Here is a 71,838-nt window from a genome sequence, read left to right on the forward strand (position 1 = left end):
TGGCTAGGCTTCTACAGTGGGGGCAATGATGGTGGAGAGGCAAATGCTGCTGGCCTGGACAGGAGCAAGTCACTCCCCATCATCTGACTAGTGTTAGCTGCTGATCATACACAACTCCAGGTTTAAAGGAGCTTACGCATGCATTACACATGCTGTTTCAGACTAACTGCTCTATGCCAGAACATACTAGAGACAGAGAGAGATTTTGCAGGGTGACTTGGAACTACTTTTGCAGTGGTAATTGCTCCACAGCTCAGATGAATATGCGTCTGCCATTTGTGTCTTTACTTGCAATTTAAAGTGTCTTTAAAAAGCAAAAATCATAGAATCATAGAATGGTTTGGATTGGAAGGAACCTTAAAGATCATCTGGTTCCAACCGCCCTGCCATGGGTAGGGACACTTTTTACTAGACCAGGTTGCTCAAGGCCCTGTCCAGCCTTGACTTGAACACTGCCAGGGATGGGACATTCATAACTTACTCGGGCAACCTGGGCCAGAGCCTCACCACCCTCACAGTAAAGAACTTCTTCCTTATATCCAAACTAAGTCTGCTCCTGTTTAAGTTTGAACCCATTACCCCGTGTCCTGTCACTATGGTCCCTGATGATTAGTCCCTCTCTGGCACCCTTGTAGGCCCCCTTCAGATACTGGAAGGCTGCTATGAGGTCTCCATATAGCCTTCTCTTCTCCAGGCTGAACAGTCCCATTTTCCTTAGCCTATCTTCATATGTGAAGTGCTCCAACCCCATTATCATTCCTGTGGCCCTCCTCGGCCTTTTTCCAACAGTTCCATGACCTTCTTGTATTGGGGGGGCCCAGAGCTTAACACAGTACTCCAAGTGGGGTCTCACAAGAGCAAAGTAAAGGGGTAGAATGATCTCCCTGGACCTGCTGGTCAAGCTTCTTTTGATGCAGCCCAGCATATGGTTGGCTTTCTGGGCAGCAAGCACCCATTACTTCTCAATATATTCTCATGAATTCTCATAAAATATTGTTGTTAATCGACAGGATTATTGTCTGAGTCTGAGAGCACCACAGTGCTTAAACCCTCACTATGTTTTTCTGCTTAAATTGATCAGAAGCTGATGCCAAATAGAAGGGAAAACAAAATGTGGATCAAACTTTTATGCAAAGCTGCATTAAAAAAAACAAACTGCACAGATTAAAACATATTTGAGTTAGTATGTTGAGAAACATATATTTTCTTCAGGTCCCAAACAACAGGGGTGTCACAGGAAGATCAGAGGTTGATACATAGAAAATACTATTTTGGATCAGACTTGGGATCAGACTGGGCCAGTATCTTTCTACAGCTATGGCAAGATCAGGTCCGTGAATCAAGTACTCACCGATGGGAACAGGATACCGTCTATCCCATAAAATATTATATTCTTAACTGTAACAGTGATAGATTTTTTGTAAATGTGAAGCATGACATGTAATAAGGCTTCCAGAATCACTGTCAATCAGTAGCAGTTTGGTATTCATGCACATTTTAGAATTTACTCAATTCTTGACCATGTAATTACTCATTGATTACAAAGAGTAATTAAGTATATTACTTCTCCAAAGATGATACAAGATTCTATGCACCACTACAAAGCAGGCAACAGTCCAGCTCTCATGTTTAGCCTGAGAAATTAACACACAGTAAACTACTCTAAGCTGACTGTATTTTTAAAATTAAGAAATCATATTTGGATTCTGATGTTAATTTGCAGTATCAACACATCTTAAGCTGGATGCTTAGTGTTTTACTCACACATAATGTTTTTGGGGTTTTCAAATAATTCAGAACAGCTTTTTCTAGCTATTTTCAGCTTTTCTAATTCTGTGTATTTTATTTTCTTACCAAAACACATACGTAAATGAGTATCATTTAGCCCAGAATTTGTTTTTTTCCCATTTAACAATAAAAGACTGCACAGATGGCTGCAAAACAGAACCTTCAAACACAGCCGGATTTGTACATTTGTGCTGATTTCTTGCTTAAGGGAACTCAGTTCAAAATGCTGTACTGCCAAATCCATCCCTGCAGTAATTCTCTTGGCTTCAGTGGATAGCCACATGGGATTGCCTGTGATATCTGGCTAAGCTATGAGATTCAGTGCAATTCCAAAGGGATTTGTTTGACAATATGAAAAAATGAAGTCTGAAGAGCATGCTGCTGTGTTGGTCATTGAGCAGTAAACCATTTTGTTCAAACTAGTGGCCATGAGAGCCACTTTCCATTCAGAAACCACATGAAAAAATTAAAATTTATGTTGATTTAGATAATGGGCAGTAGAAAATGTTGTATTTGCACTGGGTCACATGCAGGTGCAGACAACAGGAGGGTTAAACAGTCCAGCTGGTTTTCTGAGGATTTAGAGATCATTTCAGAACTGAGGAAGTGGTCTGGAAGCTGCTGTAATTCTGTCTGTGCGGCATCAGAATTGCCAGAAGGAGATTTTTAGAATACAGCTGCCTACAGAGATTCTGGGAACTACAGGTAAATAAATTGCTCCTAATCATCTGAATTTCTCTGTGCTCCGTAAATCAGAATGTTATGCCCATTTTTCCTAAATAAAGGGGGTCATATCTCATTTCATCAATTTATTTTGCTAATGAAAACTACCTTAAAGATGCGGAAAGCTGGCTGACTCTTTGGGCCAAAAAGAATTGGCATTACTAGAGAACATAATATCACACAAGATTGCAACATAGGAACCAGCCAACAGCCTGTTTGGCTTCATTGGTATTGCTCATATGGGACAGACAAAACACACAAAAATGAAAATCCTGAAGCTAACTGATATAATGACATTGTGCACCTTATCTGAATATTTGCTAAGAATGAATTCATTTTAAATTTTTGATGATCTGTTAAAGCAAAGTGATAGCTATTACATTAGAGTAAAAATATTTGTGTTCACTTGGAAGATGGCTTACTTTCAAATGGCAAACTGTATTATTTTAAAATAATCCAAAATGGTAAACACGTTTATGGTGCAATATAAATATCACAGAATAATCAGCTGAAAAGCTACTAGGTGGCACTAAAATATACTTTCACTCTGAGAGGTGATGGTTTTATCATGGTTTGCAGGAAACTACTGTGCTTGCAAGCTTTGTTTTAGCACTGTAACAGACAACCAAGAAAAAGTTGTCTTATAACCAGTGGGATCCTATGTGTCATCCAGCTCAGTCAGGCTGGAGCTGAGCCAAAGAGAGAATGCTTCTCAATATCCTATTCCTAATGGTAATGTTTCCTGTTTTCTTTTGCAAGTAATACTTTATAGTGTAAATGCCTCACTGGTGGTGTCACCTGTGACATTTTGGCCTTTTCATTCTGCTCCCATACTTTCCTCCAGAAACTGGCCAAGCTTCTTGCTGCTGACGTTTTAATGCTATCTCCTTAGTTCCCTGAGGGAGAACTTGTTGGGTCAGATATCCAAACTGGATCCGTACATGTGTATCGTATTCACCTGACCTAGAAGGCCTCCCATAATCCTGCGTGCTGGGGATCATTTCAGCTGTCTTCACATGCAGCCGGCTGCAATTGGCCTGCAGCCCGGCTGGGTCTGAGTTGTTCCTGAGGGAAGCAGTGAGGTGTGACTGCAGCATGCTGTCACTCCTGGTTCTGGAAACAGTGAGGAGAAGGCTCAGCTGTTTCACAGAGGGAACTTTGGTGTGACAGAATTTATGATCTCAAGTCCCCTGCATGAAGGTGCATATGCTGTTTCCAGGCCAGGCAGTCTTGCATTTGTACAGTGGCGGACCTCACCTAATACCTCTGCCAGATGCACAGTAGTTGGTTTAACATTTGTGGCACAGATAATCTGCAACATAGGTAATCAAATCACAGATAATTGAGAATTGGCTCAGGGGGTGTTACAGGCCTGCTCTCACTTCTGATGTTGCACAGGCTGTTATTTTACTGCAGTCCAAGCAGCAGTATCAGCTGGAGGTATTTCTGTTTCCCTTATTTTGTTCCCTCTTCTGCCCATGTCATGCCATCCATTCAGTTGTGCTAACACATCTTTCCAAGATATTTTTTTAAATTCCATTTAAGGACTGTTTAAGAAGTCCTACAAGCAGTTGTGTTGGCACAGCTGAGGGGTAGAGGGGGTATTAAGAAGGCTTCAGGCTACTCTTGCCTATAGCTACAGGGCACCTATACTCCTGTAATTCCACTAATTTTAATAGCTGTACCATTGTTAATTAGGACTAATCTCAAATAAAACAATGCTTCCAAAATAACTGAACATGTTTGCCCTGAGAAGGTGAAATACTAAAAAATGAAAAATGCTGTAAGGCAGCTGGAGATTTGAGTGAAGGTTTTTTCGTCCCTGCAAATAAAACAATTTAGGAATGGTATTAATAAATAGAATTGTTTCATTTTAGCACATGAAAACGGCATTCTCTTTGTTTCAGTACTGAACCACCATTTAGAAAACTGCAGGGTTGCAAAATTACAAACCACACACAGTATTCTGTAAAACTAGATGGCTTCACGGAGCTATGTACCACTGTGCACTTCATGGCTTGTTGGGAATGAAAAACAATAGAGCCTCAGGTTTCCCTGTCAGTTTTGTCAGCAACTTCAATGAAGAAAAAGCTACAAACAAAGTGGCTGCAGGGAGTTCTCTACCCCTCAGGCATGGTGTCAGGGGGCCACAAATTATAGAGAAATAAATCCCTGCTTGTCTTTGCTGCTGCCTCCTCTTGCTCCACTTGTGGGAAAGGAAAATGTATGGGGTGGGTGGGCACAAATGATCACCAGGCTTCAGGAGTCACTTCTAGGAGTGGCATATTATAGGTTTTCCTTGAGAAGGTTGAGAATCCTTGTGTACAAGAAAGATCATTGAAAAGGAAAATAAATCCAAACAAAGCGAATAAATACAAGCACTTTTCCAAGGAGCAAAAAAAAAAAAAAAAAAAAAGAAAAAATTCCCTTGACAAGCAAAGGAACTGATGGCTGTCGAGCTGTTTCCTCAACAGGGAAGAGAACTGTCAAGAGTTGGAGAAATCTCCCACCCAATCTGACTATCAAAACACAGCTGGCAACCACAGGGAAAGAGATCCCTCAACAACAGAGAGCACCTGCAAACACTGTATTTCTTTTGACTTGAACAGATTCTATTACCAGAAAACTCTCTGTTTGGCTACACTATTAACTAGCATTTAGCATCTCTTATTTTCTAACTCTAGCCTCTCTTATTGCTTTCCTTCCTCCCTAAACTCTTCTGTCTCTCCTTGTACCCCTCCCCAACTTCTCTATGTTCCTGACCAACTTACTGAACATATTGTGATGATTATCTGAATATGGTGATCTCCGGGCTTGTCTGCAACAGGTCGTCCTATTAATTTACCTTTCTCAAATATTTACTGAATAGCAATAAAGGGTAATTACTTCTATCAGCCAAAGAAAAACCCTGATCTTAGCATTTTAAAAGATAGTGCTTTCTAGACTAAGTCTTAAAATCTTAAGGCTTCATATTTCAGTAGTGGTACTCTAGTATATGGCCTCCATTAATGATTATGGCTCTTCAAGCAGTTCTATAATGTCAACATTTGAGGTTTTTTTCCTTTCCAGTATATTGTTACCCATTTGTTTGCTTACAAATTTGGGACACCAACTCACAAACCCAAGGTATAGTGTTCTATAAATGAGCTTGGACAAACCTAGCAGAGCCTGTTTCATGTAGCTCTTCCTAAATGAAGGTTGCTTTGACAGTGTTTAGAGATTCCACAGTTCATATGAGGCTACTGTATACTTCTGCCAAAGGCTGTAACATAGTTTGGGGTGGAGTGCGGCTTCCCCTTTCAGTGTGTAGGTGCCAGAAGTTTTTGATTTAAGCATATGGTGTGTTTTCTTCATTTAAAAGGCAATATGCTTAGCTGAAAAGAAGTACTTTATTCTAAAACTTGCTGGCACCCTTTTGGTAACAAAGGTGGTAGAGTACCGTTTCACTGTTACTTGGATTTTAGGACCTTGAACAGTTCTAAGTACCAGGAATCAGTGGTTACAATTCCTGGGAAATATAGCTGCTGTGTTTTATTGCTTCCAGTACAAGATTGTCTACTATGGTTGGATACACTTTAAAGATTAATTAATTTGTTCTGGATATACTGGTGAACACTAATAGTAACTTCTTAGTCATTAAAAAATTGCAAAATTGGATTTCTGTGTACTTCTATACGATTTTTCTCTTTTTTTATATATATATATATATGGTTTCTAGTTTGGCATAACAACCTCATGTAATTGATAGGCTAAATTATACATAGAACAGCTCATATCTAATATGGAAAATAATGGAAAGAGTACACAGAAATGAATGGAATAAGGCTGTTTATCAAAGTAAAGTGTATGGAATAATAAACTGTCACTGAAGCATTTTAGAGGTTTACCATATTTAAATAATACTCTTCCACTTGTAGAAGAAGTTCTTGACAAATAACACTACAGAAATTCAGTAGTTTTACATTTTTCTGATTCTTTTTTCCTTTTTTTCTGTTGTAATTATTTTCCAAATGATCCCATATTGCTCTATGGAAAGACTTTATTCCTTTTTTCTACATGCTTCTCACAATTCTTTCTCTGGTGGCTGTTGATCAAAACGAATAATACACTTCAGGTACTGAGATTTTATTGTGTAATTTTCCCAATACTTTTCCCTCGATAAAGAAACTTCTCACTTGTTTGAAGAGGGAGAAAATACTAAATAGAACTTTTTGTGTGTTTGTTTTTTTTTTCTGTCTAGTATTTTAAATAATGAGTAACCTTGTTCCTATAAAGTTTTGGAATCAAGCCTTGTAGGTTTCATGAGGTGTTTAACCTTTAGGAGGATAAAGGTTAATGTTTCCTTCCTTTTGTATTTTAACCTACACCTACCCATACCCCTCAGATCTCAAGTAACAGTATGAACTACTTTTCTACAAATCTACAGTTAGAAGCAAGATAACTTACAAAAACAATATCCACCAGGTGATTTCATCATTAGAATGCTTAATTATATTAGCTTATGTATTGACACATTGACTTAGAAGAATTTGGGGTATTCCAGATGATTTCAATCATAACATAAAACATATTTTAAGCAAACACTGGTTATAGAAATCAATCTTTTGGCTTCTTCATTCATGGAATCACTAATTATAAGCCTGGAACACCTTTTCTTTGTTGTTGTTATTGGCTGTAAGCTTTGGTTTCCAATGCTTGACCTCTCAAGAATGACTAGATAATTAGAGGTATCATATCCACCAAGGCCACTATGGTTACCTCCCACCTTGATGTTTTGCAGAGATGTGCACAGTATTTTGGAAGCAGAGTATAATTACAGATACACTTACAGGTATGAGTGAAAAAGAATAATGCAATCTTTCTCACTCCATACATGTATCACGTTCCCTCACACATCTGGACCACCCATAACACTTATTTTGCAAGCTGTTGAAGTCTAGCCTGGACTCATGAGCTGGTTGTTGTTCCTTTGTCCCAGTAATGCCTTGGTTCCATCCCAGTGATATGTCAAGCTTGTATTTCTGAGGGTGGAAAAATACAAATTAAATGGAAGAATAAACAATGCTGTTTTAACAAAGTTTTGGAGGGCTTTTTTAATACCATAACAACAAATGTTGGTAGATTAGACACAGTAATTGAGGTATACGAATGGACTGAATAAATCAGAAGCTTAAGCATGACAGAGATCTGGAATTTATCTAACTCAGAGATGCAAAAACTGTCTGGAATTTACATTCCAAGTATGGAAGCAGGATGAGTAACCACCTCAGCAGTTAGAGTAAAAAACAAGGAAAAGGTCTATATGGAATGGAGAAGGGAAATTATTGAAGCAAGCTGTTAACTGGAGATTTGGAGGTAAAGGACTCAACCTAGACTTTCCTAGATCTTGTAAAGAATAAACCAAAAAGCAAAAGACTAGTGGTTTAGGTAGCACAGTGCAACTACCACAAAAGGAAAGGGAAGCCCTAAAGCACTGATGTTATATATAATCTAGCTACACTCCCCAGCCTACTGAGTAATTTTTGCAGCTTTCAGAACAAAAATGTAGAAAGGAAAGACAAAGCTAAGTTTGCTGTTAGAAGACAATATACACAACGTGAACCATGGCAAGGAAGCTAAACTAGGTGAGCTCAACTAGCTTAAATGGGGAAGCATTAATGACTAATGTAAGAACTAGAGCACAACATTTTATGGCTTGTGGTACAGATTTTAATCCATCTGTTGTATTGTGGTGGTACTATATAGCAAGTTTCACTTTTTATAAATGTTCAATATATTTGCAATTATTCTGTTAGTCTACAACAACACTCAAAGCTTTAAAACAAATTTTGAAAATAATGAGCACTATGGATACAAATGGAAGATGGGATAAAATGCAGCCCAAGTTTACTAAAGGTAAACTTTAATGGCAGCAGAAGTTTTATGGCTGGAAATGTGACAGATCCAATTGATTTGGATATAAGGAAGAGGTTCTTTACTGTAAGGATGGTGAGGCACTGGAATGGGTTGCCCAGGGAAGTTGTGAATGCTCCACCCCTGGCAGTGTTTAGGGCCAGGTTGGACAGAGCCTTGGGTGACATGGTTTATTGTGAGGTGTCCCTGCCCGTGGTAGGGGGGTTGGAACTAGATGATCTTAAGGTCTTTCCAATCCTAACTATTCTATGATTCTATGATTTTTATCTCAGCAAAGCACTTGACAACGTAGTACCCATGAGATTATTAGCTGAAACAGGAAATAACACAAAATATATAAGTTAGATAAAGAAGTGGCTAAAAGAGGGATGAAAATAGGTCTGTGCTGGAAAGGGCACTATGAGACCAGAGGGATTTCAAGTGGGGCTTCTTATACCAGCACTGGGCCCAATCTTATTTTCTAAAGGCACTGGCACAAAAATAAGAGCATGCTATAACTAAACTTGGTGGTGGAAAAAACTAATACACCTTGCTCACAACAAGCCATATCAAGAATTTAATTCCTAGAAAACAGTTGACCTAGCAGCCTGTAGTAATAGAAGTAAATTTACTACAAAATACAAGGCCATGTCCTTAGGGATTAATAACAAGATGTTCTGATATAATAAGGGATTAATCAGAGGAAATGATAAGACTGGAAATGCTCAAGTGTAATTATTGAACCTTATGAGCTACTAGTATGATTCAGCAAACTAAACAATAAATGCAGGGCTGTGGAATATTTTCAGTAGAGAATGAGATGCAGGCCATCCTGCAGAGAACCACTGTGTCTGTGTACAATTCTAGTTCAAAATATGATCTGAGAAAAGTGAAAAGAATTCAGGGGACTGAGCAACTGATTTTACAAAATTATAGAATTGCTTAATGGAAGAAAGGCTGAGTGGCATATGATTACTGTCTGTGCATAGATTACATCCAGGTTAGCACCCTGGTGAAGCGAAGAGCTATTTTAAGCCATAGGAAAATGCTGGCCCTGAAACAGATGGATATACACAGAGCATGAATTAAATTAAGGAGGAAATCAGGATGTTTCTAAGCATCAGAAAATGGAGGTTCTGGACGTGCTTTGCAATGGGGATTGTTGGTAAAAAGCCCAACAAATTTTAAAATTGCATATATGAACAGACTTAGTGGTAGGTTTTCTGCAGAGAAGGCTGAACTCAGACCATCCCTTCCAGACTTACGTTCGTAAAAGCTTACAGACTAGGAATAAATGGCTAGAGCAACTTTACTTGGGGAAAAGTTTAATGAGAAATTAGCATGGATTTTACATAAGAAATCATGAAACCCAAGGAAAATGTAGCAGAATTGCTAACTGCAATAGAAAACGGAAAATCTCATCTGTTAGACAGGGTAGCCTATTTTTTAAAATCCTAACTATTTAAGTATGCTGTATTTCATAGGCTGCATTTTAAGAGTTTCATCAGGAATATTACCTCTCCCCCAAATGAAAATATCTGAACCTATAATCCCTATAAAGGAAGATCTATTCTTGTATTGTTTTAAAAGGAAGGATAGTGGGCCTCCAGGGTGAAAGATAAAAATAGGCCAAAATAAGGGGTGAGGTGGGGTACATTTTTTTGGTTGGGTGGTTTGGGTTTTTTCAGGAGCCAAACTCCTTGGCTTGTTTCTCTACAAAAAGTGTATAAAATGGCATGGTTTGGGGTATACAGGAAGTTCTGATAATTCAGAATTTCTTAAAATTCTCTAGTATTCCTCCTGAGAAAGCCTGTGTAAAATGCTAGGGGACATTTCTAGCAAACAGAATGCTCTGCTTTTTTCTGTAAAATACCTCCTTCCTCTTCTCCATGTAGTTTTGTTCACAGCAAAATTCTCAGTAAATACACTGGGAGCAATATCAAGACCCTCAGTTTTTGTAACCTATATAGAAATACAGATTTATGTTCAGATATACATACATGCATGTACATCAAAAGTTAAAATACAAGTCACAGGTTTATGTCTAAACTAATAGGCTTATCTACAGTATGGCTTTGAAACAAAGGTTTTTTCATATTAATTTGGTTGCTTCTTCTGTTTTGTATTATGGAACAGCATACACATATTTCATACATGCACACAGGGTCAATCTGACCATGGCTTTAGTTCAAAGATCAAGGAAAGCACTACCATGTGGCTTCAATAATCAAGTGCAGAAATCTGCTTTAGGTTTTTGAAGTGTAGAACCAGAAGGTATATCTGAACTGATCCACTAATCATTTACATGTCCATCAAACATAGCTGTAATAGCTGGTCTACCCAGCAAGCATTTGATAACCCGTTTATCATAACTGAAGATTTTACAGATAGAACTTGGATCAGTAAATAAATCTCCAGATTTATTAAAACAACAGAAAGATGGCCTGACAGCCTTTGTAAAAATATTAGCAGTAATGCGTCACTGAATAAAATCAACTTATATATGTTTATTTTCTATTTAATTTTATATGTTGAAGAAAAAATATTTGCACCACTTCCCTGCAATTTTATATCCCTTTTTTATTAATAATTTAAACTGCTAAGATTTTATTCAGGTGTTATTTATTAAATTGTAAGAAGGTGGGAGTAGAATTGCATATTTTCAGTGAGCAATAATGTAATTTTCAAAATCTTTGTGTAAGACTCTACAAACTATATACACAATGACCTGCAAAATAGGTACTTTACAGGTAAAATATAATGCATAAAATTTAAGAGCAGTGTAATAGCCTCATCTAGCATATTTACTGTAAATATAATACAATATATAATTAAAACCTTAAGAGAAAGTTAGTAATTTGTGGCTAAATATGAGTCAGCTCATTTCCCTTTAAAGATACAATCGAAGTGTTTTTGAAAGACAGATGCAAAATTATTACACCTTTGTACCAAACTGTGTTCAGTTTTGATCTGTTAGTTTTGAGGATTGGGAGAATAATAGCTAGAAATTTAAGAATATTTTCTTAGAAGACGTCTTCTTGTGCTGCTACTCTCAAACAAAGGCAATGAATGAGAAAATGAGAAAACGAAGAGCTATACAGTTTCCTTTGCAAAATGATCCAGTGATGCCACACCTAAAGTTTACAGCGTTGAATCTGGTTGCCCGGGAAAGAAAGCAGGCGGGGAGGAGAGCTGGGAGCGTGGCAGTGGTGCTGCAAGGCCACATCCAGATTCAGGGGAGGCCAGTCCTCTCCCTCTTCAAGTGAAGGGCAGAGATGGGAAGGGTGAAGGGGTGGGAAGTGCAACAGCACCTTCAAAGGGGAATGGCATCATTAAAGTCCCAAACACACAATGCTCCTGCAGGAGATCATCTCTTCTGGTGCGGCTGGCCATGGGACAGTGCTGAGGTTAAAGCTCTGTGGCAGTGTGCTGCACCTGGCAGAGCTGAAACTGGAGCTCTCACGTTTCTGTCTGCTGAGTGGGTCTCAATAAAAAATTAGCCCTTGGTAAAATTACTCAGTAGATCTCAATACATCTGAGTAGTGTTGGCACAGACAAAAGGATTTCTTAGTGAGAGAAACCTGAGAAGGGGCTGGGAAAATGCAGAGGAAGGCTGGAAACTTGGCACACCATCAGAACAGGAACATGTGTTACTGGAAACCGTGTTGTGCTCTATAGGTCTCACTGCAGGGAGATACAGCTATAGCACCCAATTTTACATTTGCTCAGTTCCTCTCACTGTTGGAACATGCCAAACATGTCATATTAAAACCACGTTTTTTTATTAAGAGAGTAACCTGCATAAGCATTATTATCATGAGACAAGTACATTGTCACATGATGCTGGCAACACTTGGTATATCAACAAGGCTTGAAAAGGCTGGTGGGACACTGAGGTGAAAGCCTGGTAATCCATCCCATGAGGGTTGTTCAGGCAGGCCAAAGGCAGCACACATAAATACATCAAATTGTCCCTCTAGCTCTGTGTGAACACAGAATTCCTTTTTTTGTCCTCCCTAATGTGATCGCTGCTCCTACAGTCTCAAAATCTTACACTATTTTAGGGATGCTTATTCCTTTAAATGAGTGCAATGTAGCCCTTACTCAGAATAGCTGCCTTTACTTCTGATTATCCAAGGCACCCACTGTGTATGTTTTAAATAACACCATTTAATAGCTCTATATTATAACACTTGTTCTGTAATTTTCTGCATACAAGAACAAACCCTTATTTGTAAAGAGGACAGTATTTTGATATCTTATAGAGAGATATCAAAGAGAGATACACAGAGAGATGAACCTAGCAGCAGCTCCTCAGTCATCAGACTGGAAGGAAACACTAACTACAGGATTTACTACAGAGGAAGTAGAAAGTCTGGAGAAGCAGGAGAAAATATGAAAGATATGAAAGGCATGATATCACTAGCTGTAAAGTTAGGGTGTGGAGAAAATGACAGAGAAAAATGTGAATGTGTGAGGCCAAGAATGAAACCATTCCTCTGTGGCCCTTCAGGCCCTGATGAGGGGCCTGAATTACTGCCTCACATGGTACCCATTCCACAACAGTCAGATTCACAAATGTCTGCTACAGTTTTATTGTAATAAGAAAAATATTATGGACCTGATGAGAGGTTTGTGGTGTTGGGTTTTTTTTCCCCTATAATGTTATGATTTTTATCAAGATATACAAAAGAATTCAAGTCCCAATGTACTGAACACTGTTGCTCACACATCTGCTTAGGCAGTGCAGTACGTGACTCACTGTAAGGCTTTCCAAAGAAGCAAAATTCTTAAAATGGATTATTAATTAAAAAAACAATAATTTTAACATGTTAAATAGGTAGATACAATGTAAAAAGTGGACCAGACTGTTTTTAAGTAAGGAACTTATTAGTTCCTCTAGTTAGTTAGTTGCTCCTTCTTATTAGCAAGGAATCCTTGTTGTATACTGCTCCTGTAGTTTTGCCCATCTTGTAAAAGGCTTAATGCTTTGCTGTTATTAGACTAGAGCTAAAAAAACAATGCTGAGTGCTTCAGGTAACTTAACTGTAGACATAAAGAGATGTTTTGGTCATGTTCTTCATTAAATCCCAAGAAACATCTTGGCTCAACTGTATTGAGGCAAACAATTTTTTTATACTATTTTTTGCCAGTAAAGGCTTATAAAATATCTATATAAAATTATTAAAATGTATTTTGCAGAGGTATGAAATACAAAAGGTATGAAATAAAACTTGGTAGACATGAGGGTAAATAGACTACAGAAAACTACATTTCATCAGAATGGGCATTGCTCAGTCAGTAAGTCAAGGAAATGTCAATGTAGATTTTATTGCATAGCTAATTTCTACTAATGATAAATACAAACTACTTGTACAAATAAATGCAATAATCTAAAAGCAACATTCATGCCAGCTTAACTTCCACTTGTGGTAATGGAAAATACTGCCTACATTTATATGGCAGTGTTAAATATGGTGGTGGTGGGGTGTTGAATTTTTTTCCTGTTTTTTTTTTGTTTGTTTTGGTTTGTTTGTTTGCTTTGTGGGTTTTGTTTGTTTGTTTTTTAAACGTCACAGTAATATATATGTATGGCAACAATAATAACAACTTTATTAATTTATCCATCTATCCAGATTATGGGCTGATTTCTAGGGATGCAGGGCATGAATCTGTAGTTAGGATTCTTATAAACTCTGCCTTTCTTCATTTGCTTTACTCTCGAAAAGCACATTTTCTGTATTCTCTTTGTTAAGAAGCTGTTAGCTACCATCACTATAAGCAGCTGAGAGACAACGTAATGATATCCAGCAAATAAAATCAATGATTTTGTTATGAAATCCGTTTTGTTTATCCTGCACCTACAGCATCTTCAAAGGGCTTTGAGTTTGGTTCATGACAAAATAGGGAAATAATGCATTTTTTTGTATAGGTGGTAGTTTTCCCAGTGCTCAAGCATGCAGAATAAATGCATTTACAAACTTCCATAAATACCCAAATAAGATTATAAAAAGTATTACCATGAACAGGAGAGTTCTGACTCAAGTTTCCCAGTAGGTTAGGCTCCCAACATGAACTACATGCACCCTGGAGTTTTCCTCCCACTGAAAATCCTGCTATGCATTGCCACCTGTTTTCATGTAATTTGAAGTAATGTAATAACCTGTAACCTCCTGTTAAACTTGGTTGAAACTGGTCACAAGTTCTAAAAGTACCTGGAGAAATTATGCCTGGGAGACAGAAAGACACATGTTCAGGTGGCACAGTTACACAGGCTTTCTTTTCTCAGGAAAAAGGCTAAAAAGTACATGTGATGAGATAGGTTTTGTTTGTTTTTTTAAATTGTCTCTTCAGAATTTGGCCACAAATTGGTAATGTGCTTCTTTTAGATATTTTCTGTATCTTCTGTACCAGTTCTAGGCAGATAAATATTTCTGTGTTTTATGTACTGCATTTTCCACATTCCAAAGTTTTACTACAAAACTTGATACATATTAACAGACTTGAACAAAAACATTGCTCCACATCAGTATGTAAGCATATATTTTAAAGCCTATTCTTTCCAAGCTAGCAATCAAGCCTCACTCATTTGATGACTTCCAGACTATCAGCTCCCAGGACCACCATTTTGTTCTGAATCCTTTTCTCTCTGTACTTAATATTATTCTCTCCTGTTGATAAAAATTAATAGCATTTTATGGATTATTAATAAATTAAAGGTAGAAAACAAGGACAAAGAAATAGTTTTATAGTTTTCTAAAAGAAGAAGCCACCAACAGGATCCCTCGGAATCTGACAGTTCAACATTTACAAAATGGCTGCAAACAGTAGTGAACATAAAGTTGTAAAAGTCTGCAGATGGTGCAAAAGTATTCAGGCTAATCAGCTGGAAAGCTGAATGAGAAAAGTTGCTGAAGTATTTCAGAAATAAATTAAAGAATGATCAAATAGACCAGCTTGGCAAGTGCGAACCGGTGTGTACAGGGAAGCTAATCCTAACATCTAACACAATAGTTAGTTACTTACTATCTTTTGCCACTCAGGAATAGGCTCTTACGAGACACTGTAGCTTAGGAGAAGCCAAAAACCAAATAGAATGATCAGATGGTATTGGAAAAGGAGCAGAAAGCAAAACAGCCATTGTAATTCCATATAATCCCTAAACCCATAGTACACATATATCTTAATCACTACATGAAATTCTGGTCATGCAGTAGTATTAGAGTAGGAGTTAGAAAAACAAAAGAAATTCAACAAGGAGAACATTATGGACTAGCATTAATACATAAAGAAAAAAGGCAGACTTTCCAGCCCAGACAGAATACTGAAGTGAAATATCTTAATAGTGTATAAAATTTTGCAAAGAAAGTGAGTAGGGACGCTTATTTTTCCTCACAGTGCAAGAATCAGGCACTGGGCTTGAGACAAAAAGGAAATACTGTTTCAGACAGTACATAATTAATTTTCCTTCCTGCCCAAGAAGGCGGAAATGTAACAGCATAAAAAATTATTTTTCCAGTTCCTTTATGGAGGGCAGGCTCATGGATACTATTAAACATAATGGGCAACTCCCTGGTCAGGAGTTCACAAAGGACCAAGGGCAGGAAGTTGTTTCTTCCCAAAGCCCTTGCTGCTGGTGTTTGAGGCAGGCTGCCTGGCTAGACGAGCCTTCAAACATACAGTGGATACTAACTGAAAGGATGCATGCCTTCTTACAACATTCTCCTTTATACAGCTGAACGTTCCAGTCCCAAGGAGACTTGTTGCTCCTGTGTTCCCGGGAACAACAGGGTGGTAAACGAAAAGGCTGGCTCTGGAAACACCATCCCCTCCTCTTCCCCCAGCAGTTCCCTTCTCTAGTCTCCTTAGTGACGGCAGCGGAAGGCGCAAGATACGCAAATTTCATGAGAAAACAACCCCAACACTAAACCTTATTTCCCTCAGCAAACCCCGCGGACCGCAGCCATTTTAAGAGGTCGGGCGGGCGAACTACACCTCCCAGAGTGCTCGGCGCCACGGCGCCATCTTGCCCCGCCGGGCCGCGGGCCACTTCGGGCAGACAGTACTGATGGTAAGCCGAGACATGGCCTTGTTCCCGGCTTTCGCTTGTGCCGCCGAGCCCGGGGAGCCCTCAACCAGCAGCGGCGAGGGCTCCAGGAAAGGTAAAGTCCTAGAAGAACCCTTTTTCCCCCAAAAGCCCTCCGCGCCCCGGTCCTCGGGAAGCCCATCCGCTTCCCTTCGCCTTCACACAGAGTCGTGTGCACCGTGCCGGCCCTTCTGCCTACCCCGCCGGGCCTTGTCAGGCCGCGCGTGTCCCCGTTGCGGGCCGTCGCGCTCCGCCCACCGCCCCGGGTTGCGGCATGGGCGGTGCTACCGCTGGGGCCTGGGCCCCCGGCAGCGGTGGGCCGTACCCAGCGCTTCCGGAGGCTCGTGAGCGCGGTGTGGGCTGTATCTGCCCGGTCTGCCCCCTCTTCCCCAGCGCCTTGTGCCCCTCAGTCGCGCTCCGCCCTCACGTGCGATGTGCCTTGCGCAAGGCGTGTCGCTGGCGCGCTGAATAAAGTTACTTTCCGTCAGATAACTGGGGAGAATCTGAAATAGTTTTTTTTTTTAATAAAAACTGTTGCCCGCTCATTGGCGGGTTCTCAAGTGTGTTCAGATTTCCTTCCAGCTATAAGTTGGTGGGTGTTGGAGTCATGGTTGGTGAGATACCTTTGGAAAAAATCAATGTATGTTAACTTCGTGTGTGGTGGAGCAGGCTTGCTTTATGCAGAAAATTAGATGATTGTGGTTTTATTTTTAACCACTAGCCTTGGGTAACTTGAAAAGTGTCTTTTCATCTCCTTGTTTATTAAGCCAAATTTTAATGTTTTTATTTTTTTTAAGTTTTTTTTTGGTGGCAGGTCATGAGATTATGATTCAGTTTATCACTTTGACTGGCATGGTTGCTGTCTATGAAGTTGCGGTTTTATTAAATGAGTAAAGAACCCTGTGATCTATTGACAAACTGCAATAGAATAGTCCTAATTCTACTGGGCAATGTTTTGAGCTAGGCTTTCTGCTCACCAGCTGCCACCAGCCTCGCGTCTGCCCGTCCTCTAGGCACTACAGCAAGGGGAAACACTAAGATAATTGTTTACCTAGGCTGAATTTATTGTGTATTTGGTTCAGTCAGTATGGTGACTTTTTGAAGCTTTTAGCAATGCAGACGGGGGTTAGTTCTTGTTCACCTGTTGATAATCGGTCTGCCAGTACAGAGATAAGGAGCCTTTCTGGTAATAACACTTGGCGCAGGGAGTAGTGGACATAAGATCCCAAATTACAGCTTCTAGGAAGGGAGGAGCTGCTCTGCTAGGCAGGAGTACAATAGAATTCTCTAGTAGTTATACCTTGTTTATACTGTAAAACTCTGGGAATTTATACTTTAGGACAGATGTATTAGATTTAGTCTGTGTCACTGCAGACCACCTGTCTGGAAGATCAGATTACACCGAAAAAGATGTTAAAACTATTTTTTGATATGTATTTCTATTTCAGTTATTAGCACTGTTTGTGAGCTATATTTTGATCTACTGGAAGTTTTTTGTATGAGAATTACTGACAAAACTTTAAGGAACATAATTTATGGAGCTTTTTTTAGTTAATATTGTACTCTGTTTTTAACAGCTGCACTTCAGTGCAAATTATAAAAATTATCAACTCGGAACCACATTTATGGTGGCATATATCAGATTTCACACTTTCAGCTTGTGAGAACTTGAGAACTTGATGAACAACTTCGGTATCTCTCTGATAGATGGCTCTCTTTCCTCAGAGCTGATAGGAAGCCAAAGTCTATCATAATACAGCAGTCAGAATATGTTGTATTTATGCAACACTGAGGTATCTTTTGCAGTCATTTAGGACTGCTTTACAGTTTTATTGTAAAATTTGAGTTAATAGTGTAAATATGCCGTCCATGTTCCATTCTTCTGACCACCTCTGTATCTTACAAACCTTCCTAAACCATTTGTAAGTGCTACCTGAAACAGAAGTGTTGCTATACACTTCCAGCCCTGCTAGATTGACGAGTTGCAGCAACCTCTAGAGCACAAAGTAATTTCGTATATGGTTTCTTACAATTATGTTGTCAAGCTTAATTAGCTGTAGGTAGAAGATAAATTGCAAGTATATCAGTAGCCATGAACAAGGCAGTGGTAATAATTAACCCTACTGACAGTAGTAAGCATTCTGCACAGCATTATTTAGAATCTGAACTATTCTATGGGTAGGATGATGCAGTGATTTTTTTTTTGTTGGTGAAAACAGATTTTCAGGATTCTGGGAGGCAGCAAAAGGCTTTGCATAACTCTTTACAATTGTCTCTGTAGGCATGCACTGTACACTTAATTTTCTTGGATTTTTTTTTTGCTTGGGAAGTTGGATTTCTTCTACTGTTGTGCTCAGAAATGTGGGTGATAGAGTAGAACAACAACGGCTACATGCATGTTATTACAAAAGTTTTATAATCTTTTTTATTCTTTTTGCTCAGTTGTCTCATCTGCAAAAACAATAAACTTTTTAGACACATGACAAGAAAAGATAATAACAGATTTAAAGGTAGACTTTTAAAGTTTGGAATGCATTTTGATGTTTGAAATGCTTGTATCCAGCTAACTGATTCACTGGAGATTATTTACAGGGGGGTTTGGACTTCTGTGTTGTGTAATGGAAAAAATGGTTCAGCTCTTTCCAAAGTATTAGGTCAGTTTGATTAAATTGCTAAAAAAATACTGTAATTGGAGAATTCTGAACATTTCCCTGGTGTATCCACAGACGCATACTGAGTGTGCTACAGGGTTGGTTCTTGCAGTGTGATCCTTCAGTGTTTAAAAAATGCAATTTGGTCTCATCTGCTCAGGTAGAACCAAGTTACAGGCAGTCAGGGGATTAATGTTTATGACTCCATTTCTCAACGTGAGTTTTCCTTGGGGCCCTAAAACAGTAATTTAAAATGTAAAAAATAAACTTTATTCTCCTTGTGCTCTCTTAATTGTGTTGCACCAATTTAGTGAGTAACTTTGTAAGGGAGTAACATACTTTCAGGTAATGTTTAGTCAAGATGACATCTTGGAAGTTTATTTCTAACAGTTAACAGTGATAATAGACATTATTTTGCTATAAGGCGAATATTCTATGGAAATGGATCTTACACATGCTTGCTGCGCATCTATCTGCTAGCCTACTTCCTCAACATCTCTCTCTTCCTCGTCAAGTTTTAACCATTTCAGTCATGTTTGCTGTAGTGGGAGAGAGAAATTGCGAAAACAGATTGTGAAAATCTACATTTGCTCAGGAAAGATAAGTCTAGATAAAGTGCCACTGCTCCAAGAGAGGCCATAATACGAATTGAACTGTTACCAGGATAGATGGGCTTGGCAATGAGCATCTGTATATTAACCAACTAGGAAACATTTTTGAGATCACAGTCTGACATGGCAGAGGCTCCCTCTTGCCCAGCTGATAATCACGGGACATGACAAAGTACTACAGAAGGGTCTAGAGAACCTAGATAAATTCCTGAAGCTGTGGTAGCAGTGGGGAGTGTAAAGGATGGAGAGTACAACTCGGAAATCCAGGCTTCATCCTTCTGTTTGAACACCTTAAAACCCCAAATTCTGAGTTAATTTGCAGAAGGGAAGAGGGGAATTAAAAACTTTACCAATGCATTCTTTAAGAATGTGGTTTGGTCTTAGAACAGGCTTTTAAAAAGATAAATATAAAGGTAACTGCTTTCCCCTGTTCTGCCTGTTCAGGTCTAGCCTCTTTTGTTTAATCTGTGTTTTTGTGCCTCAGGGAAATTTATATCATTGGTCAGCCCCATGTCTTATTGTGTCTTCTAAACAGCTGGACCTTTACTGCCTTTTTTTTTTCTTTTTTTTTTCCTCTCCTCTCCATTTTGTCAATATGATTAGTAATGTCATTTTAAAAATAAATCTGTCTGTTGCTTTATATTTTTCAGTTTTTAAGACTGAAGCTCTTAGTGCTCCTTAGGATCTGAATCTCCATTTGGAGGTTAATTTGCACTGTAGTGCCATAAGGCTGAAGGTTATAATATTCAGCATACTTGATGTTGTTTGCAAACATTTTTTTTCCTGGTTCAGGCTGGTCTGTATCTAAAGTGTTTACACTGATGAATAATATTTAAAAATATATTATTTGCATCAATCTTTGGAGGACCTGACATTATTCTCTTGAAATTAACAAAAAGCCTGTTCTAATGTATAGTGTTTTAACAGACCTTAGATCATGATCTTAAATGTCAAACATCTTGGGACCTTTTTCTTAGTGGTCTGAATATTGTATGTCTTGAATTCAGAACCCTGTATGCCTAAAGGCAAATTATTTAACTTCGTTCTGCCTTTGAGCTTACTTTTAAAACCCATGACCCAATGTTTTGTTAAGCATCATAAGTGTCAGTATTAATACGTATCAGGTGATTTCTGAACCATAATTCTTCATTCAAATCACTGCAGAACTACCTTACAATAAATTTATTTCTATTGAAAAATAATACTAATAAATGATTTATTACACATTACAACGGGGACCAATATCTTATTAAAAAGAAGCTCAAAGGCTACAGAGAGTGTCTTCATGACTGAAGTATGCTATTGGAGTTCTGGCCAAACACAAGTTAGATAAGTTTTATATATCTTTGGAGCAGGTATAATAATCTTAAGGAGATCTGTCTGGCTAATAAGTTACATTTTTGTGCTGTTATGTGATACACATTTAGACCAGAGACTGCCAGCCAGTAATGTTTTCTGTTAGGTAGATGTGGGTAATATAATACAAAACAAAGATGGATTTTTGTTTTAAGGAACTGTCTCCTTTATTTCTTTAAAGAAATAAAAGGCTTTATTCACAAGTTAGTTGCGTTTACTGAAATCTGGAGTGCTCTGGACCATTGTAGTTTCTCTGAATTTGTCTGTGTTTTAATGAAAACCAGAGTGTGAATAGTGGAAAAACATTGTAGGGTTGCAATTTGTTCCTGCATTCCTTTACACCTGATCTTCATTACCATATGAGCAGAAATAATTGAATATAAGGAAGATAACTATTTTTAGAATCAGTATCACTTTTAATAAATGGACCTCAAAAAATTCAGGTATAAAATGGTACTTAGTATACTGTGTGACAGATATTGAATTGTTAACTCAAATTTAATTATGTAGTTATCAGGTACATGAATTTGACTCCTTGTGTTTTAAATATGTAATAGTTAGAAAATTATCCATGAGAAACATTTTAGTATTTCATGGAAAATACTAAATGCAAGTTTTCTGAGAAGTAATTCTGATTTTTAGGTTGGTTCTTAATACATCTCTTACAAGATTGAAATAAGACAGTAACTTATTGTTGCATTACACTTTACCCCACAACAGGGGGTAATAATTAGACAAGCTAGTGAAATGTTGCTTGGGTATTATCGTGCATAAATCTTTCTCCTTAAACTCACCAAAGGTTATAGAAGACTGTAAATCTGCCATTTACTGTTGTAAATGGTAGATTTACAGTTTTGAAGTCACAGACATATACTTAAAAGGAAGGAATTTGTGCTTGGACGGGTTAATTTAAATGATAGATTTAGATGATATTTTGGATAGGCAAGTGAGGATCATGGTTTTAAGGTTTCAAATTTTATTCTAATTTTGCATTGATGTATCTTAACATTTTCCTGGAAGGGAAAATAAAAAATCTCCTGTTGATTTGCAGGTTTTGAGATTCTGCTTTCCAGGCAGAAGGTTGCAATAATATATGTGTATATTACACAGCTGAATTTTTATTTTTCAGGCTTTATCCTTTGTTTTGGTGAGCTGGTGCGTAGTGTGGGAGTGTTCTGCAGCCTGTTATTGGGGTGCTTGTGGGTTTGGTTTCTGACAGTGCCATGAATGGTGGGTTCTCCTCTGCCCAGAGATGGAGGTTCAAGATGAACCAGGGAAGGTGGCCCTCCCTGCATGCCTTTAGTAGAAGGGGCAGTCTCTTGGGAAATGTGAACTGGAGCTTTGCTTGGTTGTGCATACTGCTTGATGAGTTTAATTTAGGCTAACAAACTGTTCTGCAGCCTGCTTCAGTTTAAATCCTTTTGTGGACAATTCATGGACTTGAGACAGAAGAAAGAATTTGGTATGAAGAGCTATTTCTGAAAGAAATACTGTAGAAGGAGGAGAGATGTATGGCTTGGCAGACAATGAGTTTGTGCTATTTAAGGATTAGAGGTCAGTGTAGTCAAAAGCACAAAGACAGAAGTGTGACAGGAAGAACATCAAGGCAAAAATGGTTGCAAAGAGTGTGCAGAGCAGGCGGGAGACCAGATTCCTTTAGTTGCTACCTTCTGTGGTCTGGCACCAGAGAGGCTGCTGTTAAATTTTGTGCTTGTGAGAAATAATGTTTGTTGTTTAATATGTTAGAAAATTTAATATATTTAAAATAATTCTAGAAATGAAATCTCTATGATTTTTTTTTATGAAAGTTTTAATACCAGTAAAATTATAGCAAAAAATTCCCCCTCCACATCCTATCAGTATCTGATCTGATGACTGAAGTGGCTGAGGGCTAGATGCAGAATGCTTAATGCTGATATAGCAAAATTAGCATCAAATAACCTTTTCTCACACTATTTAGAAGTCTAATACATTCTGTAGTTTGAGAACTGAGAATCCAGTAACTTATTTTGACCTTGTATAAAACATTTGAGTATTCTTATTAGTACTGGGTGTCCCTATCAATAACATTGTGTCCATGCTGAGAGTAAAGTACATTTTGTAAAAATCAATATTGGACAGGTTGGGGTTTTTTAAAGTATATAGCAGCATATGAAACATATTATCTGCTTTTGGTATGAACTTTCAAGTAATCTTTCTTGTATAGTGGGTTTTTGAAAGCTTATATTGATGTCAAGGGAGGATTCCAGCTCCTTAAATATTTTACCTCATTACAACCTCGTGTTCTGCTAAATGGAAATTTTGTGGACTGCTTTCCAATATGCTCCATTTTTACTCATGACTCAGTGACATTTGCTGTGAATTTAGCTGTCTGTCAACTAGATTAACCCTGAACTTTAGAAAGCACAGCAAGCTAATTCATATAGATATCACACTTCTCTTTACCTGCAGAATTGGACTGGCTTAGTAACCCAAGCTTCTCCTCAGAAGATGCACTGGTACTGCATCAGCGTGCTACAGAAGGTGCAAATCTTACCCCTGAAAAATCACCACTACTGAGAAGGTAGAATATAGTTCTGTATCCTTTAAAACAGGCTCTTTCTTTTTTCCTGCTTATCTTTTGTTATGCGAGACCAAAATCAGGAGATTTTAGGGCTGCTTTTCATTCCACTGTTCTCTATTTTAGAAGTCCTGAACTGAGTCATGTATAAAAGTATGAATAATGCTTCCATGTCCTGCAACTTAAAATAATGAGAAGTTATACTTACGCAATTACATTCCCATGTTCTTTTTCTCACAGCTGCATTTAAATCATTGTTATTTTGGAATGGAAGGGGAACTGAGTGATCATAATTCTTCATTAGCTTTTGAATGTCCTAAGTGACCCTTGAAATAATGTAAAGATTAAGCATGATCTTTGCGATTTCTTTGTGAAAACCAGTTCAGTCAGCCATTTCATAGTCGAGTTTTTTACTTTTTAAAAATCAGTTGAAGATGTGAATTAATGAAATAGTTCATGTATCAGGTTGTGCTGTTAGAACATGCTGATCACTCAAGTGGGTGATTACATTTTTTTACAAAAATTAGCTTTAAGCAGCCATGTTTGCTGAACAACTGATTTTAATACCTTCACTAGAACAGTTGCTATACTTGGCATATCTACACTGCAACTAGTACTTAATAATTAATGGACTCAAGTTGCAGTTGCTGAGTTCAAAATCTGAGTAATTTTTAATTTGATACAAGCTTCTATGTTTACAATGTGTTGGTGGTCATGATAGAATATACCTTTATACTAACAAGCACTGCTGAATGCATCTTTTTGTATAATTATTCTTACATTTATATGCATTGTGTGATTGAAATGCAATCATTGCTCTGTTCATCAGTCAATATATTCTGCTTGCATTTCTTCAAACTTTTTCTGGACTTTCATGTCATAAACCTAAGGAATTTGCAAATTATCATTCAGATAGGATGACATAGTAAACCCACCATATTTAATTAATCTTTGAAAAATAATTTGTCAAAAACTAGTGTGTAGATAAATGTTTGTCTTTTTGCCAATTACTAGGGTGTGTTCTTAATTTAATATAAACCAGTTACTCCACATGATTGGTGGTTTTGTGGGGAGGTTGGTTTAGTTTTTTAGTTTGGTGGGTGTGTTTGTTTTAAAGGCTGGCTAATGGTTCTCTCATGGCTTTTTTTTAATCGTTGTGCCCTTAGACTGTGTAAGTTGGTTGGGGTTTTTTGAGATGCCTTGCTATTAAAATACTGCATTTCTTTTATTGACATATTAGGGATATTGAGACTTGTCACTCCTTTATTGAAAGACACCAGAGAGCTGGTGCTTTTAAGGGTTAGGGAAGACCTCCATTATTTCAGTTGATTATTAAATATGGGAGTATTAATAGTACATGCAATGCTATACATATGTTTTGCCAAAACTGTCCGTACTTTGAGTGATCTCAAGTCAGTTGTCTGTTGCGTGTAATGTTTGTTGCTACATTATATTATGTAATAACATTAATTCAGTAGTTATCAAAAATGGCTCCTTAATTGGTGAGATTTGTATTTCTAATCTGAAAGTGATTTTTAAAAGTATGTTTTTGATATGTCTTACATAAATCATAAAGAAACAAGGAAAAAAAAAAGTGCAGATTTTTCACTTCTGCGGATCATCCTGAAAGATTTCTTATACTTTTTAGCTTGACCTAAGTTGTCCTGGCAAAATTAGGAAATTTTATCAGCTCAGTCATATTCTTTAATTCGGCATTGATAACACATGGATATTTATACAGATCACACATCAAAATGCTTTTGACAATTAAAACTTAAACTGGTTGTCAGTAATTCCAGCAGCTGAAAAAATACAGTTGTTATTTAATACAGATTTATGTTCTTTGTATTTTATGTGTTGCTGTTAATTCTTTTCTCAAAAAATACAGAGAGAATAAAGATAAAGGATGAAATGATTCTGAACTTCCTTATGGTGGTATTTCTTTACAGTTCTACTGTTCAGGTACGTATAGCTATATATGTACTTGTTTCCAAGCAGGAGTACATCAAGATCAGAGTTGTCAGGGGAAAGCGAGAGTCTGAAACAATCAAGTAAGAAAAGAAAAAAAAAGAAAAAGAAAAAACATCACCACTCTAAGAAGGCAAAAAAGAAAACCAGAGGGGACTCCAGTAACAGTGAATCAGATGTGGACATTAAGGACATCAAGGACAAAGGTGCAGGAAGTGACAGAAATCAAAAAAAGGGAGCAGAAGCAAAGTATGTATTTATTACTACTATGAAAGATGTAAATTCATTGTATTCTTGTACTTGGTGCTCATCTCTTCAGCTTTATGGATGAAATTCTTACCACTGGGAGGATTTTTTTTTTCTTTGCTAAACTGTATATGCTTAAACCTGCATTCAGAGTAATGAAGATAGAATTAGAACCACTTGTTTATGATGATAAGATGAAAGAGTTGAAATTGTTTCAGGGTGCTTATTTTTACTTTTTTCCCATAAATTATTGTTGCTGAGAGAATACAGAATTTTCAGGAGACTGGTTTTGAAACCTGAACCACAAAATTTCTCTAAATGCAGTAGGTTTGTTGAAATTTTAGAAAGCTTCCCAAGACAGTAAAACTCATTTACTTAGTTACATATTTGTAGCATGAATTCAGATTGGAAGTTCATAGTTGTCTACAGTTTGGAGGCAGGTGGCAATTTCCACTTACGTTCTTTTGCATAACTGTAATCCATAAACCACTTTGATGTGCACTGTTTTGTCAAATGCATGGGTATAATTACAGCTAATCAGCAAAGTCTTCATACAGATGATCCTCTTTTTTTCTGAATTGTAGCATCTTATTAAGAAAAGTAATATATGGCTTTTAGATGATAGTTTGCCAAGCAATTGATTGCTTTAATCTGGCTACTACCTTCCATAATCACAAATCTAATTTTTGGAAGTGCAAGCAGTGTTTGTGTTTTGTTTTGATGGTCCTGTTAATGTATTTCTACTTGTTGTTTATCCGAGCATGTGACTGATTTTGCAAGAATGGTCATATAGCATAACTTTGAGAAAATTAAATAACTACCAAAATGTAATGTTTCCTGGGTTTTGAGAATGCTGAGTATGTGCAGAAATGCGTAGAATATATTTCTCCTTCTCTGCAGTTTAGATAAGAAAACATCAAATTCTACCAGCAGTCGCATTCTTTGGCTTGATGATATCCAGGCTTCTACCACAGAAACCTTCATAATAGACAAGAAGCCAGACCCTTCAAACTGGGCCTACAAATCCCTGTATCAAAGGGACATACCAAGGTACAGTATGTTGGTTTCTATTGGTATTCAAGCTATCATGAAGTCAGTATCTCAAGATTCATTAGCTTAAGTCTGGCTGTGATATCTTGGTGTTGGAGACAAGAAGTTAGGATAACTGAGTAGTTTGGTTGGTTTTTGTTTTTTCAGAATTTTGCTTTACACTAGGCATAGATATTTTCAAAGGGAAAAGGTGTCATGAAATAATGGAATGAAGTGCGTGATTTTAATTTTTTTCTAAAAATATTCCCTGTATCCTTGCAGACTACAGGCATGTGAGCTTATAGAACCTGCAGCTGGAGGTGCCCACATGGGGCAGATTCAAAAGCGTGATTTTGGCAACAGAAATCCCAGATTCTGTTATAGATCACTGGGCAAGTGCCCCTTTTGATCTCTATTGTTCTGTTTCTGTCAGAAAGAGAAAAGAATTTACTGATTATTTCATGGTAGATTTTTCAAAAGGTTTGTTTTCTTTAGTAGCTTGATATCCTTGCACAGAGTACAGGTACTTTGTTAGCAAGCAGATTCTGTGTTAGATCACCCAGACATTATACCAAAGGGTATCTTTCACATTGCTGCATTTCAAATCAGTATAGATGATATTGCATATTCAACATCCCTGGTACTATGATGACCCTTCAGAATATTTTGCCACATTAACAAAGAAGCCCATCCAAGGGAACCTATGCTGGGCTCATGCATTATGTATGTACACCTGATTCTTGATGTTCTGAAACAAAATTGTATATATAAAAAGTAATCATCTGTAAAGGAGGGAGGATTTATGGATTTTGTTTTTGTAGTGTGTATGCCTTTGCAGTAAAATTGCCTGGTTACAATCCATTCCAATTTTATGCTACCTTCAGATTGTCTGCTATTGTTTGAGGTGAAAACTGTTATTTTTGCATTGCACATCACTATGTCTGCCACTTTACTGAAATGACATTCTTGCTAATGGTTTAAGATGTCATTTTCCTTTCTTAATCCATACTTATTGAGGCCTTTATAAGCCTGGTCTCTCTTCTCCAGCCCACTGCCTACTTGGCATATAATATGGATAGAGGCTTAGGGGTACAGAAAGGTATTACTAGACTGAACTACTGGTGTCTGAATTACAGTTTAAAATCATCTAATTTAAATAGCCTTAGATAATGCTGTCTGATGTTCTTTGTCCACGTTTGTCTACATGGCTTAAAATGATAGAAGAAAAAAAAATCTTCTGGGTATGGCAGATACTGTTGAATTCTGAGGAAGCTTATTATGACAACAATAAAAGTTATGATGGCACTGAAAAAATACATAAATTGAAGTCTTAAATAAAGAGAAAGTTACCAAGTTCCTACACTTTTAAAGGTGTATGCATACATTATTTGGGTTAATTTGTATTACTTATTCCATTTTCTCATGTGTATTTTAGAAAATGTTTAATTGTATTTTTGCTTCTAAGATATAAAAGGAAAGGAGAGTACTGTCTTGGTATAGATGCCAAGAAACAGTCTGTAACTTTGGACAGTTCTGCATCAAAAAAGAAGCAAACGCAGAGGCAACCTGAGCGTTACTTCACAAAGGACAATGTGAAGATGCTGAACACTGATGGAGTGCCTGTTTGCAGCAAAATTTCTCCATCTGGCCCAACTACTTTTATACCAATTTCCCAAGTGGAAACTGATGATCCTTCAGGCGCAACGGAGTTAAATCCTCTTGGGATATATGATTCATCAACTTTACAGTGGCTACAAGGAAAAGGGTGCAAGAGTGCAGACCGTGAGCCTGAAACTACGCAGCAAACAATTCAAGAGCCTGGGATAAATATTAAGTCTGATCTAATGACAAAAGTGGAAGAACATAACAAGAAAGTCAGAGAAAACCCAGGAGATATTAATGCTTGGATGGAATTTGTTTCTTTTCAGGTATGTATTCTGACAGACCTGCTTGTTTATTGTGAGTAACAAATACATGAACATTTTAACTGTAGTTTCATTTGTTAGGACTGTGTATCTTCCATTGGTGAAGTATGAGCTGTTAATTCATCTTCACAATTGTCAGCATTCTGCTTGTGATTCTAGTAATGATTCTTTCTAATGTAAAAATGTTGATTTTTCTTTTTGTTTTAAGGATGAATTGTTGGGAGGACCTGGCCCTTATGCCAGTAAGGGAGAGCAGGAAGTAAGACGAAAATCACTGAAGTTTATCTTAGAAAAGAAACTAGCAATTTTGGAGAGGGCAATTGAAAGCAATCCAAGTAATGTTGATCTGAAACTCGCCAGGCTGAAGATTTGCACAGAATTCTGGGAGCCACCAGCTTTGATCAAGGAATGGCAGAAGCTAATTTTCTTACATCCTAATAGTCCAGAGCTGTGGAAGAAATATCTCCTGTTCTGTCAAAGTCAGTTCACTACTTTTTCTGTTTCAAAAATCAATAGTCTCTACGGAAAATGTTTGACTACATTGGCAGCTGTGCGGGACGGCAGCATGGTATCACATCCTCTTCTGCCTGGCACAGAAGAAGCTATGCTAGGTAAGGCTCCCTCTGTTTCACGTTACGGTCAGAACTTCATAGGAGTTAACTATATTTTCTAGAAGAATAGACTTTCCTGTGTATTACAGGAAGTGTTTATTCTCTTCGAAATGCCTGTCATCCTGATGCCTTAGGTGAGAATTAAAGCAGATATTCCAGCCAAATATGGATATAACAGATGCTATTTTTTCCCAAAGGGAATTTGTGATATAACATCCAGTGAAGTTTCAACGTGCTGAGTGGTTTACAGTAGGAATGTCAAGGCTGGAGAATTGCAGCCCACAGCCAAGAGTTGTGCTTTTATCTTTGAGAAATATTTATTAAGAAAAATAAGAAGTTGGCTTGTTAAAGAATCAGTTCTCTCTTGTTGAGAAGTTTTATAGGTAATTACTTTAATCCAGAAAAGAGAAGGAACATGAGCAGTCTCTCATGAAATTTTCTTTAGCATCCCAGTTTGTAGATGAAGAATTCTAAACTGTAATACTTTGTAATCATGTATTTTTATTTACTGTATGCATGTATCTACTCCTTATAATTTATGATGTAATTATCACTGGAAAGAAAATTAGTCGGTTGGGATGCTGGACTGGATTCAGGGATGAAATGAGTTCATGCTCAGTTCTGGCATGGCCTTTAAATTTAATTGAAGCTAAATGACTTAACTTATCCCTTTTCGATTTTGCTTCTCTGCCTCAGAGGTCATTGTGATTATAAATTATGAATACACTGAGGGTGGGAAAATATTAGTGTTACTATGAATATGTTAGTTTTTTTTCCTTTTAGGAATTATTTTAAATATAGAGGAGACTATTGTGAAGCAGTCCATGTTTCTTCAAGTCCTGTAATTGCTGTTTGAGCGATGATGCTATGTTATGCAATATCTAGTCTGGATTAACAGGTTGAGATGCTGGGTTACAGATTGTTAGATTGAGATGCTGGGTTACAGGTGTTCAGGTCTTTTGTGGTCTTTGATTCCTCTTGGATCAAGCACTGGAAAAACTGCTGGAAAGGAAAAATCCTGTGCTGACAGGTGGATATTATACTGCCTGATAGCTTCTAATTGCTTCTGCTGTCTCTGATTTCCAATGTTTCAGTCCCTTGGGCACATGGGTGCAATCACAATGAATGATTCTCAGGACAGATGTTTTATTCAGCCCCCCCCCCCCCCAGTCAGGAAGGTTTTCCTTTCATTTGGTTTGCCTGCACAGAACATACTTGACTTGTTAAATACTATTTATCCATTGGTATAAGGTTACTGGTTTGTTTTTTTTTAATTGAGTTCCTTTAAATTGATTTACATTTTTCAAAATACTTGTTTGCTGGCAATGTCAATAGATAGGTTAAAATGAAAATGAGCTGAACTTTGTGTTTCTGTTCCACTCTTAATGTCTTGTTCTGTATTCATACTGTAGCAATTTGTTTATGAACACTGAGGTTTGGTTTTTTTTGTTTGTGTGTGGGGTTTTTTTGTTGGTTTTTTTTTTTTTTTTGTTATTTTTTTGTTTGCTTGTGTTTTGTTTGGTTCCCCCCCATCCTTCCACTTTTTGAATTCAAATTATAGGAGTGGAGAAATTTCCACTGGGGAGACTTACTGATCTGAGATCTTTTTTTAGTGACTCAACTATCTTAATTCTTGGTCTGAATTTGCATTACCAGTGTCCTTATTAGGAAGATTACCAAATTTTTCATTAAGATAAATATACAAAGAATTTCACAGATTAATTAGGATATAAGTAGCAGTGTGGAAATCTGGTAGGCTTGTGTCTTCAACCTTTGACCTTTGTGATAGCAAAGTATGAGAGGCAATTTTAAATAGTGGTGGGCCCTGCCATCTAGTGTTCAATTCAGTACGCTGTACTATCTGCTTGAAAATAGATGGGTGGTTTTTTACAACATGAAATTTAAGAAAGCAGGTCAAACTTAAGTTGTAGATCAGTTTTACTTAAATTTTGAGATAACAAGTTGTAATGTTTTAGATTTACTAAGACCTGTTATTACAAAGCAGATGAAGGTAAGCATTCTCAAATTTTCCTGTGAGAAGGGAGTCCTGGTTTTCGTATTATACCTACTGGCTGGAGAGAAACAACCTTATATTTCAGGTCAGTTGAGCTGCAGAACTGTCATAGCATCATGACCTGAATTAAGTGTGTATTCAGGATTTTTTCAGCTTTCACCACAAAAAAAAAAAATAACCAAAAACCAACCAACGAAAGAGCTGATCTTTGCATTTCTTCAAATATCTTTATTTTTTATCCTGCAGAAAATCTTATGCTAGAATTTATTTTTGGCCCTGTTTGGCAGCAAGTCCTAATGAGAGATTCTCTACATTCAGACTATTTTAGTCAAAGCTGTTTGAAGCTGAGAGGCGAGGAAAAGACAACTCCATGTCAGTTGAATACACTGCCTAAATGCGTTAAAATACTTTGGAAGGTTTTATTACGTACTTAAGCATACTTTCTGTTGTTTAAATACCTTCAGAAGTTGCAGGGTTTTCGTTACCAGAAAGAGTCACTGGCTTTGCAGGAAAATCAGATGAAATGCCTAGTTTGTATATTCTGTCTGAATTCAGATTTTTTATGTGTACAATTCTGATGTAAATCTGAATAGAGGTAAAAGGAGTAAATTTACCACTTTGTATTAAAAAATAAGATGGTCATTAAGAAGCAGTTGATCTGTGTATGTAGCCACTTAAATATTTTGATTGTTTAAAATCCTCCAAAGCAAATGAATTTAAGGAAGAAACAGTAGTTTTTGAAGAACTGTTTTCAAAACTATAATTATTTAAGACTTGATTTATGGGGTTTGATTTGTTTTGGTTTTTTCTTAAGCCCGTTAATATAATAATTTAAAGCAATTTGGTTTTTGAACATCCACTGTTTTGTTAAGACTTGAGTGTAATTTGGAGTGATGGAGTATCTTTGAAATGTCCTTGAACAACACAGAGTTTTTCATAATACTGTTTTTTCTCCAGCTCTTTAGTTTAAGACTCTGGTTGCAGATCTATGAATAGAGAAGCTGGGGCTTTACTTCCCTTTCTAAGCTGAGAATTGAGACTCGGTGTGTGGTAGGGATATGACAGTGATTACAGAAATAATTTATTGAAGAGCAAGGGGTAGGACTCTAGTTTTAAGCAGTAATACTTTGACCAAAAGACCAGACTTCTCTTAACCGAGTTATTATGTAAAGGAATAGAAAATGGGAATGACAGTTGAAATGAAATGGAATGTTACTGACATACTACTGATGTAACTAGCTCATATAACATAGAGGCAAAAAGGTTTTTTGTTCTGATCACTTACTGTGTGAATTATAAGAATGCCCAGCATCTTCAGAGGTGGTAGTGGCCCACTCTAACAGATGTTGGATAAACTGAAGTTGGGAGCATTGCATATATACTTTTATTCATCAACAAGAACAGTGCTTGTGTGGCATGAATAAAAACTCATCTCTTGGTGCATTTGAAGTGGGAGGTCTTAAAGTTAATTAAACTATAACAGTTTTGACATTAGTTTTTGACATGCAATATCTGCTCCCTGTGTTTTGGATTTTGATACTGTTCAATAACACACTCTACAGCACTTACTTATGTCTTCTTTGTTACAGGCCACAGATATACAATACTTGGCAACAAAATTTATTTGAAGTATTAAAATTTTATCTTTACTTTACAGCTATATTTGTTCAGCAGTGCCACTTTCTGAGACAGGCTGGACATTCTGAGAAAGCAGTGTCTTTGTTTCAGGCTCTGATTGACTTCACCTTCTTTAAACCTGACAGCGTAAAAGATCTGCCAACAAGGGGACAGGTAACAATTTCCATTTAAATGGATGTATGTCCTTTTGCGTTACAGAGAATGTTGCAACAGATAAATGTTGATTAATTTTAAAGGGCATGGGGAAATACTTTGAATCACAACTTACTCTGCAGTTCTTCAAGGTGATGCTTGCATTGGAAAAATGCTTGTGAGTCCTCTGGAACTACCTGCCAAATGGCTGCTTCTGCTGTATATAGTGCAAGCGTGATAACCAGTCATTTCATGTCTTTTTTTTTTCCTAATTGAATATGAAAAAAAATGAGCTGGGTGACCAGTGTCCATATCTAGTTAGAACTTCCCCTGCTTCTTTTCCCCAAAACTACTGCTGTTTTGTTACTGTTGATGGAGAAAGCTAATAGGATCTATAATCTCTGTTCTGTACAGTTCTTGCAAACTTTTCTTAGGTTCTCCATTATTTAATATTTTCAGTATTTCTTTGATGGCTACATTAGGAATACCTTAATTCTTTAAAGTATCTTTTATTTGACTCATGAGATTCTATCAACTTATTCTGTTAAAGTATTAAATCACATTTTCTCTTCATTTGCTCAGGAGGATATTGGGTGTGAACCCAGTAATAATCAGTAAGTTAATATTAGAGGGGGCAGTTGCCAGTGTAGCATCATCCCACTGAATTGCCAGCAGGTGCTTTCTTTTTAATGAGTGGTAGGGAGGGCCACCAGTTAGGCAGCTGGGCTACCACAGAGGACAGAAATGTGATTTCCTTCTGTTACCTCACCACTTTGCCCAGCAACCACTAATGAGTCTCTATTTTTGCTCTTTAGATTAATGCACCAATGGGCCCGTCTTGTAGTTCAAATAATAGTAGCGTTCTCTTAAAGAGCCAAAACTTTGAACGGAACAAGAAAACTCTGACTGAACAAGAATTCAATCATAATTGCTATGCAGGATAGGAGATCAGGTATAGTTAAACAGATGAAGCTATACTTGCAATAATTTGAAAAACTTCAGGATTATCTGTAATGTCTAAAAACTCTTAGGAAAGCATGATGCAAAGAAATCTCAGTTTAAAAGGACAGTATTTAGGTTGGAAGGTGCAGTTTTTGAAAACAGAAAATGCCAGGTGTACAGCTGATTGCACATTCTGCCCTGTTACAGAAGTGTTACAGCTCAGTCTTGAGTTGCTTGTTTCTGTAATGTTTTCACATTTCAATTTCTCACTTGGAGCAAAGAATGAATCCATGAGGAGTTGCTGTAAGCCCTGCATTTTCTGATACGTTGATAATTTTCCTTGGAGTAAAATCTGTTCTTAATATTTGTATTAACAGTGACATATTTATGTCCAAGCTAAGGTTTGGTATACAGCAGAACATACAGTAGAGAGTGACAATCATTAGAGCCAAGTATACACAAAGCAGGGGCAATTGATGACTGTGAAGATGACAGATTGCATACTGGCAGTGATAAAATCAGGACTAGAACTCTGGACTTCTGATTCAGTGGAAAATGCCCTGAAGTTGTTGACTATCCTGAAACCTGAGAGGTGAATGGCCTTACTGATCTTTTCCTCTTGTCCTCAGTCTGGTCATATTTATGCCTAACTTTAACACTTTGATTTGACCATAGGTGTACAGTTGTCCAAATTATGATTCCATTAGCCAAATTCTTCATGGCCCTATGGAAGATAGGGAGAAGGAGAGATTTGGTTTCTGAAAGCCACATCTAGGGGACTTTGGCACAGAAGTCTTTTGCTTTCTTTAAAGCCTAATACCTTTTAAAAACAATCTTGTTTCCATGTTCATGTTTCAAGTTCATGAAAAGAGCTGGTGACAGTCGTGCTGTGCCACAGGTATAACTGAAGTACTCGTTGTTACTGATTCTTTACCAGCATCTAACAAAGCCTTGAACTACAGAAGTTGCAACCAGATAAATGATTTTAGGGTCTGAAAAACTTCAGTTGACCCAGGTAGTGTCTGTACAACAGCAAAAATAATTTTCCTATGTTTTGTTTTGGTTGCTCCTGCCCAAACCAACAGGTGGAATTCTTTGAACCCTTTTGGGATAGTGGAGAACCACGAATTGGAGAAAAAGGAGCAAGAGGCTGGAAAGCATGGATGCACCAACAAGAAAAGGGCGGCTGGATTGTTCTTAATGCTGGTATGCCTATATCAATATGTGTAGTTGTAAATTCATGTGTTCTTTTGAACATTTTGATTAGAGTGGTACAAGCTGTTTCTTCTGATTTTTTTGCATTGAACTTTTAAAAAATATTTACCAAGATTAAGACATAGTATATCACACTTCACAGGGAAAAGCATGTAAGTGAAGTCTGGCTTTTGCATTTGGTGGATTAATTTTTTTCAATAATTTTGTGTGCTTGTCCTGATTTGGCTTTAGATGATGATGATGATGATGAAGAGATAGATGAGGATCAAGAAATAAAGGATAAAACTCTTCCCAGGTGGCAAATTTGGTTGGATATTGAACATTCTCGTGAAGCCAGGCATTGGTTACCTTGGAGGCCAGACAAAAACAAAACAGAAGCTGAAGAAGATTGTGAAGATCCAGAAAGACAGGTCACTGTGATATAATAAAATAATTATAAGATGCATTATCCTTCCATTTGAATTCATTGCCAGTGGATATTTTAGAGGAGTAATCCTTCTCTTCATTTGGAAAAAAAAACCCCGAGTTTTCTAATTCTGTTTGATTGCATAAATTAATGGTGTTTGTTTCAATTTGGATTTTTTAGGTATTATTTGATGATCTTGGACCATCTTTAATCCAGATTTCTAATCCAGACCTTCAACGTCAAATACTGTACTCGTTTTTGCAATTCCTGGGAGTTCCATGTACAAAGAAACTCTTTCCTTCCAACCTCTATGTTGCCATGGATGAAAATAACATCTTTGACAGTATGCTTTCTGATGAAAAGCCACTCACTTCTGTTGATTTTCCACTTTCTGGATTCAACAGTATTGGTCATATGAACACAATGCTACGAGGGAGACCTCATATAGGCCACTACAAAGAAGGAGAGGAGTTCATACAGAATGTTTTTCATGCTCTGTTCCCGCTGTTTTCAGGAAAGGAAAAATGTAACCTGTCTATTTGTTGGTTACAGTATGAAATATCTAAGGTAATGAGGAATCTGCATGTAATCACTTATGTGATGTATGGCTTTCTTGTATATTAGTGGCTATATTGAATTAGAATAAATATTGCTGAAAATTAAGTCTTGTAGGACTAAGTATTCACATCAGGAAATAACGGTTAAGATTGCACTGGGTGTAAAAAAAAAACCAAAACAACAAAAAACAAACCACAAACCTAACCCTTCTCTTCAGTATGTGTTACACACAGCATGCAATTAACAAAATATTGTTTCATAATGTTGGATAAGTGTTACTGTATGATACATTGTATGCTAGCCAGGAATGGATGCAAATGTTTTTTTCCGCAAAGGCAAACCGAGTCAGCCAAGTACTTTTACTAACCTATATTACTAAGCACATAATCCCCAATACCATGTAAGAGCTTATCAAGTAACTTACTACTTCCTATACAAGTTAAATTTGTAATGTTATTGAAGGAAATAACACCTTATCACTTAAATATGGATTTATTTAAGTAAAACTGCTCTAATAGATGCCCACAGAAGGATGAGAGTCCAGGCTGTCTTCCTAACACTTCAAAAGTCTAGTATTGTGTTTCTTTGTGGAGAAGTTCCCTGCCTCTTACCCAAACATTACCTGACCAGATCTCATGTAATTTTCCCATCCAGTCTCCACATTTGTCTGTCAGCACATTCCCCGCTGGGAAAAGTTACTTGGAGGTTTAATTGTGCTAGTCGTAAGCTGCATCTGGCCAGACAGGATCATTTATTTCCCGTTTCTCAACCATTACAGGTTAGCAGCTCTTCATTTGAGCAGTTGGCCTTTTAGAAGTGTGAGATTTGATATTACTTAATGGCAGTGGCAGGAGTAAGAATGATAAGCCTGTGTAATTTGGCTGTGTTGGAGTGAACTGACAACAGGCAGTTGTGACAACTTGCAGTACTCAGTAGCAACAGATCTGGCTGGTGGTGAAATATGGAACAATATGAGAACAAACACAGTAATGAAATCTAAAAAATGCTGTGAGGTTATGTTTTGGGTTGTTTTTTGTTTTTCCTTTGTTCTCCATCCCTCTCAATTTGTTCTGTTTATTCTCGCGTGTAGGTAGTTCAGTGTCTTCAAGGAAAAAGCAAAAAGAAGTTGAAAGCACAAGGGAGAAAGAGTAAAAAGTTGGCCAAGAATCTCCTTAAAGCACCTGACAACCGAAACCACCTTTCTCTCTGGAAGCTGTATGCCTACCTGGAGTGGCTGCTTGGTAACATTGATGATGCCAGAAAAGTATTTGACACAGCTCTTTGTGCAGCTGGAGCGGAAGGATTGAAGAGTCCTCAGCTCTGCAGCCTCAGTCTGCTTTATGCTCAGCTGGAAGTTGAAATCCTAGAAAGTGTAGAAGTAGCTGTTATGTCACGTGCTGCTCATATATTGACCACATTGGCTGAGGGTGGACCATATGTGCCTTATAGTGGACAAGTGTTATCTGTGAATATGTTGAAAGCTCGTAAAACATACGAGAAAGCACTGCAAGATCATTTCAGTAAAATGCCGGTTTCTGATCAGCATCAGGGCAGTGATGCTGATCAGCTGGTTAACTTGGTTGGTTGTTATGCGCTGTTCCAGTATTTGACTGTTGGGATTGATGCTGCAGTACTGATATATGCACAGACTTCAGAAAAACTTGAAGTTTCTGGTCCACAGAAAGGTGAAAATAATGAAGAGAATTTTGACGTTCAGAATCTTCCGACCGCTCTCGAAGGTGTCACACTGCTGCATACGAATTTACTGAGATTCCACATGAAAATCAGTATTTATCCTTTGAATCCTCTGCGGGAGGTGCTAACCCAGGCTCTGAAACGGTATCCTAGCAACCAGTCTCTTTGGAGGTCATATATCCACGTGGAAAGGAAGTCTCACAGTGCTAGCAAAGCACGAAGATTTTTTGATGGTGTCACAAGGTCTACTAAGTCTTTAGAGCCGTGGCTGTTTGCAATCCAAGCAGAGCAGATGAGAAAAAACCTCACTGACAATGTCCAGAGGTATTATCTTGCCGCTCCTTATGTTTATGCTTTTTTTTTTTAATCTGTCTAATCATTTAACAGAGGAGAAGGAATGCCATCATAGTTCTCATTTTGCAGATGAAGCTATAGCTGGGTAAGGTTATTTGTTCGAGAGTCAGTGGCAGAGTCCTGCGTAGCATTAAAAGACCTGCGCGATAGTCTCATGTCCTTTCTGCTGGATCACACTGTGTGTGGCTTTGTGTTCGATTACTTGTGACTGATACCAAGATGGTACACACTTCTTTAAGTATTTTTTTAAATAACTAAGAGCCTGCTTAGATGGCCAAGATAGACCCTGTGAGCTTATAAACTGCTGCATTTTAATATTACAGCAATAAGGAGTGTAATACAGAGCTATGATGCAGTTTCTGACTGAGCTCACTGCCCTACTTTACTCCTGGATCACAGGATACAGTTGTGGCAGATCTGTTTCCATAGTGAGTAGTTTTCATATGGGGTTGTTGCTAGGTAAAAGATACTGGAAATTTCCTTAATTCACAGTCTGGTCTGGGCCCAGATTTTTTTCTCACAGTGTAGGAGATGTGGGGAACAGAGGTATGTGTTAGTTCTTAAAGCTTAGTCTGTAACAGTTGTCTAGCCATTGCTTGGAGTTACCTATGCTGCTACCTTTGTATCTCTAATAGTGTTGGCAGTTTGGTTCTTTGTGTCTGCACATAGCAACAGTGATTTCTAGGAAAGTGTTATCTGGAAGCTTTGCATAGCTGTAAGCTTACAATATTCACACTTGATGAAATTACAGAATTATCAGTATACTTTCAAATGACAGTGCTCCCACTGCTTTGATTGCCACAGTCTGGCAAGAGGCGTGCATGCATGATAGTGACATTCCTGAGCTGTCAATGTATGTCATCCTAAATTGTAATAGGAATTCTACAGACACCAAATGTAAAGAAGGATTGTAATTCAATTTATTGTTAATTACAGACTGACACTGTGATAGCTTTTCATTATTGGTACTGGAAACCGATGTTAAAATTCCAGAACAGTTATTTTCTCTGTGACATTTAGTTTCTTTCCAGATTGTTCTCTGCTAGTGTATCCTTTCCTATAGGTCATATTTGTGCAGGGATAAGTTGGATGTTGCAAGAGCAGAGCTGAACTACTGCAACAGAGAGAAATGTCCTGTCAGTCATGCATAAAACTACTGGTTTATGATGTTGTGACAAACTAAGAAAATGTCTGTACTATGTGGGACTTATTTCCTATTCTGTTTTGTATTTCTGCTTGTTTAAGTGCTTGGTATTCATTCAAAGACATGAACACAAAGGGTAAAGCAGTAGTCTGTGTAAGCCAGTGTGAGGTACAGTGCTTTAAATGTCTGACTTCATGCAGAGTAAATTTCATTGTTTTCCCTCACGGAAAGTTTAAGATGAGAAGAAATACAACCTCAGAGTCCCTTGAAAAAAGAGGCAAGTTAGGAGCAAGTGTTAAGGGTGGGTAGTGGAACAAGCTGGCAGGCTGAGAGAGCGCACACAGGCAAAAGTGATGTTGCCATGAGTGCTCCAGGCTGTCCTTCAAGCTTAAGCATCAAAAATAAGCCTGTCTGTATTGGCTGTAGATAGAAATCAGTGCTTCAATGAAAAATACATACCTGCTTTTGTATTATACTTGAAACTTCATGGATTTGAAATTCTGGGTGAAAAAGCAAATCATTATTGTAATCATGGTTGAGATGCAGAGCTGTAATCTAGCCCTTGATCCAAGACCCAGTGTGTATGGTCTTACAAAAGTGACAGGGGTAAATTTGAACAGGCTTGTCTGGGCAGCAGAAGGCAGTGTGCTGACATAGACTTGAATTGGGTTTGAGGTGCTATGCCAAGCTTGGAATGATAAAGGATCTTGAGTGAAGCCTAAGATAAGTGTTTTAGTTCACATGATAGGGATTATTGTACTCAAAAATAAATTATCTCCTCCAGTTGGGCAGGGTTAATTTTTCAACATGCTAAAAGAATTTTCACAAGACTGATTTTCCTGATTTTCCTATTTAGAGCTGTGTTGACTTAGATTAGCAAGTGCTAAAAGTCTGCTTTATGGCATTCACAGTTTGTAGCATGAAATGCAAAAAGCTGGCAGTACACAGTGCTGTGTGAACAGAGAGTACATTAATCTTTATGATCTTTTACCTGGATGCAGTCATTTAGCTTGGATTTAAGGGATTCTGGTTTCTTTTTTTCCTCTGTGTTTCAGGGCAGATGTTGGTGAAGTACATTCTACTATTCCTGAAACTGGACTAACCAATAGGATTGTAGCTCTGTTTGAACACGCGGTGCAGAGTGAAAATGGTACCCATTGTCCACTGCTGTGGAGAATGTATTTGAACTTCCTGGTAAGAAAAGTAGTAGTGGGTTTCGGTTTGGTTTGTTTGATGTTTTGCTGCTTTGGGGTTGTTTTTTTTAATAATATTTGAAATTTCTTATGAACACATTCACAATACTGTAGCTTGAAAAGGAGTACTAAATGCTGCCATACCTCATGATTTGCAAGGTGGTAAGGTTTGAATTTTCATGCTCTTATTGCTGGGAATATTAATGAAATGTAATGCTATGGATTAAAAAGAATAATAGCTTCTGGCATTGAAGCGTTAACATAGATGCAGGCAAGTTAATTTGTCTGACATCTTACACAGATGAAAAATACATTATAAGGTGTCAATAGATGGATTGCACCCAGTCTTAGTAAGAATATAAAAGTAAATGGGCAGGGAACAGCAGTCAGCATGCTGTGAAATACAGAAGAGGTAGGGGAAGGAGAAACTTGGTTTGTGTTTGAGAACGTCTTGTGTAGCACTATTACAGTGACCATTTCTAAACAAATCATAGAACCATAGAATGGTTTGGGTTGGAAGGGACTTTAAATCTAGTTCCAGCTCTCTGCCATAGGCAAGGACACTTTCCACTAGACCAGGTTGCTCAAAGCCCTGTCCAACTTGGCCTTGAATACTTTCAGGGATGGGGCAGCCACAGCTTCTCTGAGCAACCTGTGCCAGTGCCTCACCACCCTCACTGTAAAGGATTTAATCCTAATATCTAATCTAAATCTCCACTTTTTCATCTTAAAGCTATTACCTGTTGTCCTAATATTACTTGCTTTTATAAAAATAAAAAGTACTATAAATTATTATATGAATTGCTATAAAAATACGTGCTTGTAAATATTTTATACAACTTGTGTATGGGATGTACAATTGAATTACTGTTATTCTTTACAAACTACTAATTAGACTTCAGTATGCACAAATGCTCAAGTGAAATCACCCAGTATGCATTCTATCACTGATGATGCATTCATGGAAGGTATCTTCTTTACAAGAACGAGCATTTATTACATGCTAATAAGATGGAGGAAAAGAATGCTTTTAAAGTAATAGCTTTGAACAACATTGTTCAGAGAAGAAATATCAACTAGAAACATTAACATTTTCAGATATGGAAGAAGTTGTTATTGCCCAATATTACCTTAAGATCTGTAGATCTGTTTTCTCTTTGGGTATGTCTAGATAGTCAGTCTTTGGTATTTTGGGAAAAAGCTTCTCGCTGTTTAAATACACAGAACTTTTATATATATTTTGAAACAAAATGTTTCTCTTAAATTCCTATTTATTGTTTATGAAACCACGCTTGACCAATCTGGTAGCTGCCCTACAGTGAGATGACTAGCTCAGTGGATGAGGGGATAGCAGTGGATGTTTATCTCAACTTTAGCAAGCTTTTCCACTGCCTCCAATAACATCTTCACAGAGAAGCTGATGAAGCATGGATTAGGTAAGTGGACAGTGAGGTGGGCTGACCTCTGGCTGAACTGCCAGGCTCAAAGGGTTGTAATCAGCAGTGTGAAGTCCGAGTGTAGGCCAGCGACCAGTGCTGTACCCCAGGGAGCAGAGCCCTCTAACGTCTTCATTAGTGATCTGGATGATGAGAGCATCTACTGTCAAGTTTGCAGATGATACAAAAATTGAGTGGCTGATCCACCATCTTCTGCTGTTGGCCTGTCCAGGTCCCTTTGAATAGCCAAGAGCCATGAAGATGAGTAAGGGGTTTGAGCATGTATTGTACAGAGAGAGGCTGGGAGACTTGTGATCGTTCAGCCTGGGGAAGTGAAGGCTCCTGGAAGATGCTGTGCCTGTGTATAAATACCCCATGTGAAGGTGTGAAGACAGAGCCAGACTTCTCAGTGCTGCTGACTGACAGGACAGGAGGCAATGGCCACTAATTTAAATACAGAAATTTCCATTTAAGCATAAGCAAAAGCTTTTTTACTGTGTGGGTGATGAAACACTGAAACTGGTTGTGCAAAGGTTATGAAGTCTTCATCATGGAGATACTCAAAACCCAAATAGACATGGTTTTGAGCAGCCTGCTTTTGCTGACTCTGCTTTGAGTGAGCAGAGGGGTTGAAGCAGATGGTCTCCAGAGGTTCCTTCCAAATTCAGTGATTCTGTGAAAATGTAGAGGCAGAATGCTACTGACAGCTCTTTGCAGAGCTGCAAAACATGTGTGCATCTGAGTGCACAGCTCTGGCAGCAGGGTTTGTAGCGAGTAAAGTGCATTGCAATTCAGTAAAGGGAGATCATGACACACCAGAACAGCACAGGTTTCTTCTACAGCCAGTGGTTTTTAAAGTAGCCAATTAAAAAAGATTTCTTCACAAGAAATCGTAATTATTTCTTCCTTTAACTGGGATGACTGAAGCTGGGGAGGTTGATCAGCACTGACCTCTGCTACTCTTCTCTTCATGGTAGCTGTGTACTCTGTACTTGTATCACATAGTGGAATGAGTACTTGGAGTAAGAAGTTTTAACTTCTTCCAGATAAATGCTAATTTGACATACCCATATGTGAGGGTCTTAACAAGCTTCTGCTGAGTAAGGGAATGTGTATGGCATGATCTCTCCAGTGCACAAAAATAATGTATTATTGCCTTCAGTGTAATAAAGATGCTCCTGTGTAGTATATGTGTAGTATAATAGGGTAAATTTTGCTAAATGATTTGCACTCTTGCAGTATTGTTGTCAAATAATAGGCAAAGGCACTGACTTTAACTGAAATACTTGGCAGAGGCTTTTTCTGCTTATCCTTGTTCTGTTATTTGTCATACAAGTAAAGCCCTGCAGCTTCTTAAAAACATCTCTTCAGTGACTTTGGAGAGTGCAAGCAGTATCACGAGTGTAACCTGTCAAGTTGCATAACCACAATATATAGTAATAAGGATTCCTCTGCAGAATGCTGAGCTTTCCAGCAGTAATTTCTTTGTTTCGGAGATAATCGTTTCATTATTCCAGCTATTACTGCATTGAAACATGAACATCTTTTTTTTTTCTTTTCTCACACAGGTTTCAGTAGGAAAAAAAGAAGAGAGTAAAGGCTTATTTTATAAAGCCCTTCAAAACTGTCCTTGGGCAAAGGTAAGCACAAAAAATATAAACCTGGCATCATACTTTATTTTTTGAAGTTCTGTATTTGAATTAAGAAAAAAGTTAGACACCGGTAGTTGTTGTACTGAGTTACGTGCAAATAAAAGGAGAGGTTTCTGAAGAGGTACTGTAAGATTTTCTGCAAGTAAGAGATGCATCCAACACAGAAAGAAACAGTGGTCAGTGCTGTTTGCATTTCAGAACAGAAGGGTGTTGTATTGCATGAGGCAGGGAGATAATTCCCCTCTGGATGAATGGATCCTGTCTTTCGGACCCTGTTACATTGTAAGCATAGTAGTAAAAAATATGCAGGCAAATAAACTTGAATCTAGAGCTTAGTGTCAGAAACTATTCAGGAGCACATGCAGCTCCTCAGTAATGTCTATGTGTGCTGCAAATGCTCCAGCGCCTCTTGACCTACGTTGTATCTTTTGGAGTGAAATTATTTAGTAAGACTTGGAAAAGACTTGATTAGACATTGGTGTCACTGCAGATGTAGTAATTCTGTTTGTGTTATTTTAAAGTAGCATATGCAGTGGAGGGGATGATGCCAATCTCCCTCTGGTGACCAGTGATAGGACATGAGGAAATGGCATGAAGCTGTGACAGGGGAAATTCAGATGGGGAATTAGGAAAAGGTTCTCACTGAGAGGGTGGTTGATCACTGGAACAGCTTCCCAGGGAGGTGGTCATGGCACCGAGCCTGTCAGAGTTAAAGGAGCATCTGGATGATGTTCCTAAGTCATATGGCTTAGTGTTACGTAGTCCTGCCAGGAGCATGGATCCTTATGACTCCCTTTGCGCTTGAGATGTTATGATTCTGCAAGATTTCTGACATTGTTTCTATGGAGTTGTGTATCTCTTTGCTTCTATATACTATGTTTCTTGCTGTGATAGAAAGATGGCATAGAAAATGGTTCTCATTGTCTTTCTAGGTACTCTATATGGATGCAGTAGAGTACTTCCCTGATGACCTGCAGGAGACACTTGACCTAATGACTGAAAAAGAACTGAGAGTGCGGCTGCCTATGGAAGAGCTGGATCTGCTATTAGAGGTTTAAAAAAGGACTGGAGATGAGCAGGGAAAGTACAGAAGGTAGTTCCAAAATGGACAGTTGCACCTATCTCTGTCCAAACAGGAACTCTGTTGGGACCGGATGTTATGGGTTTTTTTGTTGTAGTTTTTTTTTTTTTTTTTTTCCCCTGAGATTTTTTGGGTTTTTTTTTGGTTGGTTTTCTTTGTATTTTTTTTAAGCTTTGATATAAATTGCCATGCAAATGGAGTTCCATTAGCTGCAAGTATTCTGGAGCCAAGTACTGCATTTTGCCCACAAAAATGCATCCATTTCTCTGAAGTATTGCTGGCTCCTGCAGAAGGATACCCTCATATAAATAGCCTCCTGCTGAACATTGCCCACATTTCTTATTTTGTTGTTTGAAATTACATTCCCTAGAGTTCAACAGAGAGTCAGTACATGCCAACTATGGTTTGGTGAGCAGCACAGGAAATAAACATCTGCCAAATAGATGCTCCACTGTCCCCCAGTTGGCAGGCTTCAGTAGTTTTGTTCAGCTTGGTATGCGTGTGCGTGTATACATAACTAGAGTCAAACAGACATTACATCTGTATATAAACTGTTAGTACAGGCTGAATCTCTGCTTGAGCAGGCACCTATTTTAGGCTCATATGTTTTGACAGATGACCCTTTTAATATGAATATTTATGAAAAATATACCTGTTTGAAAAATCAAAAGGAACTTGAATTATTTTTATTTAATTTAATAAACTAATTGTATTAAAACTGAGATTGTATCCATAATGCATCTCTAAGCAGCTCACTTTTAAACAAGTTTTTGTAACTGATTACTCTCTTTTGACCTAAATACATGCAATCATCATAAGGGAAGTAGACGTCTAGTCTGTATTTAATCCTCACCAAAGGTGGCAAAGCAGTCAAAACATGAATGTTAGATTAATAGTTTCTATTCCAAGAGTCTTTAGGCAAGCTCCTAGAGAAGTATTATGAAATATAGTAAATTTAAAGATATGGTTAAACTGTGACACTTACATATTTGTTTTATAAGACTGACTGTGCTGAAATACATACCAGGCTGTTTAACATCCACGCTCTTGAGACCCAAATACTCAGAAACTGGATCTCATTTGAGAAGAGGGCACCTGCAGCCACTGAATAGCCAGAAGTGTTTCAGAGGCTTTTCAGGAGACATCTAACTGTCGCTAACAGCACTAAGGCCCTTGGGATCATCTAGCTGGTGAGATTTGAGTACGCAGAAAACTGGCTTGACAAAGCCACACCAACCTGTGGGTCAGGTTTCCCTGTAGCACTAAAATACAAGATCCAGTACATCTTAGTTGAGGCTGCACTTTATTTATTTCTAAAATGATTTTAAACATTACAGGCAAGATGTGCAATTCTAAATGGCATTGCAGCACTTCCTGAGGGCCGTGTGACACTGCTGTGACTACAAGTGATGCTGGTTTTGCTACAGAAGTAACTGATTAGCATGTGTAAAAAAAAACCATATTTTTAAAATCTGTGCTTCTTTCAGGAATTGAGAGCCCCTGACCTGGAGGTGGGAGTCACTCTGTGCACTGAACATCACAAATTATGTGTGTGGTTTTCTCTCCCATCAACGTGGAATGCCATTTCCTGTAAAGACCTGGAAGGGACATGAAGACGGGGGAAGCTCAGTTGTGTTCCTGCCTGTGTTTCTCTTCAAAGGCATGGAATCAGAGCAGCTCAGGTTGCAAGAGACCTTGGAAGATCATCTGGTCCAACCTTTAGGGGGACAGGTAGCCTAGGTGAGGTCATCTAGTACCCTGCCCAACTGCACAGTGGAAATTGCAGTAACAGAGGCAGGAATGACTGGTTTCAGACGCTTTTCTGTACATCCCCTCCTCAGCCCTTCCTTTTGCACAGCTTCAGACTGTGCAGCACTGGTGCTGCCCCTTCGCTTGGGTTGCTTGGAGGCTGCTCCCTTCCTGGAGCCAGTCTTGCCTTGTAATTGAAACTCCAGAGGCTTTTCCTGCCCTTATGGGAATAAGTGAGCTCACTGTTCACTCGCTCCTGATCTTTATTACCTTTGTCTTGATCTTCGTGACTCAAGTTCAAAAATGCTGGAGAAAATGGCAGAAGTTAGATTCTGTTACTGGTGTGGCAGACAGCACACCAGGACCCAGCTCTTGGTTTAGCTTAATACATTGCAGCTCCTTCAGTTGAACCAACTGTACTTGTTGCTTCCAGCCAGCATCACCAGCCATGTGCTGAATAAAAAGCCTTGCTCACCACACATTTGAGCTCTCCAGCCCCTCCGGCAATGATGAGATCAACAGCCATGATTAGAAAGTGCTAAAACATAGCTGGCTGTGACCTTTCCAAAGAGACAGATCTCCTAAGGTTTGTAAGAATGGGTAATAAAACTCTGCTTGTTTTTCTATCCATCTCCAGATGAAAACCAACTATTTCAGGGTTCCTGTCATCCGGATTCAAGACTCCATTCAGCTGTAGGGTTTAACAATGAGCCACATAATTTTTACATGAAACCCAGAATCTCTTGGCCTTGGTGCTGCCATTGTTGTTGCAGCACTGGCAGTTACCAAAAGGATTGATGCGTGCAGCTCCTGGTGTCTTACTGGCCAGCATTTGCTTCACAGAAGGTTTCCAGAACAAAGACTGCACACTGGTTGGCTGTCTTCTGTGTATGGAACTTCACATAAACCTTAAAGAGTCAACAGCTGGAAATTAATTACTTGGAACTTAATAAAAGTGCACTACACAAAATATAAGCAGTACGTGCATTGCCACCACCTAGCAAAATAGAAATCCAGCTCCTATGGGGCTGGAGCTGCAGCCATGAGTTTATTCAGAGGGCCAGAATTCATTTCAAGGTTATGCTGCAGAGCACCATGCATGTGACTTTTGAACTTCTCCCTGCAGAGCACCTTGAGACCTGGATTGGTTAGCACCTTGGCCTTAGTAGTACCTACAACTTGCTGTGGACAGCACTAGGATGTAGAACCTCCTACTGTCTTGGTTTCTATTGGACACTTCTAACTCAGTGAAGAAAGCATGCTTGTAACCATAATCCTGTTGGGGAAAAAAAAAATAAATGTATGAACTCTGTAATGCTGCCTTACCCAACCGTGTTTAGATCTTTAAGAATACAAGTAAGTGCCCACCTCACCTTCTTGTAAGCACAAATGGTAAAGAAAGCTGGTCCTTTTAAAGCATATTTGAATGTTTTTCATTAATTTATATGTATATGACATAGGACCCTGAGAAGTGAGTGTAGGTCTAGTTCCTTGGCCCCTAAGAAGAGATACAGAATGGTAATTAAAACTTTTAACAGCAGCAGCAGCAGCAATTAGCAGTTGTGAAAGACTTTGGTGCCTCACAGTGATTGAGAGGTGGGGCTCCTGCCTGTACAGTGTGGTGTGGAGCACCAAGACAGGCACTCATATGACACCAGCACTTTTAAGTCTTACAAAAGCAACAGCCAGTGTCCTGTAAAGAGCCGGTCTTTGTTTCCCAATACGACATTTATTTGAGTTGGACTGCTTTGGTAGCAAAGCGTTACACTGACTGAAAACCCCCAGCAGCACTTAACCTCTTCAAGAATGACAATTAGCCAGACTGGTTTTACATCATAGATATCAACTGTCATCAACGCAGAAAGAGTTCCTGGGAGGCCCCAGTGAAGCAGGTGACTTAAAGATACAGTCCCTCAGGGGTTCCCTCCTGCTTCTTATAGAGAACGTTCTCTTTAGACTTCTTGAAGTCTTCATTTGTTACTTTCATTCGCCGTTCCCTCAGAGCCATCAGTCCAGCTTCTGTGCAAATGGCCTGCAACAGAGAGCAAAAGTCACCATCGCTGCACAGCCCCTTCAAGCCCTACCTCAGAGGAGAGCAGCACCTCCACGCTGCTCTGAGCGACTCCATCAGAAGGGAAGAGCATTAACAAAACGTGCATTCTGATGTATGATACTGTTCAGTAGCACTGAAGCACACAGAACACTGGATAAAGCCAGAAAAGCACATCCTCCTGCAGGCAAGAGTAATGCTGCTGTAACAGAAAAGCACTTTCATAACCGTGTTGCTTCTCTTCAGTGAGGACATGCACCTCCAGCTTGGGTAATGTGGACTGTATTACCCTTCTGCAGTGAGCTGAGAGTAATGTCATGTGTAGTACCTCTGGCAAGGGCCCCAGCTACTTCAGAAAAGCAGACTACTTATGTCTGAACCTGCTTAAGCTACAGCTGCATTTTTAGCTGCTTGCAACTGAATCCGTAAGATGCATAGAAGTAATTTTAAGTAATACCTAAAAATCTTACATCTTTGTGGAAGATTCTACATTCCCCTTCTAATTTCCACTTCGCTACTTCTAAAATCACAGTATCACAGTATCACAGTAGGTTAGAGATTGGAAGGGACCTCAAAAGATCATCTAGTCCAATCCCCCTGCCGGAGCAGGAACACCTAGATAAGGTTACACAGGAACGTGTCCAGGCGGGTTTTGAATGTCTCCAAAGGAGATTCCACAACCTCCCTGGGCAGCCTGTTCCAGTGTTCCGTCACCCTCACTGAGAAGAAGTTTCTTCTCAGGTTTAAGTGGAACCTCTTGTGCTCCAATTTGTACCCATTACCCCTTGTCCTTTCATTGTTCGCCACTGAGAAGAGCCTGGCTCCATCCTCGTGACACTCCCCCTTTATATATTTATATACACTAATAAGGTCACCCCTCAATCTCCTCTTCTCCAAACTATAGAGACCCAGCTCCCTTAGTCTTTCCTCATAAGGGAGATGCTCCACTCCCTTAATCATCTTAGTTGTCGTATTTTAACAGGTAACAGATACACGCTATTCTCAACAGAAGCTACATCATTATTACAGGTTTGATAAATTCCCCCTGTGTAAAGCCAAGTGCGTGGCACTCATAAAAGGTATTTTAAAGCCAGCCAACTGTCCCCCAGCGATGGAGCCACAGGTCATTAGAGAACAATTTCAACTGTTTTTGAATGCAGTAAAAATGAGGTCCAATTTGTGTTTTGAAACATAAACAATGGTCATGTATACGGACCTTAATATCTGCGCCACTGAGATCATCTTTTGCCATAATCAGCTCATCCAGAGTCACATCATCTGCCAATGTCATCCTGCTTGTGTGAATCTGAAAGATTCGTTTCTTGGTCTTCTCATCAGGTAGGGGAAACTCTATTTTCCTGTCGATACGTCCTGTGCAAAAGGAAAGCTCAGTCTTAGGGCTTTTGCACACAGCTACTGGGAACAGCACAGGAAGAACACCTCAAGGTGAGGCTGACAGCAACTGTTCTTTCCCACCACAATCAATCAATCACATCTTGGCACAGAAAGCAAGATCAGACTGCTGGCCATGAACAGGAAGCCATGGGAGCTGACAGATACCACACTGCTGGAAAAGCCTGTGTCACTGCAAGTAACAGACCCCTCACCTGGGAAACGTGACACCCCCCCCAAACACATCAGAGTATAGAAAAGGATTAATCAAATACTTAAGAGTTTTGTAATTCTACTCCAAGATGACACTTAGCTCTCAAATTTGTTTTTCTGTCAAATTCACATACACAAACCACCACAACAGTTTCCTCTCCCTGTGTAACCAACATCCTAAAACCAAAAAACCCAAAATAAAAACCCAAACCCTCAGCTGATGGCAGCAGGTTTTGCCTGAAGAGTTGTGCTGTGAGCCCCTGCCAGATGTTTCCTGTGTGTCAGCAGGGGCTTTGGATGTTCTGGTACCCATTGTTCCAGTTTAATGAGCAATCTTTTTAAAGACATTTTCCATCTCTGGATCATTCCTATTTTTCTTCAGTTTTACAGCATCTTCTCTAAGGGGTTGATGGCACCACGTACAATACCCCAGAAGATCCTACGTAACAGCAGCTCTGTCAGTTGCTAGACATGCCCTGTTTGCTCACAGGATGGTTGTAATGTAAATAGCTGACAGGTGTAGGATGCTTCCTTCCAAAAAGTTTTAGATCATCTCAGCTTGTCTTTCAATACTGATGTAACAGTATCTCCTCTGGGCTCTCCTGGCTGTGATTTGGAGGAGTGTGATGACAAAACCAGACTTCTTTTAAAAACCACAAACACACCTCTGCACCTCCACACTGTGGAGGTTTGTGTAAACCCTGCAGTCCAGTGAGAGCTCAGAGCAGATTTTTGACAATTTCAGCCTAAATTACCTTTTCTATCTTACCTCTATTACTTTAGAAGAATCTTCACAATCTCTTCAATACTGTGGATTTACTTGAGGACCCCCCAAGGGGAGGCTTAGCTTATTCCTTTTCTCTCTTATGTTGCTTTCTACTTTCCAATCAAACAGATCCCAGATGTGTTACATTCCTGTACATTTTTACTGGCTATTTATAAATACTCCTTGTGCCTCTTCAAGCTCTTGGCTCAACATATAATACATATGCCAAAATAAGTCATTACTTGTCCCCTGAATGACAACAGCAGTCCCAGTCAGTACAGAAGCAGACTGGCTTTCTGGTGTCAAAATCCTGGACCGAGTTCTGACCCATGAGGCATGAGTGGTGCTGCCCCACCTCCCCCAGCTGCTGAAGGCAGGAATGAAATGCTGCTGCTGCACCACATCTTGCCCCAACAATGACTTCCCACAGCAGGAAGTCTCTTACCTGGCCTAATTAAAGCTGGGTCCAGTGTTTCTATTCTGTTCGTAGCCATGATAACTTTAACATCCCCCCGAGAGTCAAACCCATCCAGCTGGTTCAGCAGCTCCAGCATTGTACGCTGGATCTCTCTCTCACCACCTGAATTTGAATCGTACCTATAAGAGAACAGAGTCAAAAAAAGCACTTGGCAAACTTAAGAACATATTTCACAAAACTGCTACAAGCACACCAGTATAACAGTGTGTGGTGCTTTGTTGGGGTTTTTAAACACCCATAATAGATCATCATTCAATTTAATGTTCAACCATAGAAATTAAAAAGCACCTTTTCAGAATCATACCGTAACATCAAGGTACAAAGACACACTGAACTATTCTTGTAGCTGAGGAAACTAACAGCAATCCTGCAAAGGAAATCTTGTCGTTTTTCCAAACAAAATTAACATAAAAAGGAAAACCCCTCATTATTTAGAGCACATGCATCCACTTCATAGAAAAAACACCTTGTCACACTTTTTTCCATCTCAGTTTTCCCTTACATACACAGTTGTGACTGAGCACCCTTCAGCCCTGCTAGTGTGGATCCTGGTTTAACCCTGATCTTCCTGAAGCACAGGTACCAGTGGCCATAGCTCTCCACTTTGTAGCTCAGCTATTTTGTTTTGCTAGTAGCAGACTAGACAATCTGCACCCAAACCAGCACAGCCATATTCAGCACCTGTGCAAAGCAACGTATAGGTTATGAATAACTGCACGTGTTACACACTTTACCATCACTCCAATCCTTTCTGCATGCTACATGGGGCAAAAGCTGCCTTAGGCTGGAGCTTCAGGATAGCAGCTGTTTAGCAGTATGTATGAGCACAGGTTTACTTATTTAAAAATATCTGACTACTTTAAAGACCACTTGTATTGGACAGTTCCACACAACCTATGAAATTTTCAAAGTAATATTACTCAGATGCAGGCTGAACTATAGTGTGGCACAAGCAATGCTTCTCCATGGTATAACACTCCGTAGCTTAATACGTAATACTTTAAGAATGTAAGTATTTAGCCACCTACCTGTGATGCAAATGAGAAAGGGATACACTCTGCATGAAGGATGTTGCTTTACATTTGAACCAGTGAAGCTGATAACTGGATTTGGATTTGCCCTTAGGGGATGCCCTATGAACTTGTACACAGAGTCTCCTTCTGCCTAAGATACTGTGTCACAGAGATGCTAACAGGTAGATGGAGAACAGGGGCTAAGTTTCTGGTCATACCTATTTAAAATGAAAAGGTTGTGATGTATTTTAGTTTTGGGGAAGTTATTTGAAGTCTCACTTGTTAAAAATGCTTACATCAAAAAGAGTATTATGAGATGGCAGCAGAGTTACCAATATGGTTGCAAAAGAAATGTTCCTAGTAAGCCATTTACTGTCCCTGGTAACAGTTGTGTGTGAAGCTAGAGCTGGAATACTCTACCTCTTTGTGCCAATGGCATCTATTTCATCGATGAAGACAATGGACGGGGCATGTTCTTCAGCCACACGGAACAGCTCGCGCACGAGCTTCGGACCATCACCCAAGTATTTCTGTATCAGTTCTGAACCAACCACTCGCAGGAAGGTTGCTGAAGTCTGGTTGGCCACTGCTTTGGCTAGTAAAGTTTTACCTAGGTTTGGATGGGAAAAGATACTGCAGTTAGTCTTGGGGGGTAGGGCAGGGGGAAGGGAGGTGCTTTAACAAAACAGTCACACAAAATCTGTGACAGACTTGGCATTGCTTTAGTACTAACCAAGTATATTTATTTCACTTGTGTTAGCACAGCAGAGCTGTTACTGTACTGTAAAAAGATACCTGTGCCAGGAGGGCCATACAGAATGACTCCCTTAGGTGGCTTTATACCCATCTCTTCATAGTATTCAGGGTGGGTGAGAGGAAGCTCCACAGACTCCTGCAGCACAAGAAAAACAGTGAGTGAATGCTCTGCACAGTTCTGTGGGGGTCTCAACAGCATTAGTAGAAGTAACGAAGGCAAAAAGAACCTAACTGATTTCAAGCCAGACCTTGAAAAGCCTGTCTCTCTACTGCCTCAGTTCTAAGGCAGACAGACAACTACTCTATCTGAACAGTCTTCCTATTGCTCCCACCTGACATGGGGAAGAGAAGCAGCAAGTGTTCCCTCTCCTCCAACACTGAATCTAGAACCCTGGAGTCCTTGACTCCCAAATGCTCATGGAAGACTCCTTATGAATGGATGTCTTCCACCATGAGTTATCAGACACTGCAGGTCTCATAAGTGATTTTGAAAACAAGTAAATCAAAGCAAAAGGGTTGAGTTTTACAAGGGTTCAGACAGAGATCTGCTGGTAGGGAAAACACCACCCCCCCAAAAAAAAACCAAACAACACCCCAAAACCAACCACCAGAACCCAACTGAACACGAAACCCCCAACAAACAAATGCAAACACAAAACAAGCCCCCATCCCCTGCCCACTAAATCCTCAGACTGCATGGCACCACACACTCAAAACAACCTCTGCACTTCTTTAACTGTCATCATGCAACAATCAGTAACTTTGTATGCTGCAAAACAAGAGTTTTGCAAAAGTTATTGCCGAGATCTTACAAGCTCGGGCTCTACAGATTCCCCAATGAAAGGTTTCTGTATGTAATGTTGTGGATGGGTATGCTCCCACCTTAAGAGACTTAGGCCTATGAGCCTTCCTAGCAAAACCAAATGAAGAAAAGCTCTAGAGCAAGATACAGAACACTGTGTGAGCAACAGCTGCCTGTGGTGACACTTAACAAGCCCCCAGCACAGCAGCTACATCAGTAGCTTGCTGAATAGTGCAAATCAGCAAAACTGAGTACCTTGATTTCTTGAATCTGGTTGTCAAGGCCACCAATGTCAGCGTATGTTTCTTGAGGAGCCTTCTCCACTTTCATCACAGTAACTAAAGGATCTGTGTCATCCATCAGGACTCCAATCACTGCATGAACCTAATTCAAGCATTAAGAGTTGTCAAATCAATCAAGTGCTGTTCATACAGGCTCAAGCCTAATCCCAGTGCCCATCTACTTAGATGAATGAAATAAACAGCATCAACTCTCCTGCGATTCTCAGAAAAAAAGGCCAGTTAAAAACCGCACAAGAACTTGTGTTTCTCTTTATAAAACCAGCTCACCTTATGGTTTAGCAAGACAGAGCAGCCTGGCTCCAGCAGATCCTTATCCACAAAAGACAGAATACTGACGTAGTGTTCCGACCCTACTGATGTGGACACAATAGCGTGGTTGTCATCAATGATCTCCTCCAAGGTACCCACAGACATCGGTGTTCCTCTCAGATCATCCACTTTTGATCTTTCTTCCTGTTGCCAAGAAGAACCCAAGAAACAACTCAAGAACACAGGAAAAAAACATTCTTGTACAACACTGGCTCAACAGTTCACACTGAACAGAACTGTTTTTTTCTGTGGCTGATCTTCTGCACTAGAAGGTATAATAGCAGAGGCCAGTAATGAAATCCACTACTGTTTTCATCCTATTCTATAGACACTACTATATGGATGTGCACAGCTAGAATATTCTTTCTGTCTCTGCTGATGGCTACCTGGGAGCTGCAATTGGACAGACCACTAACAAGCTAAAAACCACCATGGCCTCATCTGTAGTAACCAATGGACTAAAACCATTACACCAGTAGAAAAGAAATCTTCTCGTTTTTGGACAGTAATTGAGATTTAAAAAATAATTGTAACACATACAGTATGTTTGTACTGACTTACATATTCATGGCACTTTATTCCCACTGCCTGTATTTCACATTAGAGCACTTACTGTAATACTAGACGTAACAGTTAACTCAAGCCTCACCTCTTGTTTTTCTTCCAAAGGTTTCATCTGTTCTTGATTTCTGATAAATTCTTCCTCCATTAAGAGGTAATCTTTAATTCTCTCCAATTTCAACAATTTGAGTCTGCACTGTGTGTGAGGAGTCACTGCAACCCAAGTGGAATCACAATATTTTAGATCAAGTTTGACGTATTACCAATTATTCACTAATTCATTATCAGAAACTCTGCTTTATTTTTACCAATAACTTCTATGTGAGCAGCAGCCACTATTTTACTTGTCTCACTGTAATCCTACATAAAACCCCCCATCTTTAAAGATAATGTTTCCCCTGCATTTATCCTCATTTCAATTTCTCTCTCTGTATCACTCATGAATTCTTGGGCTACATCTTGCACAACAATAATTTACTTCTAACTAATGTAAAAGAACAAAATAAGATTACATTTGCCCTTCTGTCACACCACTTGTGACACAACACCCAGCCAGCTCAAGGGGAAAGGACAGCTCTGTGCCTCTCAAAGGCCAGTGTCCACAGCACTGCTGGGGCTGGCACAACACTTACCCAGGGGGAGTTTGCTGGCAGCATCTGGTCCCTTTGTTTTCTTCTTCTTTTTTCCCACTCTGGTTGGAACTGGAGGTTCATATTTCTTCTTCTTATCCTTATTCATAAAAAAAAAATTCATGAAAAAACAATTTGGGTTATTAACAATGAAAAATACAGACGTTAGGTGCACAGAATGAGTGCTCAGCTGAAGTGAATGGATACATAACAAAACTGTCTCCTTTATGATACACGAGAAGCCCAAAAGAAATATTCTTATTCTTTAGCGAAGTTCAAAAATATCTTCTCCTGCTTATTTTACATTTAGTAACATATTTAGATTTATGCCAATTTTCAGTGAATACAGCACACAGAAGGCGAAGCCTCAAGGAAATCACAACTAAAACTCAGATACAGAAGGATGAGGCAAATGCTGAATCTGAATGTTTCTTCTGCAGTTTAACCCACAGGTAAAGCACATTCAATCGGTCAGTTCAGACATAGGTTCTCATGTGCACTGTACTTCCATCTCCAAACAAAAATGGAAAGATCTCTAATGGTCCACAACACCAAGTACAGACCTTATGCAGATGAAGGTATCGTGTCATTTTCAAACCACAACTACTGACTTGACAGCTAGAAGGCAACTCATCTTTTGTAACTGTCACAGATTTATAGTTTAACAGATATACTACTAGTGTCAAATAACTTCACTTTTCCTTTACAGTCACCCTCTCTTTCTATTATTGAACAGCAACCAGTTTTCTCCACTGTGCACCTGGAAAAGAGAAGGCATTTCACCAAAGCCAGCAAGAGCAGAATTCTGTGTGGTTCCGAGTACAAAACCAAAAAACAGTTGTAGGTTGTAAAATAAAGCCTACTGCAGCCACTCTCCGTAGTAAGACATACTTAGTTCATCCCATAAGTAAAAGCCTTTGTTGTGGCTTTAGTTACCTTGTCATCCTTCTTACCCCCACCAGGACCATGTCCACCACTTTGACTTTGACCCTAAGAAAAACCAAAACAACAGACAACATTAACACACTACTGTGAATTGCGAAACCCATGGGCAGGTCCATGTAAAGAAATGACATCATTAGATTCCTCTTACCCAAACACATCACTAATATATTTCAATTTATTGCAAAAAATAAATTACGAGAAGTGTGGACTTGAGACAGGAAGGCCACATTCAGTGTTGTCTGCACTGTCGTGGTGCATCGTGGGTTTAGCTCATTCCTTGCCAGTGTAAATTCACGAGCAACGTGCAGCAGCACGTACCACAGAGCTCCCAACACCTCCCGAGAGCAGAGTGGGCCCAGCTCCGCTGCCCCTCTAGCAGAAGGCCCGCGGCACGATCGATGGCCCTGCTGCCGGGACGCTGCAGACCCACCTCTACAAACCCACTTTCGTATTAGAGCAGCGAGGCGAGCGTCCCGGAGCACCCGCCCGGCTCACAGCCCTGCTCGACCTCAGAGCAGCCGGTCGCGCTCACCCGGCCGCTGCCGCCGGAGCGGCCTACGGGCTCGGCGCTGACTCCGCAAAACCCCCGGGCAATGGCTGGGCGATGCCTGAGAGGGCCTGCCCTCCCCCGCCCCGCTCAGGCACCCCCAGCGCGGCCCCTGCCCCACACGGCCGCACTCCCGGCGCCCGGCCCGCCCCGAGCACCGCACCGCTGTCTCACCATCCTGCCCAGCCCCCGCAACGGAACTAAAGTACCGCACCGGAAGTGCCGCACCAGCAGCTCCCGGCGAGGGACGCGATGGCGACGTCACTACGGCGTACGGCCAGGGCCAAACTCCACAACGCGGAGTGGGTGGGGCGAAGCCCAGGTCACGTGATCCATCGGTCGCAGTGGTGGCTTGTCCGCCTTAGCCCGCCCGCCATCTGGGCGAGGTCACGTGACCCGGACGGCACGGGGCCCTGAGGCGGCGGTCAGTAGAGGGCGCCGGGTGCCGCAGTTGGTGCGGAGCGTCTCGGGGTCACCGTCCCGCTGTGTACGGGTGCGCGGCTACTGTGCTACAGGGGAAAGCCGGCCGGGTTGGTGTGAGTGCCGCCTGCGGGCGGGGCACACCGCGTCGGAATCGGTCCTCCTCAGTGCAGCGAGACATCTGTTGGTGAAGTGGTGGTGTCTGTCCCGTCGGCAGGCACCGCGTTGTCACATTCCAGCTACGAGAAAAGTCGCGGTAGCTTTTGAATATAGCGTCAGGTTACCAGCACTTTTCACCATGATTAAGTAGGGAAGATGTTTCAAACAGTCTGATAAACCTAGACAAAAGCAGAGTTCCTTCCCTATGAGGTATTTCACAGGTATTCTTACAGCTCAGTTCATTACAGTTCATTATGAGCTTCGTGATACACATTGAAGCTCATAATAACCAGCTGCAGCAATGTTAACATCTATGAAAATGATGCTTAAAACCTCTGAGTACGCCGGGAAAGTATGCCTTCACCCTGGTAGTTCAAGTTACCTCCCTTAAGCACTACTACTTAACCACCGAGAGATGGCTCTTCCTGGCTGTGTTGGGCCACGAGTGAAAACCTTGAGGCACTTGCAGCCTCTGCCCGGTTTGTACGGCGGCTTTGGGAGATCCCTGCTTCTGCTGGGTGTCATGGGAGGCTCTACGCAGTCACAGCTTAGCCTTTTACCTGCTGCAAGCTCTGCTTTTAACGTGTGGCCTTGTACACTGGAGGGAGGCATGTGAGTACTGTAGAGGACTGCAGCTTTAGAGCCCACGGGGGTAGCCTGAAGTATAGAAAAGAGCAAACCCAGAGCCAATGTTTTACCACTGATGGAAGGATCTTCTTCAGAGACCACGACTGCTATGCTGAGTACATTGCAGCAGATGTTTTCAGAGTGCTGCTGGTGTTGGTTGTTCTTCACCTGTAGAATGAGTTGCCATGTGTTTTGGCTGTTCCAGCAATATAAACAGGCATTCATTTGTGTACAAAATGCCAGTAGCTCTTCCAAAAGTTTGTTTTCCTGTAGTATTTCCCCATCTGTGTTTCCGAAACAAATGGAAGCATCCAACCTTGTTTTTAGGTTGTTTTCAGGGGTAGTAACCAGAAAAGCTTCTCAGTAATGAAAGAATGGAAATACAAATCAAAGAGAGCAAGGGAGGTTATATGTCTAGGGATAACATCTGAGCTTCATGAGTTTTAACTGCCAAGAAGAGACACTGTGACCTTTATGTTAGGACTTACTGCTGCTGTGGAGAAGCAGAGGAAGACCTGTATTTAAGGTTACAGCTCTTTTCCTAGACCTGATGCTTTCTTCTGGCTCTTGCATTGGCCAGTCAATATGAAAACATAATTTTTAGTGTGTGAGAATTGCTTTTCCTATGGCTAGCACTGTAAGAACACTGGTAGTTTTAAGGAAATCCCTCTCTCCAGATAAACATTACACTTGTACCTACAGTGAGCTCTACCAATCTGTAATATTCCTGCAGAAACACAGTGCAGACTTCTGGCGTCTGCCTTTGGCACTCCCAAAGGCAGAGCACAGACTGAACACAAGCATGTGCTCAGTCCAGAATCAAGCACCTGCTTTGGGTCCAGCCTGTGCCCCTGCAGCAGAGGCCCTGTTGTGTGGGACCCACAGCAGTGGCTGTATTCCTGCCTGCCACAGAATACCAGTGCCTGCTTCCTCTGCAGGAGCACTGGTGGTGCAGCTAATGAATTTGGGGGATCTTTGGGTACTTTATCTTTTTGGGGCTCAAAACTCTGCGGCAAGATACTGTGGGGTTATGTGGGGAGTCGGTGTGGAATGACAGGGTCTTCTGTGAGCATCACTAGCAGCAGAAGACTTATAATAAAGATGAGGGTGTAGTCTGAAAATACTTCTACTCTGCCTTCAGCCTGTGGACCAGGACCACAGATTATATGCACATCCGTCACTGTTTTCAGGGTAATGATCGGGAGTGTTCATGAGCCTTCACTTTAGAGCAGTCAGTAGGACATGGAAGATGTCTTGCATTTGCTTTCATGTTTTTTCTTTCACACTTTCTCTAGAATTCACGTCTGAGTAGGGAACGTGATCAAATGTTAATGTGACTGGCTGGGCTGTGCAGAGACGTGTGAGGTTTTGATCTTTACTTTGGTTCCATTTGTTCACAAGGGTTACTGGTTTGCACTATGGATTTAATCTGATTTATCTATTTTTATTCTTTTAAGATTTAGCTATGGGCTTTTTATGGCATCAGCTGTTCTGTAACTTTTAAGGACACTTGGAATGAAATTTAAACAGATGTTCTTTAATAACATTCACTTAATGGAATTTACTGTCTTACAGGATTGCATCTATATTTCTTGTAACACTACGATGTACAGATGCTAGAACATCCTCTCCCTCAAATATATGCAAGTTTTCCTCTCTTCAGCCTCACTTTAGATACAGAAATACCCAAATTTATTTAGAATTATACTTGTAATCGATAGTGCTGGTATTGGTTCAGATTTCTTGACACTTGTTTCTTACAAAGTTTAGTGTATTGTAGCTCTGCAGTCATTTGAAGTGGGAGAATTATTTTGTAAGTTGACCAGAATGGTAGGGGTGTAAGGTGAAGCTAAAAGCTCAGCTTTGCATTTGTGAACTCACAAGACACATCTGTGACAGTATATCTGGTTTTGTAGCCTTTACAAATATTTGGAGATTATATATGGAAGCAACAGTAAAAGGATGTTCTCCAAGATTGTCTCCTAGCTCATTTTCTTAAATACATGCCATGAAACAGCTGTGGCAGAAAACACAAATCACAAAAGGGAAATGCTGTGGGTTTTGAACCAGCTTCCCAGCTTGGGGGTATCTAGTTAATGGCTTTCAGGTGTTGGGGTTAGTAATGCTGCCTGTCAGTGCTGTGGAAAGGTAGTTCTGTGACCTGGCTGGTTCTCCACGTCCTGGATGTGGAGAACTGACCTGGATGTTTATCCACATCCAGATTTTTTGGTTTGTTTGCAGAGTGCAGATAATGTCAAATTAGGAAACTTAAAAAATAAATGTTTGATGATCCAGGTGCTTCTGATTTTGTGTGTTACCCTCACTTGGGAAAGGAAAAAAAGAAACCCACAACAAGAAAGCGAGCAATTGGGGTAACAGGAACACATAGTTCTTGTTTGCTACAGATCAACATAGCCTGGGGGGTGTCAGAAGGCTTCTTTTCATATAACAAAATGCTAAGAGCTGTTCAGGAGGGATGAGGAGGGTTATGCTTTGTTTTTCTTAGTGTTTCCTACTCCCTCTGCTTTTTTCTGAAGCCAGCTTACTGCTGATCTTTTAGGCATATTGTAAAGCCCCTCCTCTGTTCCCAAGTTTCTGAGGAGGAAGAGGGCAGCTGAGGGCTGCGGGAATATTTGGGCTGGGATTAGTACATAGCAAAGAGGTTTATTTTCCCTTTACACATAGAGGAAATTACTAGGATTGCTCATGTTGTTGATGTTAATTTGCCTTTCTTATTATATGTTTAGGTGCCTGGAGCTTTTTATGTTTCCATAAATCCAGATAATAAAAAGATTAATCTTGCTATTGTAGCTACATATAGTGGGTTACATACTCAAAAGTTGCAATCTGGATGCCCTAAGTGGGTTATGAGCTTATATCACTTCAATAAATGAGTAAAACTGCAGGTTATTAAGGGCCATTTAGAAAAGATCATTTGTTTTAAGTGTGCATGTGTCCAAGTACCCAATTAACTGTTAAGTTTCTCTGCTGCTTGCAAGTTGTTCAAACATTTTAGCAGTGAAAGGTACTCCAACCACCTACTAACCAGCATGTAACTATGTGAAGGGTAGTTATTAGCAGGGTATTTACTCCTTGTGTGCTCCCTACAGAATCAACTGAGAGAAGTTTCTCTCCCAGTTGAGAACAAGGCGCTTCACCTTCTGGAAGAGTCTTACTTTACATTGCCTATCCAGGGAACTAAGGACATGGCTTTTTTTTAACTAAGCTGCTCAAATAAGCGCCTTATGTGAGGCAGCATGATTACTTCCTCCTTCTCCCGTCAGAAATACTCAAATGTGATGATTTTAAAACCAGGAATGTTACCTTCACCTCCATTTTTTTTCCTGAAGTCTGTATTGTACATTTGTGCCAGTTCAAATGGAAGCCTGTTAGCATCAGCCCAAACTACATCAACAGCTGTTAGCTAAAACCCATTTGATTTGAATTACTTTGTATTCACGAAGTCAGCATTCCCTTAGAAAAGATTCACTGATGTTCCACCACTTGAATCATCAGTCACAACTTTTGTGACCTTTCTTGACGTAGTGTTGTGTTTCTAACCGGTGAAGGGTGGTGTCCTTATGCCTTCCTGATATTCTATAACCGCCTTGCTCCCAGTGTGGATGAGCCTCCTCTGATCTGCAGTGACTCTGCTGCATCCCTGAGGCACAAATTGCTCTTGACTTGCCTTCCTTTCCCTGACATAACCACTATTAGCTGTATTTGAGCTGTTACTCAAGAGAAAAGAGTCACCGGGAACTGAAGGCAACCTGCTGATCCCTCACTTCAGTGGAAAGCCCCAAGATGGATCCCCAGTCTTTGCATTTATAATTAAAAAAATTCTTTGTGGTACCAAAATTTCCCAACGGGGGCTTTAATCTGTCTCATGCCTTTAGATGACGAGATTACTGGTTAATCAAAAATTCCTCTTCACTAAGAAGATTTAAATCACTTTAAAAACAAACCCTCTTTTTGTTAGTCAGAGGAATCTAATTGTTGTCATGAAGTCTAAGGACCTAGTTAACAATTTAATCTCCTAAATTACTTATGCTTTGGAAATACAAGAAGTTTCAGATTATTTCTTGCTTCCAGTGAAAGCCACGATAAAGTCATATTTCTAAAGGCAGGCATGAAAGCTTTCTTAATATTATTCTGACTGCTACTTACGCTGTGAGTTTGAAATCCTTAGACAGTAGTAGATGTTTGCCAAGTCTGTGTGTTCCGTTGAAATATTATCTGCTAATGATTTGTATGTGTTTCCTCACGAAAGAGCAGGGTTGTTGTAATTACTTATCTAATGCTGCCAGTGCTCATGCTTTGCAAAATCAACACAGGCTACACCTGCTCCATGGGGCTTCTCCTCTCAGTGCAGTACAGGAAGGAGGCCAGAGGGCAAAGCACATCAGCGCAGATACAGCAGAGAAGGGTTCCTTAAAGACAGTAGTTTTGAGGAGAGACTTGAAGTCAGAAAGCATCTAGGGACTGGCCCAAAGCCCACTGAAATGAATGGGAAGAAAGGCTGAATCTAACAACGAATAGCATAAGTGGACTGAATGCACTGGAGTATTAAAGGGAAGCAGAATGCAGAGAGAAGGGAGAAAGCTATCATCAGTGCAGAGAAAGAATGGGAAGTCATTGTCTGACACATCAGAAAAGCAAGCAGAAAAAACCTGAAAGTCCCTAGCAATCCAGGAGTCACCAGGTTCACCATTGAAACTGAGATGAAGATATGTTGGTTTTAATTGCTCCTCACTGAGGTACTGGTTCTGCATTAATCTGTTGGCTGTAATGTAATCACTCCTCTCTGTCATTTCCTGCAGCACTGTAATCCAGTCCTGCACAAGTGTCTCGCCATGTTCACATCCTCTATTGAATAATCGTGGCTTCAGTTTCATGAAGCACAGTCTGTTCAATGAGGCTGTGATTGCAGCGCTATCTGGAGGTATGGTTTGTATACCTGTGTAATTATATTTACTGCTAATAATGCAAATTGAATCTGTTGAGTTAGTCAAATCAGTCATCTTCACTTGCAAGCAGCAGTTTCTACAGACAATTTCTTAAGCTCCCAAGACTATTTTTCTAGTTTTACTTTGCTCATTCACACCAAGATAATCTCATTGAAAAATAAGTTTAAAAATAAGAAACAAAGCCCCATTGAAGAAATGTCAGTTCTTACCATAGAGGCTGTGCAGAAATCTTGTCTGCCCAAAACAGCTGGAGAAGGCCCTGAGTTTAGTGGAATGAGGGTGGTACTGCCATGCAGAGCGACAAATGAGAAGTGCATGAATTCCTGTTTGCTTTGGGTATTGTTTCATATGGGCTTTTTCCAATATGGGGCGGGTGATGAATTCAGAAGTACTGGGAGGTGTCAGTCTCCTCTAGGAAAGCATAGAATCTATGCAGATGCTGTGGCTCTGAAGCTCTATTTCATCTTCTACAAAGACGTCTGTTGGAAAAACTTTGTCCCTCCCTCATACAGCTTTTTCCCTCCCAATCCCATTATAAAGTCAGCCTTGCAAAGGTTTTTAGATATAGGTTTATAGTTAGTGAAATTGTCCACATTTCCTGCTGTAAAAACAGCTCCCTACTTCAGTGTCCTTTTTAATTTGCAGCAGTTTCCTTCATTCTGGGAGCAGGAGGAAAGGAGGGGAGAAGGGGGTAGTGGACAAGCGGCTACATGGTTCTGAGTTACTGGCTGGGCTTAAACCACAACAAAACTGTATTACTCAAATATTACAGCTATGAGGTTAATATATTTCATATTCTAGTGGGAAGTGTTTAGAGACCATGAGAGTTTGATTTGTAGGATTATACTGTTTTTCAATAATGTCAAATTGCAGTGGGGTCATACTATGACATCTTCAGAGTCACCTCTTCTTTCATAATCTTCTGGTTTAAAAGCTATGCTCTTTACTCCTGAGTTTGAAACATGTAAAACCACCTGTTGTATTACTGATTTCTTGAATTGTAGCACAAAAAGGTTGTAATGCTTTGGCAACAGGCTAATGTGCACAGTTCTTCGTGTCAAAAAGTAGTACCCTGCATCAGTGTGAGGACTGCAACTGTCTGTGCTGTGATGATTTGGTAGTATTTGTATCCCCTCTAACACAAGAGAAAGGAGTGATTCAACCAAAGATATATAGAATTCTACAAGCTAGAGGAGGAAGAGACATTACTTTTTGCAGAATATGTTTCTCAATCGAAAAAAAAGTTCATGTAGGCTATGAGAGTCCCCCCCAGCTGAGTCTTAAGTGACCTGTCTGACACAGAATACATGTGACTCAATGGCAAGTTGCAAAATTCGCTAGTCCGTCACCCTGCTGTCCTCACTCTTAATGCCTAAAGACAATTTTCTGCTGGCAGGTCTCACATCCAAATAGTGATACAGCCCACATATTCATACATGAAATGTGATTGCATCATGGCACAATCGTGTCTTCAAGAACCTCATGGAAGTGTTCCAGTTAATTCAGAATGAAACAGAAACAGTAGTTACAACAATGTCAACATGTTCTGCTGTCAGCTGTTAAAAGGAGAACTCTTTGGTAAACCAAAGCTTCTGCGGCCTGAGAATGAAAAAGGCAAATGCTCACTCAGGGAAACAGTGGTCCTTTGCAAAACTACAAGAATTCCAGCTATAATGGTATGTTAAACACAGTGCACCATGGGCAGTAATTTTACAGGGGACTGCATCTATCACTGGATCTAAGAGTATAATTTCATTTAGAGAAATTAATGTCTTCTCATGACTGATTGTACTTTTATTGTCGATATCTGTCTTTGTATGTGATCCATTCACTTGTGCTTCCCTGGGATCATCTTTAGTGATAACATGATGTTTACCATATATTGCCAGGATTCAGAGCAATTTCTTAAAAAAGCATTTACAATTTCAAAACCCGTCTGGTGTCAAGTGTCAGATTTGTTTCTGATTAATAGCCTGGACGTCTGGCTCCAAACTTGGCTTTGGTCTAAAAGCAAAATAAGTAGCATATTTCTTTCCTTCTCTCCCAAACCCAGACTGTCATACAAGCCTTAGCTGACCCAGCATACATTTTATGTTTATGCTGTAGAAAAAAGCACGAAGTTTCAAAGACACGGTCTGCCTGTAAGATTAGTTTTATACTTTCACCATATAAAGTAGAAAGACAGCAACATTGTTTAACATTCTTTAGCTTACTAAAACCAGTTTTGTCCAGAGAAACAAAATGCTCAATTTTAAGAAAAATTAATAACTCATTTCATGTAGGTGTGCTAGGAGCATGCATGTGCAAAGGATAAGGTAGCTGGGCAACTCTGAGTTCAGGAATGGAATTTGACCTTATGTCAAAACAAGTCAGGGAGGAAAGGTAGCAGTGCTCAGATTATGTATCTTTCAAACTACATCAGTAGTATACTTGGTAGAAAATACACATTAAGAACAAATCATGCACTGTAACAAATAGTGCCACGACAACATGACAATATTCCTCCACAAATACAAAAGTGATATTTTACTGTTACATCACTTGTGATATAACAGCCTTCCACTAACTAAAGAGGGTTTACAAGAAATCTGGAGAGGTACTTTTCACAAGAGCAAGTAGGACAAGGGGGAATGACTTTAAACTGAAAGAGGGCAGATTTAAATTAGATATTAGGTAGAAATTCTTTACCATGAGGGTGATGAGACACTGGAACAGGTTGCCCAGAGAAGCTGTGGATGCCCTGTCCATGAAAGTATTCAAGGTCAGGTTGGACAGGAGCAGCCTGATCTAGTGGAAGGTGTTCCTGCCTGTGGCACAGGGGTTGGAAATAGATTGTCTTTAAGGTCTCTTCCAACCCAAACCATTCTGTGATTCTATGATTCTATTTTATGAAGTTAGAAGTAAGATTTATTAAACAGTTTAACATTTTTAGCTTCTCATTCTCTTTTCAGTGATTCTTAGATAGAGCTTGTCAGCATAGATCTTCCTATGTATGTGTGTTTCTGTCTTCATGAAGAGATGCACTTTTTGCTCTAGGTTATCATGTTGTTCCCCATTGTTACTCATTCTTTGTTTGCTGTTGCTCTTATTTACTGTGCACATTTATGCAGTGGTCAAACAATCTAAGTAAACTATCTCCCTACACAGAAAGGTCACAGATGCAGAGGAAAATAAGTGAGATACTTATATGCCATTTTAGCTCAATCCTAGATACGTACTAAAGTGAGAGGCTAAACAATGGCAGAATGGGATGTGATAATAGAAATGGCCAAGCAGGAAATATTTAACATTGCAAACCCGGTAATAAATAGAAAAGAAAAAAAGATCTAAGCAGTATCTAAGTGTATGTCAGGGTGTATATATGGAAAGGGTTAGGAAGAACAGAATAACAGAATATAATCACCCAGAAGTAAGAGGTAGTACATATATAGGAATACTGTGATGGCAGAAAGAATATAATGTTACTGCACAGAAAAAGCTACTTAGAGATGAGTCTGTGGAGTATTCTTGTAAACAGAGTATTTGAATACAGACATTTAAACAGACAATAAGCCAAGTGTTTGAGCACACAGCGCTGGCAATGTCCCACTCCGGCCATGAGTGGCTCTGGCTAAGGGGCAGGGATTTCTGCTTCACAGCAGTATATGGGACATGGTTTCCTTCTGCCAAAGCCTGCTTTTTTGGGACTTCCATGTCAACAGGAATTACTCCCTTTGTGGTCTTTTTAGCTCAGGATGCTCCTTTTGTAAATGAAGAAATGGTCACACAGTATGAATAACATTTTGAAATGGCTCTCTTGAGTGCATTTAATTGAGACTGAATTTAGCATTGTTACAATAAAATAAATTCAGCTCAGCCTCCAACAGATGGGAATGCCGCACATTTTATGTTACACAGTCCCAGAGTTCTCCTCTCTTTTCTGCATTTAAGTGGCTATTGGAAACCATTTGTTGGTACTATGTTGTTTTCTGGCCAGTGGTATTGCCTATGGCTCTGTAAACCCCTAGAAAACAATTATTAATGACTCTGAGTATAGCTGTTGCATAGCAACTGTGGAGTTTTCTGGGGAGGTGCCCTCTGAACATGCAAAACTCTCTTCATTTTCCGGCATGGTCCCCCAGCTCTGACTGAGTCCAAACATCACTTCAGGTGCTCATGTGATGAAAAAGTGCACAAAGGAAGAACTTTCAAAACTGGAGCCTTCAAGGGGTGGTGGTAACTCGTAAATGCCCCTCAAGGCCCTCTCTGTCCATTTCCCTATCTCACAGGCACGGGGCTGTGGCCACACATTCTATGTCCCTGCCTAGCTGGCTGGAGTTTGCTGGGGCCACAGGACAGTTCTGTGAGAGAACCTTGCTGGTGTCTGGGGGGGTAGGGTTATAGAAAAGGTTATAGAAAACAATCAAGGGGAACCTACCAAATTTGCTATTTGTTCCTTAGCAGCACTGTCAACCTGTTTCATACTTCATTCCTCTGTCCAATTTAAACTCTGAAGTTTCAGAGTATTAGTGAGAACTTCAGTTCATTATATCCAGGCTTTTGGATTTAATGAGGTAGAGGGACCATAAAAATGTGTTTCTAAAAATCATGAAAAATCATTCTCATTTGATGTTTCTCCTGATCTGGAGATGAAATGGTGGGTTTTTTTCTCTACAATATGAGTGACAATATTATTCATTTGTCACCTGCAGGCCCTTGCTCTCATGGCGGACTTCAACCACCCCGATATCTGTTGGAACGATGGTATGGCACAAGCAATCCAGGAGGTTCCTCGATTATGTGGAAGACAACTTCCTTCTGCAAGTAATAGAGGAGCCGACAAGGAGAGGTGCCATGCTTGACCTTGTACTCACCAACAGGGAAGGGCTCGTTGGAAATGTGGCGCTCCAGGGCAGCCTTGGATGCAGCGATCATGAGATGGTTGAATTTGAGATTCTCAGGACAGTGAGAAGAGCGTGCAGCAAGCTCACTGCCCTGCACCTCAAGAGAGCAGACTTTGGCCTCTTCAGGAACTTGCCTAGTAAGGTTCCACGGGATAAAGTCCTAGAGGGCAGGGGGCCAAGACTGTTGGTTGATATTCAAGGATCACCTGCTTCAAGCTCAGGAGTGTTGCATCCCAACTAGAAGGAAGTGCAGCAGGAGGGCCAGGAGACCTCCTTGGATGGATAAGGAGCTGCTGAGGAAAATTCAAATGAAAAAAGAGGCTTATAAAAAGTGGAAGCAAGGACAGGCGGCCTGGGAAGAGTACAGGGATGTTGTCCGAGAAGCTAGGGACCAGGTTAGGAAAGCTAAGGCCCAGTTAGAATTAAACTTGGCTAGGGATATTAAGGATAACAGGAAGGGATTCTACAGGTACATAGCAAATAAAAAACAGACTAGGGAGAACATAGGCCCCCTCAGGAAGCTATCGGGAGAACTAGCTACACAGGATTTGGAGAAGGCTGAGGTTCTGAATGACTTCTTTGCCTCGGTCTTCACTAGCAAAGGCTCTGACCGCACCACCCAAGTCTTGGAAGGCAGATGCAGGGACTGTGAGAATGAAGACCTTGGGCCCACTGTAGGAGAGGAACTGGTTCGAGACCATCTTAAAAATCTGAACATGCACAAGTCCATGGGTCCTGATGAAATCCATCCACGGGTCCTGAAGGAGCTGGCGAATGAAGTTGCTAAGCCACTGGCCATCATATTTGAAAAATCATGGCAGTCAGGTGAAGTTCCCGACGACTGGAAAAAGGGAAATATAACCCCCATTTTCAAGAAGGGGAAAATGGATGACCCGGGGAATTACAGACCAGTCAGTCTCACCTCTGTGCCTGGCAAAATCTTGGAGCAGATTCTCCTGGAAGGCATGCTAAGGCACATGAAAAACAACAAGGTGCTTGGTGACAGCCAGCATGGCTTCACTAAGGGCAAATCGTGCCTGACCAATTTGGTGGCCTTCTATGATGGGGCTATGGAACTGATGGACAGGGGTAGAGCAGTTGATGTCATCTACCTGGACTTGTGCAAAGCATTCGGCACTGTCCCACACGACATCCTTGTCTCTAAATTGGAGAGACATCAATTTAATGAATGGACCACTCGGTGGATAAAGAACTGGCTGGATGGCTGCAATCAAAGAGTTGTGGTCAATAGCTCAGTGTCCGTCTGCAGACCAGTAACAAGTGGTGTCCCTCAGGGACTGGTGTTGGGACTGGTGTAGTTCAACATGTTTTCTTAGTGACATGGACAGTGAGATTGAGTGCGCCCTCAGCAAGCTTCCTGATGACACCAAGCTGTGTGGTTTGGTTGATACACTGGAGGGAAGGAATGCCATCCAGAGGGACCTCGACACACTTGTGAGGTGGGCTGATGCCAACCTCATGAAGTTTAACCATGCCAAGTGCAAGGTCCTGCACCTGGATCGGAGCAATCCCAGGCACAGCTACAGGTTGGGCAGAGAAGAGATCCAGAGCAGCCCTGCAGAGAAGGCCTTGGGGGTGCTGGTCAATGAGAAAATGAACATGAGCTGGCAGTGTGCGCTTGCAGCCCAGAAAGCCAACTGTATCCTGGGCTGCATCAAAAGGAACGTGACCAGCAGGTTGAAGGAGGTGATCCTGCCCCTCTACTCTGCTCTTGTGAGACCTCACCTTGAGTATTGTGTGCAGTTCTGGTGTCCTCAACATAAAAAGGACATGGAACTGTTGGAACAAGTCCAGAGGAGGGCCACGAGGATGGTGAGGGGACTGGAGCACCTCCCGTATGAAGATAGGCTGAGAAAGTTGGGCCTGTTCAGCCTGGAGAAGAGAAGGCTGCGTGGAGACCTCATAGCAGCCTTCCAGTGTCTGAAGGTGGGCTATAGGGGTGCTGGGAAGGTATTCTTCATTAGGGCCTGTAGTGATAGGACAAGGGGTAATGGGTTCAAAGTTAAACAGGGGAAGTTTAGATTGGATATAAGGAGGAAGCTCTTTACTGTAAGGGTGGTGAGGCACTGGAATGGGTTGTCCAGGGAGGTTGTGAATGCTCCATCCCTGGCGATGTTCAAGGCCAGGCTGGACAGAGCCTTGGGTGACATGGTTTAGTGTGAGGTGTCTGTGCCCATGGCAGGGGGGTTGGAACTTGATGATCTTAAGGTCCTTTCCAACCCTAACTATTCTATGATTCTATTATATCTTCTTGATAATGAGACATTATTTGGCTTTTTTGCTTAACATAAGCATCATTTGCAACACTGGGGTCCTTGGAATTGAGCATACCAACAAATGCAAAATCCCTGTGCCAGGGCTTGGGTAAATGCAAACCATATTATCTACAAACTAATTTCAAAACAGAGAAGTGGGGTACTCCTCTGAAACTTGGACAGCAATGATATGTTCCCAGAGAGCCAGCAAGTCTCAGGAATCAGCTGTGATCACAGGGAGTGACGAAGTCTCCTTTTTTATCTTGGACTACTCTTTAAAGATGCCACATTTCTTCAGCCGATAGTGTGCAGCATGTCTTAAACACAGCACACTACCTGTGAATCTTGCTCTGGAGGTCCCGACTTTTGCTATGCTTTTCCCAGGAGAGCCCACACACCCAAGTCAAGGTGATGATTTCCAAGAGGTGATGAGAAAGAATTCACAGTCATGGGATTCTAGAGGATTTTGGTTGGTGTCTGAATCCCAGCTTGGCATTTACCCATTTGAGGATCTAGATTTATGGCCTTTATAGTAACTACAAACTGCCCTTTATTGGTATGAACCGAGCAGAGGAGAAGCAAGCATGTTACTGTAATTATGATACCTAGGTAAAATTTTTAATATGAAGTACCTGTTAATCTGTAGCATTTATAGTCATGGTGTTTTTCACTCATGCTAGATCCCAAACTTCATATGCTATCTGTAAAATATAAGAAAATTTAAAAATAATCTGACTCATTGCCTTGCAAGGAGACTCTCTCTCTTTTTATTAACTAACTGCAATCTGTGTCTCTCCATGGTATTTGAAGCAGCTGATCTGTCTTTCACTTTATGTCTGGGTTATTGGTTATGTCACAAACAGGATATATGGTATCAAAATAAACAGTACACGACTGATGCATTTGTACAGTGAATGGCAGCAGTGCAAACTACTTGTGTGGACTTCATTGAAAGCCTGAAAATTGTTCGGTATCATAAGCAGCATAAAGTAGAAGGAGGAATCTCCAGAGCAAGTGGATTTACTACCCCAACCAGATGCATTTTTCAGAGATCCTACTGCCAGTTAAGAAGTTATTTGCTATGTAAT

The 71,838-nt window shown here is 39.8% G+C and overlaps 2 protein-coding genes across 6 annotated transcripts; one reads left to right on the forward strand and one right to left on the reverse strand.

Moving 5' to 3' along the window:
* Positions 1 to 16,462: 16,462 nt before the first annotated feature.
* On the forward strand, positions 16,463 to 45,580 carry NRDE2 (NRDE-2, necessary for RNA interference, domain containing). 5 transcript variants are annotated; one of them, XM_061359944.1, is made up of 14 exons: positions 16,463 to 16,565; positions 23,553 to 23,670; positions 25,663 to 25,884; positions 26,782 to 26,931; positions 28,376 to 28,838; positions 29,044 to 29,446; positions 33,118 to 33,251; positions 35,258 to 35,378; positions 35,619 to 35,797; positions 35,974 to 36,360; positions 37,442 to 38,370; positions 40,600 to 40,738; positions 43,742 to 43,813; positions 44,758 to 45,580. In XM_061359944.1, exons 1-14 carry the CDS (start codon positions 16,472 to 16,474, stop codon positions 44,881 to 44,883), a joined length of 3,537 nt encoding a protein of 1,178 aa, XP_061215928.1. In that variant the 5' UTR covers positions 16,463 to 16,471; the 3' UTR covers positions 44,884 to 45,580. The 5 variants fall into 5 exon arrangements, with proteins under 5 accessions (XP_061215928.1, XP_061215930.1, XP_061215933.1 ...); XM_061359946.1 differs by having other exon boundaries at positions 25,666 to 25,884; XM_061359947.1 differs by having other exon boundaries at positions 16,480 to 16,565; positions 23,559 to 23,670.
* A 2,784-nt stretch (positions 45,581 to 48,364) lies between these two features.
* Positions 48,365 to 57,020, reverse strand: PSMC1 (proteasome 26S subunit, ATPase 1). Its single transcript, XM_061359950.1, has 10 exons — positions 56,863 to 57,020; positions 55,930 to 56,026; positions 55,386 to 55,510; positions 54,695 to 54,880; positions 54,381 to 54,509; positions 53,363 to 53,459; positions 52,988 to 53,177; positions 51,522 to 51,673; positions 49,922 to 50,076; positions 48,365 to 48,687 (listed from the first exon to the last, which is right to left on the reverse strand). Exons 3-10 carry the CDS (start codon positions 55,443 to 55,445, stop codon positions 48,553 to 48,555), a joined length of 1,104 nt encoding a protein of 367 aa, XP_061215934.1. The 5' UTR covers positions 55,446 to 55,510; positions 55,930 to 56,026; positions 56,863 to 57,020; the 3' UTR covers positions 48,365 to 48,552.
* Positions 57,021 to 71,838: the final 14,818 nt, after the last annotated feature.

This window comes from Neopsephotus bourkii, unplaced genomic scaffold (assembly GCF_033783945.1).
Source record: "Neopsephotus bourkii isolate Nb327-2 ecotype Australia unplaced genomic scaffold, CSIRO-AGI_Nbou_v1 NB_998, whole genome shotgun sequence".
Taxonomy (NCBI): domain Eukaryota; kingdom Metazoa; phylum Chordata; class Aves; order Psittaciformes; family Psittacidae; genus Neopsephotus; species Neopsephotus bourkii.

What these genes read in the sequence shown, in the direction of transcription:
- NRDE2 (XM_061359944.1), top strand. Translation starts at nt 16,472, where the DNA reads ATGGTAAGCCGAGACATGGCCTTGTTCCCGGCTTTCGCTTGTGCCGCC. An exon ending in GTGAAGATCCAGAAAGACAG is followed by an intron (nt 35,798 to 35,973) that starts GTCACTGTGATA and finishes TGGATTTTTTAG; the next exon opens with GTATTATTTGATGATCTTGG. An exon ending in TACAGTATGAAATATCTAAG is followed by an intron (nt 36,361 to 37,441) that starts GTAATGAGGAAT and finishes TCTCGCGTGTAG; the next exon opens with GTAGTTCAGTGTCTTCAAGG.
- PSMC1 (XM_061359950.1), bottom strand. Translation starts at nt 55,445, where the DNA reads ATGGAGGAAGAATTTATCAGAAATCAAGAACAGATGAAACCTTTGGAA. An exon ending in GTATGGCCCTCCTGGCACAG is followed by an intron (nt 53,178 to 53,362) that starts GTATCTTTTTAC and finishes ATCCAAACCTAG; the next exon opens with GTAAAACTTTACTAGCCAAA. An exon ending in CCCAGCTTTAATTAGGCCAG is followed by an intron (nt 50,077 to 51,521) that starts GTAAGAGACTTC and finishes CCTTTTGCACAG; the next exon opens with GACGTATCGACAGGAAAATA.